General features: G+C 42.1%; 1 protein-coding gene across 1 annotated transcript; it reads right to left on the reverse strand.

The window, feature by feature from the left end:
- Window positions 1–7,630: 7,630 nt before the first annotated feature.
- Window positions 7,631–47,894, reverse strand: LOC108570860. The gene is made up of 49 exons (XM_017932788.1): window positions 47,832–47,894; window positions 47,506–47,729; window positions 46,679–46,821; window positions 46,447–46,577; window positions 45,926–46,311; window positions 44,824–45,138; window positions 44,479–44,734; window positions 44,161–44,358; window positions 43,850–44,064; window positions 43,550–43,760; window positions 42,677–43,056; window positions 42,295–42,577; window positions 42,013–42,207; window positions 41,725–41,942; window positions 41,464–41,648; window positions 40,468–41,003; window positions 39,891–40,271; window positions 39,180–39,827; window positions 37,993–38,175; window positions 37,846–37,928; window positions 37,602–37,764; window positions 37,360–37,541; window positions 35,792–36,415; window positions 35,540–35,670; window positions 35,134–35,456; window positions 34,498–34,687; window positions 34,282–34,422; window positions 33,848–34,171; window positions 33,220–33,715; window positions 33,022–33,142; window positions 32,760–32,950; window positions 32,534–32,672; window positions 31,488–31,695; window positions 30,187–30,327; window positions 27,690–27,879; window positions 27,249–27,446; window positions 25,490–26,008; window positions 24,382–24,557; window positions 24,032–24,299; window positions 23,865–23,964; window positions 23,655–23,797; window positions 22,766–22,966; window positions 22,214–22,394; window positions 22,025–22,137; window positions 20,506–21,331; window positions 20,075–20,223; window positions 19,798–19,980; window positions 17,011–17,254; window positions 7,631–8,089 (listed from the first exon to the last, which is right to left on the reverse strand). The coding sequence occupies exons 1-49, from the start codon at window positions 47,892–47,894 to the stop codon at window positions 7,961–7,963; spliced, it is 12,228 nt and encodes a 4,075-aa protein (XP_017788277.1). The 3' UTR covers window positions 7,631–7,960.
- Between the last annotated feature and the right edge of the window lie 5,767 nt (window positions 47,895–53,661).

Genomic DNA, 53,661 nt, shown 5'->3' on the forward strand with positions numbered 1-53,661 from the left:
ACCTAATATCTGCCTAACTGAAATTTCTAGTCGGATATATGTATATACAGTATGTCCATTTTAAGTGTCTATATGTAATTATTTCTGTAAGTGTGTATATATATATTTCTAAAGGGATAATAAATCCGAGAGAAACTTAAAGATATAGGAAAACCGTCTGGTTAATTTAACAGGATAATTGCATCGTTTAAATAGACGTTGAAGTAATTGACGAAGGATTCGATTAGAACAGGCAGGCCCGTTCATGCGAAATAGCTAAACGTCGAATAATTTCCCGAACGAGCAGTTTATTGAATTATTAATAACCACTGCCCTTGCCCCTTGAGCCCCGATATAATATATAATGCCGGTTGCACAACGCGTTATTTAACGTGACAATTGTTCTTCCAATGTATGCGATTCGAATTTAATTATTGCACGCGGAAATGTGGCTCGGTTATTGCACGTTGCAATGAAAATTACTTTCGCAGCTATATTCAAAATAATTTCGATTCTCTTTGCCCTGGTATCACCATAGTGTTTCCCGAAAATCTGTACGTATTTAGAACCGATGTTTGATTCGGATCGCTAATCAGAACGACAAACGACAAAGGACTCGAAGAGCGAGAAAATTGGTTCTGCTTGTGTCTTTTGACATGCACGTCAATCAAAAACGACGTTATAAATTGTTCTGCTTTTACGTTCGCGTTGCGACACTGTTGTATGCAACTTCGTCACTTCGGCTCACTAGGATCTTCACTTTAAGATACGTAAACTATCCTCTCGTTCCTTCGAGAAACTGTCCATCGCGAATAAGACCTTTTTTCCTTCGTTTTTCTCCAGGACACTGTCCATCGCGAATAAGATCCTTTTTTCTTCGTGTTTCTCCAGGACACTGTCCATCGCGAATAAGATCCTTTTTTCTTCGTTTTTCTCCAGGACACTGTCCATCGCGAATAAGACCCGTTTTTCTCCAGCACATTATCCATCGCAAATAAGACCCTTTTTTCTTCGTTTTTCTTCAGGACACTGTCCATCGCGAATAAGATCCTTTTTTCTTCGTTTTTCTCCAGGACACTGTCCATCGCGAATAAGACCCGTTTTTCTCCAGCACATTATCCATCGCAAATAAGACCCTTTTTTCTTCGTTTTTCTTCAGGACACTGTCCATCGCGAATAAGATCCTTTTTTCTTCGTGTTTCTCCAGGACACTGTCCATCGCGAATAAGATCCTTTTTTCTTCGTTTTTCTCCAGGACACTGTCCATCGCGAATAAGACCCGTTTTTCTCCAGCACATTGTCCATCGCAAATAAGACCCTTTTTTCTTCGTGTTTCCCCAGGACACTGTCCACCGCAAATAAGATCCTTTTTTCTTCGTGTTTCTCCAGGACACTGTCCATCGCGAATAAGACCCTTTCCCCTTTTTCCTCGCATTCCTTCGAGCAATCATAAACTTAGAAAATTATGGTAAACGAGTGGGAACGAATCTCTGTTCGTACTGTATCCAGAAATTTTGTAAAGAGTGTGAAATACAGTAAAGACTTCAACAGTCCAGAGTAATCTTACGACAACACCAAATCATTCTAAGATTCTATCGCGTCGCGCTCTTCAGATTATTTAACACTAGGTTTACGGACATTTCTTATATACGTACCTATCTCTACGGACACGCGTCAAATTGACGCAGATTTTCTTTGAAAAACAACTGTCAGAAATACTCTAAGCCAAGAGTACTGTCGCGATGGAGTTTGATGGGAGTTTTCATGCCCAAAAGTTCTGGATCCAGTGGTGTTAACTAATAAAAAAATTACGTACCAAAGTTCGGTGACTTGCACGCTGTTTTGGTTTATGACGTCCGAATAGTCTCAGGCCACTATGAGCGCTCAACATTTCGCGATACATCGATTTTGATCGTTAGCTTGTTCGCGAGAATGTCATTTCTTCAACGTCGATTCGTCGTTAACCATCGATTTTTAAGTCGTTTCGTTTCGATCGGAGAAATGAAGAAAATCCTGTACTGGTGCAAATGGGAACGATAAATCGTCTGGTTCGTATTTAAATCTACGGTGCACGGCGCGTGAAACTTCTCTCTCTCTCTCTCTCTCTTCGGAGGAGATTAATTCAAGATCAACCCGACCTAATTCCCCATTCTTCTTGCAAACGAATCCAGGCCCGAAGCTAATAACGTGTCCTTCTGTATCGAGGGAAATCGGCAAGACTTAATCCCTGTCTTCGTTTCTTTGCCCCTCTTAAATTCCCGTTCGGAACCAGCGCCAACGGAGTCCTGTCACGTAGCCAATTCGATCTAACAGGGGCTCCTTAATATGCTCGCTAATTCGTGTTTCGAGTCCCTCGATCAATCTCTGTGAACTAGTTCGTATTACTAATGTGAGTTTAATCTTTGTTTAATTAATGCAGAAGCACCTGGGTGTATTTATAGAAAGTTTGTTTAAACAGTTCGTATTTATGGACAAGATATCTAGCGAGGCTATGTCGTTCGTGAGATGCTTTGAGAAATATTCGCGAGATATTTCGTCCAAAAATTCGCGAAATATTTGGTCCCAAGTGTCGTGAGGTATTTGGTCCAAAGCGTCGCGAGATATTTCGTCCAAAGATTCGTCAGATATATCGCCTAAAGCGTCGCGAGGTATCTCATCCAAAGCGTTGCTTGATATCTCGTCAAAAGCGTCGTGAGAGATTTCGTTAAAATATTCGCGAGATATCTCGTCCAAAGCGTTGCGAGATATTCCGTCCAAAGATTCGCGAGATATCTGTTTAAAGCGTCGCGAGAAATCTCGTCCAAAGTGCCCAGAGATATTTCGTCAAAAATGTCGCGAGATACCTCGTCCAAAGCGTCGCATAAACGACATTGCGTCACGAGATATCTCATCCAAAGCGTCGCGAGATATCTCGTCCAAATCATCGCGAGATATCCCGCCCAAATCATCTCATAAACGACACCGCATCACAAGATCTCCCGCCCACAAATAAAAAGGTGTTAACCATCTACTTGAATAGAAAATAAGAAAAAAGGAACAAAGGTATAAAAAGCATATATCCGATATCGTTTCCACGAACGAGAAGAATCTTCTCTCGGCAACGTTAATCCCAGTTTCATCCGCTGTGAGAATCCATTTGTAATAATATCACGCCAGCCGTACGTACCGTACGTACTGACAAATCCGCGAATAATCGTCGTTATAAATAAAAAAAGGGTGACGAAGAGGAGGGGTAACCGTAGGAAGAATAACGAGAGGATCAGAATTCGCGCGAGGCTCGTTCTATGAAATTATCGTTTCACATTTAACGGAGAAACTATTGGCCAAGCGGATAGCTTCCTACACCCCCGCGACCGATATCATTTCCGTTCTCTCGTCGGTTTTTCCGTCTGCACATGACGACCGTCGCAGCCTCGTTCTCGTAACCGCTACGTCGTCGTTTATTTAATCGAGGAAATTGCAAGGGGCTCGTTCGAAACGGAACCGAGTTCCGACAGGTCATTCTCACACCAAAATCGGGAATTATTCCAAATTGTTTCGAAGTTCGATTCCGGCCGTCGCTTTCACGCTCGTCTCGTTTACGGGAAAGATCGAAAGGAGAAGAAACGGAATTGTCGATTTCGGAATAATCGACGATCTATCGTGATTAGTAAACTCTAGGTAAAGTATTATATATTTTGGTGAGGTTGTGTCACGTGAAATTGTCGATTTTGGAATAATTGACGATCTATCGAGATTAGTAACCTTCACGGAAAGTGTTATATATTTTTGTGAGGTTATGTCACGTGAAATTGTCGATTTCGGAATAATTGACAATCAACCGTGATTAATAAACTCTGCGTAAAGTATATTTTTGTGAGGGTGTATCATATGCAATTGTCGATCAATCGTAATTAGTAAACTTCACGTAAAGTGTTATATATTTTTGTGAGGTTATGTCACGTACGTGAAATTGTCGATTTCGGAATAATTGACAATCAACCGTGATTAATAAACTCTGCGTAAAGTATATTTTTGTGAGGTTGTATCATATGAAATTGTCGATTAATCGTGATTAGTAAACTTTACATAAAGTATACTTTTATGAGGTTGTGTCACGCGAAATTATCGATTTCGGAATAATTGACGATCAACCGTGATTAATAAACTCTACTATACTCATATTTTTGCTTCCTCTATATAGAAATTATTTCAGAGCAGCGCTTCTTTGTTTCTCCAATTGTTCTTCGCGGTTGTTTAATTGTTTCACGTAGGCGAACAATATGATATCTCCGAAGGAATTTAGAACACTTTTCCTATATGAATTTAAAGTAGGCCGTAGTACAATTGAATCATCGCTAAATACACAGTGTGAGTCACATAATTTGTCCACCCTGAGTAACGTCTAAACTACGTGCTCTACAAAAAAGTGCTTCGCATAAAAATTACGCTGCATCGAAGAGAACGATTTTTATAAATAACCTATTTTTTTACGAGATAACCAGGTGACCTTGAATTTTTCAAATGGAATGCATAGCTTTTCGTATCAAAATTTAAAGGAGCAGCGAATTTTCTAGAAAAAAGTATCAAGCTTCGTTTGTTCCTAACCCAGTAACTATTGTGAACCACCAACGCTAAAAAGACGCTAATTCTGATAAAAATGGAGTAAAACAGTTATATCCTCATTGGTGGAAAAGTTATAAATACAAATGAAGATAATTATTTAAAAAAATATTACTACTATTTCTACCCACAAAAACAGCAATTTCATATGGTACAACTCAGCACGTTCGAAAAGAGAAACAAATACCGCAGATGAAGCGGAGCAATTTACCGGGTGTGCCAGCAAATGCAGTTCTACACATACTATCCGGTTAAAGCTCTCAAAGAAGTTCAAGCGAACGTCTAGTCATCGATTCGATTCTAATTAGCCTTCGATACCACTCCATTTACCCCTATTGCACAAGTATCCACGGTCAATTAACGTTCCTCGAGCAAAGACGAACGCTTCTCCTTCCTCGTTAAGTGTAAAATCGCACCTGAGTGTATGACCATCTCTAAATAGACACATATGTGGCGGTCCATGCAGCGCGCACGGCGCCACATTGTACATACAGTACCGGCCAAAAGTTTGGAATCACCTCCCACTTTCCATCAATATTAAATTGATTTAAAGTTTATCTCAATTCTACTTGTGAGAAAATCCGTCCCGAATACGGTGAAGCGAGCACCTCGAAGCCAGGCCCAACGCGCTCGGTGGGGGTGACTCCGCCCCTTTGGGCCTTTCCCTGGGCCTGTTCGCGCAGGGGTGGACAGGGATCGGCAGGACGACGCGTCCACACTCTTCCCGAGACCTTCAATGTACACTTTTGCAAGCGACGTCCGATTAACGTAGACGTAGATTCTGAGTAAAATATATTGTTGCGGAAAACGTAGATACTTTTTAGTGAATTTTACGCCCACCCTACGCGGAGTCGGAGTAATTTTCTGACATACTTTTATCAATTTATCTCATGTAAGAGTGAAGAATTACAAGGGGCTTAAAACGACAGATATTAAAATGACGTTGGTTCGCTCGTCGATGGCTAGGTACGATAATGTGTGTGCCGCTGCCCTTTTTCCCGTTCTTATATGCTTCTTCGGCTGTTAGGGCCCTGCAAGCCGTGGGGTGGGGGTGCAGCCTGCGCTGCTCCTTGTCTAGGGTCCCCTGCGGCTCGGGTCCCGCGGTCCTTGCCTAGGCGCGTCGCACGACGCCTTACACTCATATCAATTGATTCGAACGATAAAAAATTCCCAAAGTCGCTGACTTTTTTCTGAAAATTCTTGTGTAAATTGCATCTCGGAAAGCGGAGAGGCACTTGAGATCCATTCCGAGGGCAGCCAAAAATCCCAACCGAGGACTCGAAAAGGCAGTCAACCACCGAAAACGACCCTGGCAACATCGGCCAGCGCTACGAGACGTTCCGTCTCGCCTTTAAAATAAAGTATTCAAACGCGCTCGCGTCTAACAATAAGTTCATTCTCCCGTTCCCACGCATACATACATCCGCGAGAAATACACCGAAACACCAAGGTTTCCAATTCTGAAACGACACCACGATTGCTGCTGTTCTCTCTACTCTTGACATTCGTGCACCGAAAATATCGTCGACTCTGTTGAATCGCGCGAATCCGAATCGTCCTCTTTTTCCGACCGAAAAGATTCTCCCTCGGTCCAATGTCAACGTTTCAACTAGTCCACGAAGTGACGTGTAGACAGTAAACGCTTCGCTGTTCCGCGCGAGAATGTAATTTAACAGACGCAAAAGATGGCCGAAAACGTCGACGCGAGTTTCGCCCGAATGTGAAACACGACATTCGCGTTTGTCAAGATGTATTCTTCTCTTCTTTTTTTTTCTTTATCTCTGTAATTGCTGCGAGCACACACGCACGCACACACATCGTGTTACACGCGATTTTACAGCCGCAACCCCGCGCTGTCGATGACGCTATCAAACGACTGGATGAATTACACGGCTGATAGCCGCGCGATAAGGATGCGTAATCGCGGCCTATCTCTGCCGGGGAATTTTGTTTCGCGTCGTATTCGAACCGCTGTGTACTCGCGTGCGTAACAGTATTGTGCGTACATTCTCGCGCGTACCGGATTTTACTGGCATAATCGATAAACAGCAGCAACGCGCTACGCAAAAACTGTTACGACAGAGGCACAGACACGCGGCGGCCTCACCTGGGCGCGTTATCGATTTCCGCGGGATTTTTTTACGGTATCTGAAAAATCGGGACGGAAAATCTGCCGGTGCCTGAACGTAATAAAAATAAACTACAATCTTCCGATGCGATCGTTTCGTTGTTTAACTTATTTCTGCGTGTGCGCGGGAAATTTCTACGTAGGTGTATGTACAAATTGGAATCGCTACCGGGTAAATCATTTGAGAATGTCTTTTCATTGCTGGTTCTTTTTTTTCTTTTTTAATAAAGGAATCAAAAACTCGTACATTCTTCGTAAAATCTTATAAAGTATTACACAATAGGTATCTACAAGATATCGATCGACGTTGACACAGGAGTAGAGCAGCGTTCCTCCGGCGAAGTTTCGTCACGGATCGCGAGCCTCGTGGAAAATTTTTATACAAGTTGACCCGATTTCTTCGCTTTATGCAACGCGATCCGGCATTTATCGCGGATGAAATAAGCTCTTATCTGACGTGCCTGTGTGGTTCGGAACGACGAGAGAAAAAAAGGAGGAGAACAGATGAAGAGGAAAAGAAACGAAACGACTGTGTTCTAAAAGAGAAGAATTAAAGCTACATTGCTAAATCGTTAGACGATCTCGCGACGATCTAGTTAACGATCTAAGGAGGAATACTAACGCGTGAGTCGTTGCAACTCGAGGAATTAATTTCGTGTGTAAAATCAACGCGTACGATGTCAAGTCTGTATAAAAATTCGTAGTAATCGCGATTTCTACATACCGGGTGTCCTAATTGTTTTCGATCAAACTTTGTCAGCACGTTCTACGGGTATAAGTAAGAAGAAAATGTTATATAAACATAGGTCGTTCGAAGCTTTATTAAAAAGTTACGAGTTATCGTTCCCTTCGTATTTCGTATTTTTGTTGTAACTTTTTAACGAAGCGACAGAAGACCTATGTTCGTATAACATTTTTCTCTCGCTTATACCTATAGAACGTACCGGCAAAGTTTGGTCGAAAACAACTAGGACACCCGGTATATATATATATATATAAATCAACAGATAATCGGAAATGAACGACGAGCACTTGCTTGCTGAAGTGAAAAAGACAATTGCAAGCCGTTATCGTCCAACGTGGCGCTAAAGAAACGGAAGTAACGCTATCGCAGTAGACGCCACACGATCGTTTTTTCCTTTTTTTTTTATCAACAACGAAGAGATAGATTTGTAAAACCGGTGTAAAGTTCGTTGTTCGATGGAAATTTCAAGTTCGACGATGAACACGAATTAACACGCGTAATATCGATCAGAACGTGTCCATGTGTATGGTATCGGTGCTGGAATAAATATTCGAGACGTTGTTGCTGCTCCTGTTCTGCGTGTAAATCGACCCATCGATCTCGTTGTCCATCTCCTCCGAGAAATTAACGAGCACCTGCAACATCGAAATGAATTTCATTAATTTCTCTCCCCGCCTGGTTCTTTCGTTCTCCTATCGAATCGGGGAATAAAAGTGAACTGAAAAAGAGAACGAAATGAACGTTGTTTAATTTCCTTTAAAATGAAGTATCATCCTAAAATTTTGACCAAAAATTAATTTTCCATCGTTGTTCAAACGAACTAATTCGAATGATAGAAACGTCTCCTAGTCGCACGATATACTTAGAACCAATTAACGAACAAGTCTCCAGAACATCGGAACGGTCTCGACGCAGCAAGTTACGAGCTTAATTCACTTAGTTCCCGAAGACAGTGTATTAAAGGGCGCTCGCAAATCCCGCTGTTTCGCAAACGCCTTTGGCAACGATACAATTTCGCCAACTAAATTATGCGGCCGTCGTGCTCCGCTCTGTCGAAACGATCGCGGCCCCGAATCCTCGGAACGCGATAAACACACTCGACGCTTACTTTCCGCGTCGCCAGCAATTAAATTCACTCCCGTTCGATCGCCTTTGATCACGACTCCTCGTCCCTCCCTTACACCTCCTTTTACTATACCAGAATGAATTTACCTTCTACTCTAGGATACGTTCGATTCTCGCCGTCCCCCGAAAAAGGGATTCCCTTTCAATTTCGTCCCTTTGTCGGTGGATTTCATTTCGGCGACGCCCGACACAGCGAACGCGGATGGCAGAGAAAAATCGCCGGAAGAAAGAGGAGAACCCGTGCACGTTTTGGAGATTGTAAAAATTTACATAGATCTATCTCTACGTAGAATCTGAATCCCCCGTCGTGCGGAGATCGAACCGTGTGATTTCGACAATCTCGGCGGTCTTAGCTTACAAAACAACAGGTAGAATTATTTCGACGGTTGATTTTGGATATTTCTCGTCTTGCTCGATGTTGATTCAAGCTTTCCATAAATTCTCTAATATTCCTAAGTTCGATCAGCGTAACGACGGGCTAAACGGTGTTCCGGGAATGGTTCAGGAACGGACCAACAATACGCGAATAAATAACGGACCGTCCACGCAGAACAACTCTGGAGAATAATACACGGCCTCGAGATTATTCAGCTGTTTTCATAATTTCCCCGACGATACCGAATTATTATTCGACCAGCCGTATCGTTCGCCGCTTAATTAATATTCCCGCGTTGCCACGGTTAAATCGTTCTTTGTTTTCGCGCGATCAACTTCGAGAGGGGCCACGTTCCTCCCTTCCCCCTTCTATTTTCCTTTAATTATCTACCGTCCATCGTGGAACGCGTTTATCTCGGCCATCTCGTCGATAACGTAGCTCTAAGAACGCAACCACGAATAGATTTGGGACTTACACCTTTGCTTTCGTTATTCCTTTCATGCTTAACGCGTTAGACAGCCAAATTTAAAGCTCTTCTCTCCTGTGAAATGCGTATAGCCGATGGAAGAGACATAGAGTGGTCGTAAAATAATGTAAGGAGTTTTACTCTTGATCTTCCGTGAGAAAATCCGTCCCGAAGACGGTGAAGCGGGCATCTTGAAGCCCCGCCCAGCGCGCTCGGTGGGGATGACTCCGCCCTTTTGGGTCTCTACCTGGGCCTGTTCGCGTAGGGGTGGACAGGGATCGGCAGGGCGACGCGTCCACACTCTTCCCGAGACCTTCAATGTACACTTTTGCAAACGACGTCCGATTAACGTAGACACAGATTCTGAGTAAAATATATTGTTGCGGAAAACGTAGATACGGTTAGTGAATTTTACGCCCACCCTACGCTGAGTCGGAGTATTTTCTGACACTTCGTTACCGGATGTTAAAGACACCTTTTTTGACGTTTGGCCAGTTTTCGGCCAAAACTTAGACTTTCTCGTTACGAGGTATAGAGTGAGTGGAAGCAATAGAGTCTGACACTTTGTTACCGGATGTTAAAGACACCTTTTTTAACGTTTGGGCAGTTTTCGGCCAAAACTTAGACTTTCTCGTTACGAGGTATAGAGTGAGTGGAAGCAATAGAGTGAGGTATACGGTGTTGATCCGTAATAAGCAACTACTGTCTGACTCGTAATAAGCAACTCGCTATCCCTTCTTCTTTATTTGAAATCACCCACCGAGCGAGAGATTCGAGATCGAATGAGAGGTCCGTGAAAGCGAGAAGCCATAATCTTTACGATCGATTGGACAGTGACGTTGTTTAGCAGAAGAAGAATGTGCGTAAAGTGACGTGTGTGCTATTTGAAAATGAATTAATATCATTTTTAATAACATACGTAACACGATGATCGTGAATATCCCCATGTGCTGTGAAATGTATACCTATAGTCAGTGGAAGAAACGTAACGAAGTCGTAAGATCGATTAGATGTAAAAATTGAGGAGATAAGGACCTGAAACTTCGATATCTTATCTTCGGTATAATCCTAATCGAAACACGTAAAGTATCGCACGATGTCTTTGAGTGTTTACTATACAAAACTCACCGAACTCCCTTGTTTATATACAAATTACCACGTATTCTATTTTACTGTTATCACGCAACAAAGACCTTAACCCTTTCAATCCTCGACCGCAAAATCTTTTGCTTTGCAAATTTATAATAAAATTTGTGTAGCGACCAGCTGCAGTACCCGGAGAAATAACATTTGGCGTGCAGACGACCAGCACGGTTTATGGCTTGAAATGCTATTTTTGAGGAAACCGTTTTAGTTTATTCAATTTCTAGAAATCCGGCAATGCATGTCGGCGTAGAAACTTTCTTCGGCGGCCTCAATAGTAAATTGCCGCGTCATAAACCAAGGGTTTCCGAAAGGTCCGCCGTACGAGGCCCAGAGGCCCCGACCGGACACGTTACGCGTACCTGACCTGGAGGAAATTCCGCTGTGTTGGCAAATCTCCAACGTGGAGTACACCCCGCCGCCAAGTCGCACCGCGGTCCCGGAAAAAGCCGCGCGACTTGTAAGGAAATTACAAGAAAGCTAACAAGGCGACAAAAAGTTAGTTGGAAAAAGGCGAGGCGACAGGAGGTCAATCTAGTACGAACCTCCGGAGCTAAAACACTTACATTAATAAACACTTCGCTGGACTACCGTGTGGGTACATAGCTTAACCCTGTAACGTGCATTTTTATTATCCTTCGTTTGTATTACTAAATAAAGATGGAAGTGTGCGGAAATGTTCGAAAAGTACAGTCCAAGCAAATGCAAATTTTCAAAGTGTCGAAAACACAACAGCAGCAACGAAAAGTATAAAAAAAATAAAGAGAAAGTAGTAACTGTAAATTGCAACGATTCAGACAAAAAAGTTACGGAAGAAACGAAGCAGTTGGAGTATTCAGCTAAATCGCTGGCGATTAATTAACCCGGAAGGTGTTTGAAATTGGTTATTAAGGGCGAGTTTGGGGGTTCGAGGGAGGGAGGCGTGGCTCAGACTAAGAAGGAGCAGTCTCTAAGCCGAGTTAATCTCCAGGGATGAGCTTTGTGTACGGGTAAACATAACTGGATCAACAAATCCCATGACAGCCGCGTATATAGACGGTCCTTGGAATCTTATCTCCATTAAGAAGACGGGACGCTGTGAGCGGGCTAGACGCGAACAAACGATGCGAACGTGATTCCATTGAACGAAGCCAGAGCCGCGGAATCTTACACTTATTTCGACGCCAGCCTGGTAATCGTCCGTCTATGAATTATTTAAGCGTCACGCGGTTCATTTTGAACGGTGCGCGAGAAAAAAAAAGGAAGAAGTAAATCCTATTACCTCACAGATTCGAGTCCACGAAACTCGGGGAAGATTGTCTGCTCCGTTTAAAGGGACGCACCACCCTGAGGCGTCTGAAAATAGGGAAAACTTTGGGAATTTTTTTCGTAGGTAATTACCAAAGGGAACGTTTCAATTTTTTTTGGAGGATGTAAATGTAAATTTGGACTTTCTTCTCGAATTTTTTGAAAGTAAGAACGTTACAAAATGGAGGAGTTATTGCGGAACATTTTAGGATGGAACATCAATTGCTGGCCTCCATCGTCGGCAGGGATTGGAATTTTTGAGATAAAAAATTCTCTTTGATTTATAAATAAAAATGTATTATTTACAGTATAGCGTACGATTTTCTCGATATTTTAAATATTCCATACCCTTTCCATAACAATTACAATTTTTGAAAAATCCTGCCCTACACTGCGGATAACACATTTTCACTTATGAATGAAACAGAACTTTTTATTTAAAACCTTCCAATCCTAGCCAGCGATGGCGGCCAGCAATCGATGTTCCACCACAAGAGATTTTTCAATAACTCCTCCATTTAGCAGCATGTTTACTTTTCAAAAATAGGAGGAAAAGTCTGAAAGTTACATTCGTATCCTCTGACAAAATTGAAACTTTTCAACGATCACTGTCCTCTGAAAAAAATTCCCAAAGTTCACCTCTTTTTACACGCCTGAGGGCGGTGCACCCTTAAACGAAACCACAAATAAATGTACCGTATTAAAAATTCTACCACAGCCAGGTAAAACGGTTTACGAGTTTTCCGAAACTTCACGCATAATAGTTTGTCCTGAACAGCGAAGAATAATAAATTCTTAAACGGTGTTAATCACGGTGGCGTCGCCTCGCGCGTCGTCGCGAGGTGTAACTTTTTTAATTAGCGTTCAAATTGCTCTTCCTTTATTAACGAGGCTCGTGCAAATTCGCTGAGCCTTGCGTGAATCCGCGAGGGAGAGACTCGCGTGAAATCACAGCCGACGAAATTCGACACAGACACATGCGAGTACAGAAGACTGACTGTGCTCACTGGCGGCAGAGAAAGAAGAGGAAATGCAAATTTCTCTCTTCTCCCTTTTTCCCACCTCTTTCCAAGTGGCACGCTTATTACCGGACACTCTAATTGCATTTCACGCGGTCACGCCGTCATCGTCGCGACGCAGCTTGCGTAATCTCGCGGAAAATGGAGGAGAGACAATCGCGTGACGAGACCGCGCGTGCAAATTCGCGTCGAAGGACGTTAAACGTCGCCTTTCACGCTCGCTGAAATGGGTTACGAAGCAGCGATCGATCAGAGAAGAAGCGACAATTACTCGCTTGCTATGTCTCTCGAGGTTATTCGTCGGGCGTTTCGAATGAAAAATTCCTCCGTTAGATGGGAGAAAAGTGAGCGTGGGTTAACCCTCTATTCTCGAGACACCATTTTTGGGACTTGATGACTGATACGGAGTCTAGGAAACTCCTGAACTTCTGGTTAGTTTATAAATGTAGAACATTTCTGACGACTTTTCATACCGATTCACCTTTATTACACAGTTTCCTGATGAACATTGTAGAATAGAGTGGTTGGTTGTAGTAATTTCATTTTAATACAGTAATGTTGAGTTTAACCCTTTGAACTCCAAATCTTTTTTTACTTTTCTTCTCAATAACTCCCTATTATTTTAAGAATTTCATTTAAGAAAAGACATTTGGTTGATAGGAACGAAATTAAACAAGTTTTTTAACTAATTACAGTGGATTTCGGTTAATTGGGACACATTGGGACCGGACTAATTTGTCCCAAAAAAGCGAATTTCAGCAGGCAAAATCTGAACAACGTAAAAAATACAGCCAAAAACGGTTTATTGAAAAACATATGTAATATTCGGTGTTGAATACAAACGTGTGTTTAAGCATGCAAAGAAAGCTAACAATAAGTAATGAAAAATAAGTAAATAAACACGTATTTATATTCCGTTCTTCAGTATCTGTCCCAAATAAACGGCGGTCCCAATTAACCAGAATCCACTGTATATTGAAAATAGCATTAAGGGTCATAATTACGCGTACCTGTCGCTCATGCAGGTAAAAAAGAAATTGCAAAATATAATACATATTTAAACCGGCAATTTAAAAATTACTTCATTAATACCTGTGAGTAAAACTGACGTCGAGTCACGCTCGACAAAGGAGTCCAAAGGGTTAAATAGAATGGGCAAAAACAAAAGAGACAGAATCAGCGGAGTCTCTGACAAGGAATGGTCCCAAGGTGTAACTCTCAGATTTTAACGAGCTTCGGCACAATGATAGAGTTTGAAAAACTGAAACTACTGATACCCGGTTTTGGGTGCAGCCGGTTAACCCTTTGCAATCGAGTGGCGACTGGGAAGAGACATTAACTGTCACTTGGTAAATAATTAATCAAGACAGAGAGCAGAGCTACGAGCTTCCATAAAGTTCACCATAGTGAAATAGAGAATACGTTGAATATTTAAATGAAATAGCGCAGCTTATTTCTACGTTAGTTTCGAAGAATTTCAAAGAAGATCCAATTGCAACCTTTCCTACAGCAAAATGATCTCCGGGTGCAAAGGGTTAACAGTTTACGAGATATTTGTGAGACTTCGCCTCGACAGTAGAAAAAACGTGCTATCGTTGCATCGAAATTCTTTCGGTGAAATATTTTCCTTCTTAGTCCTTAGTTTTATCTGTATTCACAACGAGTCACCCACTTTCATCGTTACTCTTCACCTTCCAACTCTCCTGCATAGTCACAACCCAAAGTCCATCTTCCCAGGACCCTTAAATAGCCCTATTTTCTCCATTTCCGCGTTCGTTCTCCATTCTACCACGCGCACGTCACGTATCATCAAAAATCTCTGTCAAATAAAGTTCTGTTTCACGCAACGACGGTCCCTAAGCGTTTTAATCCGCTCCTAGTTTCGAAGAATTGGAGCAAACCGGGCATCACAGATCGATTTGTCGAAAGTCGCTTCGTTTACGCCGCGAATTAACCCTTTCCGGTCGATCTCCGGGATATTCCAAGGCGTTTTTACCTTCTAAACGCTCTGCGGACCCTTTGCCTCCAGAAACGCGGTAAAAACGAAAATAATGTGCACACAGCTTGAACAAACTCGCTTGAACATAATTTATACGTTGTTGTATTCGATAATTGACTGGGCGAGCTACCAGTACGACTAAAATGCCTGCGGAAAATACGTCCGCGATGAGTTACATTGTTCCCGACACGCGAGCGTTATTAATTAGAAGAATTTCGCGGCTGGATCGTAGAGAGAGGATGTAAGGAGTGGGTGAGAGAGTATTCTGGATTGGAAGGAAGGTCGAATCAGAAAGCATTTAGGCGAGCTTAGTGTAGCAGACGGTGATACTCGGAGGATCGTAAGGCTCGAAGCGAAACGTTGTTCGAACACGGCGGAGAGAAACTGTACGCAAGTGTGAGGGACCGTAAGACGATGGATCCATTAATATTCCTCAGGCTAGGTGGGACGTAAACGAGGATCGTCCTTGGTCGAACGGGCCTCGATGGCAGCGTGCAATGGCTGTGCATCATCTGCTCGAGACAAGACCATTGTATATTGCACGAAACGGTCAGCCAGAACTTCATCGATTCCCCTTCGATTTGCAGCAGCCAGTTTGGTGAATTGTTACGTGTACTTGTCAATTCTCCACCGGTGTTGTATTAATATTTCGTTAACACGTTCGACGGCTGTACCGGTCCTCTTTCGATGGTATTCGTCGAAATTTTGTGATATTTTTAACACCAGAACGACCAGCTGGGTCGAAGTGACACATTAGCGACATCGCAGAAGCGAATTTTTATATAACTTTGTGGTTTGTTTGGGTATACCGTGTGAAGAACTTCGAAATTGGAATTATTAGTGGAAAATTGACGTATATAAAAGTCAGCATATATTGGACAAATGTATCTTGATAATTTCTGTCGTTTAAAGTCATTCTGAGGGGTTTAGCTGTTCTAGGATCAGCCTAACACAAACAAGGAAAGGTCCCGAGGAGTAACTCTCAGATTTTAACGATCTTTGGCACAATGATAGAGCTTGAAAAACTGAAGCCACTTTGAGGGCAGACGGTCAATAGTTTACGAGATATTTAACATTAAAGTGTTTTACGTCTCGAACCCACGACAAAAAAGGACATTCTGCCGCCAGCCAGACGTCTCACCAACCCCACCACGACCGCTTCTCGTAATACATACCTACACCTTAGAAGATAAATACAGGTAAAAAGCTTTAATATTAAATATCTCGTAAACTATTAACCGTCTGCCTCCCAAACCGGGTATCAGTGGCTTCAGTTTTTCAAGCTCTATCATTGTGCCAAAGATCGTGAAAATCTGAGAGTTACACCTCGGGACCTCTCCTTGTAAGAAGAACGAACGACCGGGTCAAAAATGACCCGTTAGCGATATTCCACAAGTGAATTTTTGAGTAACTAAAACTTGTTTGAAAAATTAGAATGATAGCGATACAAATAGAATTATACAGTTACTCTTATTAATGTTCAGACACTCTTTAGAACGGTATAACTTTTCTGAAATTGGACCAAACGGCTTGAGTTTCTTTTAGAAGTTATACTGTTCTAAAGAGTGTCCAAACGTTAATAGGAGTGACTGTATATGCAGTATCGAACGTACACTCTTTTTGGAAAATTGCTAATGGGTCATTTTTGACCCGGTCGGTAGTTCTAGCGTTAAAAAGTCAAAATGGTAGATGCGGTACTGTTCAATTCCTCCTATTTTTCTTTCTCAAATCTAATCAATCGGTAACGTTGTATGGACCAATGAAAAAGTGCTCTGCGTGAATTCACCAAATGTAAAAAATACATTTTTGACGTGTACGAACATCGAACCCAGACAAGAAGCGACATTACTTACCGAATATTAATGGGAGTAAGCTGTACATACAGAAACTAAAATTGAAAAGTTACAAACGATAACACTTACCAGTATCGAAAATTCACTTTTCCTAAAAACTTGCCAACGGGTCATTTTTGACCCAGTCGTTCCTTCCAGCGTTAACAAAGAACGATATCAAATGAAAAATTCAGAATAACACGAATAACACCGGGTAAAATGTAACACGTTGAAGATGTCCCTTTGAGTTTGAATAGAAATTACGCGGTAAAATATGATTCTCGTAGCAAAGGGATTTACGATACGTACCTGATCCAGAGAACTTTGCGTGAGCGTGTAGTCGGTGGCTTTCAGCTCGTCTGCCAACAGCTTCAGCTTATTAAAGCTGCTGCTCACCGGCATGTCCTGGCTTCGTGGCATCAGTAGACGAGCCGCGCTGGCCTGTCTAGAGGAGACCACAGCCTGTGGGATGTACTTTACTATCGCTTTCCTCAGATCCGCGGACGATACAGGCTGTCGGAATCTCAAGAACGCTACGTAACCTTCGCCGAACCTGTCGAAGAAAATTCGAACGAATAACGGCTATTGTTACCCCGAGGGTTGGACATTTCTCCACCAGGACATCGATCAGAATTCCTCGAAACGTTAGAAACGCATTCGTGCATGAATACGCCGTCTTGGAGATTAATAAAGGGAAAGAAATGCGGGGTGAAATGAAAATGGCTGGGCAAAAGGGGGGAAGGTAAGTAATATTTATCGCGTTCTACGCGCTCAACGACAGATCCATCTATTCGTATTCATTTACACACAGGTATACGTGTATCAGCGTCGATAAATTATGCCGTGGGAATGGGCAGCCTGCATGGCAGCTACTCCTTCGTAAATTTACGCGATCAGACAGCGAGAGAGAATTGAAGAGAGTAGCGAAGACGTTCGAAGGATTCGAATGAAAATGGGCGAAATCGGTTTCCACTCTTCTACTCTTCGTCGCTTTATTAACATATTCAGCGTCGGTGGAAAATCGTAAAGGACGTGTGCTACCTACTCGTAACTCTCAGGGAGACGTGATTTTTGTGATGTCCTTTGGACGCGATTTTCACGAGGATTTTCGCGGTGATAGTCGTCGATCACACGGAGATCGAATTTTAATATCGAGGCGGTGACTGATTGATGTACTGTCGACGCACTGTCGACGATAGCACGAGAGTTAAGTGATTCCGTGTGTCTGTGTATGTGGGCTGAAATTTCGTACAGAGGTTAGTATTACCACTGCTAATCCCTAGGAATCGAAATAAACTGTCGACGCATTGTCGACGATAGCACGAGAGTTAATTAATTCCGTGTGTCTGTGTATGTGGGGTGAAATTTCGTACAGAGGTTAGTATTACCACTGCTAACCCCTAGGAATCGAAATGAACTGTCGACGCATTGTCGACGACAGCACGAGAGTTAACTGATTCCGTGTCATAGAGACTACGTGTGTCTGTGTATGTCTATTTCATTGTTAAATTTCTAAAAATCGAAACCCAAGAGAAAAGATCCTTACGTCAATTAGGGTTCAAGTCCCTCTTGGGTGTCCTCGTATAATTCGACGAGCTTGTTCTAGCAGCTGTGGTTTGGTTAGAGAGTAGATACCCTTGCTGAATGGAGGTACAGACGCAAGCCTGGGTACTCTAAATGCTCGAAAGGGCGGCAAACAATAGTTGTGTACTTATGTCTATCTCGAACTACGAATCAGTGTCACGCAGAATTCCCCGTTTCGATTTTCAGATGGCAGAAAACGTGTTAACACGTTCGTCACCTGTGACCAGAAATTGTTTCCTGGATGGGGCCACGGTGGTCATCGGTGCCTCAAATGTTTAAAATAATTCAAATAAAACGAACATCGTCAACTAAAAAATTTTCAACGTCATACCTAACTGGACAATATTTTTAATGAAAAAAGTAATAATGAAGCGTAATAAGTATAATATAATATTGCGCTTAGAATCTCTCGCAACCCCCTGAGAGCAGCATATAATAAATCCGTCGCGACAGTCAACGCGTTAAACGACAAAGCATTAAGCCAACTGTCACAGAACAAACTTTCCAACACGCAAGAAACCAGTATAAAAGTATAAAAGAACTTCACAATCTTCTCTGGTAACTACATATTGCTTACAGTATTTCATACAGAGAACTCGGCTGTATTTCTCCCTATTTATGCGAACGACGAAAAAAATCCACCTGGGACATTTTCGTTTCTTGCTCGTACGACGTGCTTCGAGAAATGTAGATGGAATACATAGAAGGCACACACAGTGGGTTAGAGCACGCCTATGGTGTGCACACGTGCTAGCGCGATATCGTAAATTCGCTCATGTTCAATGGCGACGAGAGAAACGTGGAAAATTGGGACATTTTACCTCTGTGTTACTACCACAGGTGAGAAAGGTGCACCGGCAGCTAAATATTTACGGTGTCTCTCTGTTATATTTCGGTAAAAAAGAAAAAAAAGAGAAAAAAAGGGAAGTTAAACGGCTGAGCATTACAACCAGTCAGGGGAGAGAGAACAGAGTGTGGAATGGGGTGGTGAAATGGTGGTAATATGACGGGCTGGGTAGTAGCTGTAACCGAAAAGGTAATCCCGTTTCGACGAGTGCAACTGAAATCTGGATGCAATTCCCCAGCGGCATCAGGGAATCGAAGCGTCGCGTGGAAAATGATGGACGAAATTAAAAATCAATCGACGACAGGCGTGATACGGGGGGAGGCGACGGCGGTGGGTTCGCGTTGGGGACGTTCGGCAAGCCTGGCAAATAAATTGTCGCGTTACGAATTTTGTCAGAAAACCATTCGAGAGATCAAAACCGACACGAACGATCCATCAGTTGAAACAACATCATTAAAATGGACCGGTTGAAATTAATCCTGTCCGGATATTGGGGCCCGCATATTCGTCCGGAATAATTGAACGTTTTGTTGCCACCGTTAATAGTATATTAATGTCGAATGGGATTTTTTCAATTCCGATACGCGTACATTACGTATATACAGAGAGAGAATGGACAACGTGTCGTTTCATCGATCGTTTGGCGAAAATTTCGAAATACTCACTTGTGCTTTAAATGCTGCGGAGTACCGATACACCTGAGGCCAGCTTTAGCGAGGATACCAACTTTGTTGCACAGATTTTCACATTCCGCGACGCTGTGCGACGTCAAAATGACGCAAGTTTGATTCTTCGTCATTCGTCTGATCGTCTTCGCGACGAGATCCTTCGTGGCTGGATCCATGCCGCTGTGCAACGTAAGAGAAATGGTTGGGGAAAAATGTAAATTGCGCGTTTAAGTAAAACGGGCCCCCTCTTAATAAACCGTTTTACGGAAAATACCTCGTCGGCTCGTCCATGAGTACCACAGGCACCGGCGCCATTACGCTCAAGGCAGTGCATAGCTTCCTTCTATTACCCCCGCTGAGATTGCTCACCCTCTTGTGCGCGTGTTTCAGAAGATCGAGTCTCTTCAACGTCGACTCGACCGCCTGAAACAAACAAACAATTTTTCACTCGGGCTAATATTAAATTCTCGGGAACGAACAGTGGCTTGTATCTTGGTGGAAGAAAGAAGCTCTCCTTCGTACTGTGCGTACGAGATACTCGTTCCAGCGAAAAGAACAGGGGAGAAAAGTGCGAATAATTTCCAACTGTTCGCAGAGAAACAATTAGAAGCGTAATCCAGGGTGAAGGAAAGTAATTCGAATGTTCTGCGGGAAAACTGGAGGAAGGACGCCGAGATGGAAGTTTGGACGTAAATCAAATCTCACCTTGGGAACGTTACTCAGCCCGCAAACTTCCCCGTGAATCGTCAGACACTGATGCGGAGTCAAGAAACCGTCTAGAGCGTCGCTCTGAGGGCAATAACCGACTTCTCCGTTGCACAATGGTCCTGAACCGATCTTCTTGCCGCGTAGAATGATCCTGCCTGCTGTCGGTATGACCTCCGTAGTCAACATACGGAACGTGGTGCTTTTTCCAGCCCCGTTCGTCCCCAGAAGACCGAAACACTTTCCAGCTTGCACACCTATGCTTAAATTTTGAAGAGCAACGTTCGTACCGTAAACGCTTCTGAACTCTTTGCGTAGCTTCACCGTTTGGAGAATGTCGTCGGACATTCCACCTTCGATCCTCATTCGTTCCTTCGACACGTCGTCGTCTTCCTGTATCGTCTCGTAGGGACACCTCTGTCTGTTCCAATTGGGCAGAACTCGACATTCGATCGTTAGATTAATCGAGAATAGAAGAGCACCGACTATAGCGAGATAAACGTAATGGAGACCGAGAAGATCCCAGCCTAGAGGCGATTGATACGTGTCCATGTGGAATTTTTCTAGTAATTCGGCTGTGATGTCGTTTCGTGATATTTGTACGAGTGCATCGCCCAAGGCGTATTGTGGAAAGATCAATAGAATATTGTGCAACACGTTCCTCGCGGCTTCTGCAGTTTTTGTTTTGCCGAGGACGTCGAGTACCAAGATGGTGGCTAGAGAAGCTACACCTATGAAGGTGTTCACGCAGAAGAGGACCATGTTGGACATGCTCGAGTCGTCGAAGATTTTTTCTGTCAGGTGACAGAATGGTAGCGCTGCCCACCTGTGAGGATCAAAATTTAAAGAACGGTAAATTGGCTGTAATTGTAGTGTGCTGAGCAGCCGTAAGAGGCAAGGGGGAGAAAAGGCAGAGCTCGAGAGGCGAACTACACCCTTTCACGAGGTGTCGCGACGCGTCAGTCACTTCGGGTGAAACCGAAAATGGGTGTGTGTTCTGAGGGCGACGAGTGAGTGTGAAAGTTGTGTGTATAGTGGGAGAAAGCGAAGGAGTGGAAGGAAAAACTAGGTATAAATAGAGAGGGTGGCGAGTGAAAAGGGGAGTTGAAAAGGTTGTTGTCGTCGTCGTGTAAAGTTCGTCGTGTTCTCGTGAAGAGTCGTCGTTGAACTTTTATATCGCGTTAGATCATCAGCATTAATTTAATCGTTTGAATGCTATCGAAAAGTGCCACCGCATTGGGTCACGAAATGTCCACTATAATCTGTCTATTCTTTTGTAAAAATTCAACAAAGATCCCTTTTCCCTTTGTTCCGCGTTATTTCCAAACAGTCGTATTCGATGAAAATATCGAGAAAAAGATTTTTCAAATTTTTCGACATCAAATGAAAGAAGCGCGACGGCATTTTTCGGTCAGATTTCTGCAACAATTCACCTATTGTGATAACTGTTATTCGCGTTAAATGTATTTACGAAAAGAAGGAAATAAACCTTCAAAGACACCACGTAATTAAAACTCACGCGAAGAGGAACAGTAAGATGCAAATTCCAGGTAAATTATCTCTAGCAACGTATGCAGGAAGGCCAAAGATCTCGAAGACTATCACAGCCAAAGTTATGGAACAGCCGAACACCTAAACGAGAAAACTAAAAATAATTTCCACCCAAAATTTGTATTCTCGTTATTTCCGTTTAATCGCGGCAACTCACGAAGAAGTCCCAGATTAGTACGGTGACGCAATAGGTGACAGGCTGAACTCCAGCTAAGAAGAGGATCCTCTTCTCCTCTGACAGCCTTTCTCTCACCAATTCCTTGGAGCCCTGAGCAGCCACCAAGTTGAACGCGATCAAGAGCACCAGAGCAACGCCGACGTCCGCCACATGCTGTAATCTGAACGAAGGAGGGAAACGTGGCCGGGGGAACGAAATTGTTAATATTGAATCAACGCGGCGAGAACAAGCGCGGGAAATCGTTAAGGCGATTAACAGAGAGAAATAGGATTCGAATAATGAAAGCCGTGAAATCCGGTTGAAGCGTAGAGCGACGCGAGTTAATTAAAAGTAAACGCAACACGAGCGATTTTGTTATGCGCATTTTCCGCTGCATTTCGCCGACGCGGTAAGATCCAAGCACGGTATGCTAATGCCTGGCATTAATTGGATTGGGTTTATTAAAATATAATGGTAGGTGTGAAAATGTATTCTCTCTCTTTTCTTTTTCCTTCTGCTTGAATAGGGAAATTAGAAAATGTTTGAGCTTACAAGGTTGTTCGATTTAACTGATCGCTCGAGAGTCTCAGGGGATGATTGAGAGCTGTTAGGCGACCTTGAACACCGGAAGCCCTCAGAATTGCCTCGTTCAACGCGCTCAAGTAGGATGGCAGAGCGTGATGACCTTTATTGTTGTACCAGACGACGAAAAGTGGTTCGTCTTCGGCGTGTGACAACGACCAACCACCGTATCTGTGGAATATTGTCATTTGTGAGGAAGAGGGTTGGTCGGGACACCTAGGGTGAGTGTGGATAGTGCGATTGTCTTTTGTCAAAAAGGCAAACGTTGGAGTATCAATCGCTTTTACGTTACGATTGAGTACGAATGCAGTCAGAGGCCATCTTTTTGTTGTTTTAGACTTAGGACCATTTTTTAAATATATGAGCCGTTTAACGCAAAAGTGGAGTGAGTCGAAAAAGTTGAATTCTGGATAATGAGGAATAAAGTAAAAGTTCTGTAGAATTGAATAATTTGAAAGAATGTTACATCTCTTTTATGTAAGCCACTATACATATAGTTGTACCTTCAGCTAATAATGCCATTTTGCCCCGAAAATCAAGATATACGTACAGTCAGTTTATTCAATACACCATTACACCATTCGAGTGTGTGGTTCTTACTTATTTTCCCATCCACGGAGAAACTAACGAAGATATACTCACATCACTTCTGCACAAAGCAGAATAAAGCTTGAGCTTTCGAGGTGTGGCATTAAATCAAATAGGCAAAAAATTCACTTGCACCACTTTTGTATTAAACGGCTCATATATAGGTATATTCTTAAACCTACTTCCGGTAAGTCGCGTTTCTTTCCCCCACAAAATGGATAGATTAAATTTCATAGATTTTCTCGAAATTGTTCTTCCCTATTCGGTGTACCTTTTTTCTATGTACTCTTGGTGGGTCGATACTATCCAATCGAGAGTAGGCTTGCCAGGTAAAACTTGTAGCAGACCTTCGACGGCTTGGGACACGCCATGGCAAACCTGTTGACCATCCAAGCACTGGCAAGTGCCTGTGTCCTGATAAAACAAAAATCTTTATTTAAAAAAACACTCTTTTTTTTGTAAAATCCTAGGAGAGTCGTACATTGGGCAGTGTTTGCCATGCGCCGGCATAGTCATCTCCGAATCGATCGTGAAGTTGCAGGGACACGTGTTGCAAAAACGGATCGTCACCATTATCGACGCTGAAATGAAAAGGAAAAGAATTGTAAAAAGAAGGGTACGAACGTCGTGAATTATGACTGGAATTACCTATAGAAATATGTCGGATGAGTATCGTATAATTTCGGAGTAAGAGTCAGCATTGGTTCGTCCTCAGACGGAGGCCTGATCAAAGAGAATCCCATAGCAACCGCAACGAACATCGTTGGCAAGAAGAGGCCGGCTGAGAATGTCAACCAGTCCTTTCTGAAGTGCCATACACGTTTCTTCAGTAGAGCTTTGATCTGCCTAATTGTGGAGGGTTTCGTGGAAGATTCGACGTCTAGCAAATCAACATTTTCTTTGGGCATCGTTAGACCTGTCGAATATTGAAATGCTACATGTATTATCGAAATCAATTCTCACACAGTGTATCCTCCAATTATCTCGCGATTACGTACCAACGTTGTCTACAGTGATAACACTGTCTTGACTACTTCTCACGATAGACGATCCGTTCTCTGCTCTGGAACAGAGATCTAGGAATACCTTTTCCAAGGTGTCACACTCTAAGGAGAAGTGCGAGTAGCCCAATAGTTTACGATTGTCTTCTATAACCTTCGCTGCGTGTGCAATACTGAAACACAATTCGTTTAATCAAACTTACAGGATCTGTGATAATTATTGTTCAATAGTGTGAGAACGATCGATCAGAATTTTATATATCTAAACGAGTGTTTGGGTTGAAGAGATTTGAATGGAGAGTGTTTGGACCAAAGAGATAGACTTGGTCTGGAGCAATAGAGGTGTGAATGAAAAGTGTTTGGAACGAGAGCGTGAGAGTATGGAGTGAATGAAGGAAGAGTGCGTAACCACCCAAATCATTGAAGAACGTCCGCGAATGGACCAGGGAGATAGACGTGTGATAAGATCTTTGTGTGAATGTTTAACAGAGTGATAGGCAGCATGAACGAAGAATACGTGGTCTGGAGCGATAGAGATGTGAATGAAAAGTGTTTGAAACGGAAGCATAAGAGTACAGGGTGAACTGAGCACCTAAATCTTTGAGAGGACTGCGTTTTGAGAATGTCCCAATGGAGCGAAAAAATTGGAGAAATAGAGAGACAAAATAAGCGGGTGAAAGAATAAAACAGGATAAATGAGACTTGCGCGTGGAGAGTCATTGATAAATAGTCAAAAAGCGAGAATCGGAGATTATCAAGAGTTGAGAATAAAGTATTGAAGTTACAAAGCCACTGTTATCGTTACCAAATCTTAACACTTTACCGACCGGTAAATTAATCGGCTTTTTGCCGCCAACGCTTACCGACCGATAGCCTAATCGGTCAAAGTTTAACATTTCTATAGGTATAAGAAAAAGCGCGTATATTCCCGCGCGATAGCCTAGAATCTAAACAGAGCCGGTGTCAGCGATGTATCTGTGGCCGAGTGAGCGGTCGAAAGTGCGTAGGATATTCAACCGCTACCGGTCGGTAAAGTGGTAATTGTTGGTAAATTAAATATAGTCATTATTGTCATCAAATTTTCGAAAACCTATCTACAACCTACTTGTTATTAATACCATTGTGCCCCTGGAAAGGTAACACGACAACCGCCTCGGTACCAGAGATCTCGTTGGTAACAGCATTGGGCACCACGTCCTCTATCACACTTTTCAAAGTCTCCAATTTTTTCCTCTCGATAGAGTCACCGGCGTTGACACCGCGCTCGGGAAGAAACGAAACGAGAAGTCTGTAGCCCTGTCCGTGCATCATTTTCAAAGACAGCGGTGATCCGGTGCAAAGTATCTTCCCCTTGTGCATCACAACTACCGTGTCACTCAGCATATCGGCCTCGTCTAGGTGATGAGTCGACAGAATGACGGTCCTGCCGATCCTGTGCTGATCGATTAGACGCCAGATCCTGCGTCTCGCGGCTGGATCCACTCCTGCGCCCGGCTCATCCAGGATCACCAGCTTCGGGGAACCTAGAAAGGCTAAAGCCACGCAGAGCCGCCTCTTTGTACCTCCGGAGAGTCTGTACACCGGCTCGTGCTCTTGTCTACCCAGTTCTAATGATGTCAGCATCCTACAAACAGAATCATCACGCAGTTCTAATTAAAATTCAGGACATTCATGGAAAAAGGGCGCATAGGCCCTTGAATTCCTTGAATTGTTTAAGTCGACTCAGGTATGTGTTATATAGTATATATGTAATATATCATGGACGCGTTACTTCTCCTTTTGATTTAATTGCATTACTTTTTATTAACCCTTTGAGGACGAAGGACTATGTATGTACCGTGTTGAGATACTACTTACTTGGGAACGTGTAATTAAGACACTATTTCAATCTTTTTTTTGCGCTAAATCATTTCAAAATTGTACTTTTTTTAAATATAGGTATGCGAGTTTATGGCACAGGTAATTATTTTTATTGCTTAATATAAATATTGAGTTATTCACTGTGTTCATAGTGTTTTGTGAACGCATATATGAGTACATAGTCTTCAAAGTTGAGGACGATGTTGAGATAGTACTTACTTGAGAGCATATAATTGGGACACTATTTCAATCTTTTTTTTGCGCTAAATCATTTCAAAATTGTACTTTTTTTAAATATAGGTATGCGAGTTTATGGCACAGGTAATTATTTTTATTGCTTGAAAATATTGAGTTATCGATTGTGTGGGATCAATTCGTTAGGAAAAATGTATACTCCCTCTGTCGCATAGCCAGCTCGGCGCGCTACCTTCAACTGCCTTCTTGTCCGGGGCCCGGGGCCCGCGTGCCTCTTCTACGCTTCGCTTTTCGCACTCACGCGTGTCGGACCCGATCGCCGGCGGATCAGTCACCACAATAGTGTTTTGTGAACGCATATATGAGTCCTCAAAGGGTTAACTAATACGATGATGAAAACTTCGAAATGGATTTTCTTGAAACGGCATTTTATGCGCCCTTTTTCAATCGAACGAATTAATCGTCGAAGTTAGAGAATGTATCTTACAGTGACTCGCTAATATTCGGACACTCTTTATGATGAAATTTTCAATATGTTTTAAATTCTCATTACAAACTCAGACAAAAAAGTTGTAAAATGTGACCTTTACAACTTTCTCCGCGATTTTCCAATTTTTTTCTACACGTCACCTAGTATCCTAATCCTTCTAACTTCTCAAAAAGACTCAAGTCGTTTGGTTATACTGTTCCAAATATCAGCGGGAGTCACTGTACAATCCATCGCAACGCGAACGAAGAATTCCTTCAGAATTAGCAAAGTGGATTTGCGATAAAACCGAAGGATTGTTTTATCGCTTGCAGTGACGTACTCGTTCACGATTCGTTGCATGTTCGCGTCGTCTATAGGCTGTTTCAACTTGGCGTAGAAGATCAAGTGTTCCCTTGGCGTGAGAGTGCCGATGAGCACGTTATCCTGAGGGCACACCCCTATGTCAGGCTTGCAGCCCTCCTCGCCGTTCAAACAGATCTCGCCGGTGGTCGGAGCCAGCATCCCCGTCAGCATCTTGCTGAAACGAAAGCACACACAAACACACACGCTCGAGAGACGAGAATGAATCTGATATTCGGCGGCGCTTACGAATGGAAATCGAGCAAACCCCTTTCGCGTTAAATGGAATAACTCAGGAGACGGTAAACGAGCCACGTTTACATATGTATCTACATAAATGAACCTGCTAATTTCCCCCCTTATTCGTCTCTTCCGTTATTACGCGGCGGTTTTGATAAAACCAGGATGGATATTCACGTACATGATGGTGGTTTTCCCGGCTCCGTTTCTCCCTAGAACACTGGTCACCTCACCCTCGCACAGTTTCAACGTGAAATTATCCACGGCGACGACTTCACCCTGATCGGTGTTGTAGACCTTTCTCACCTCTTCGAATCTCACCCCGGATTGTTTCTCGCTGACGCTCAAGCTGCTCGTGTCGCTTTCCTCGTCTGTGTATTTCGTGTGACGGAAGAAAGAGGAACAAGTGTTTTTAATCAGGACACCGAGAATCGTTTCAGAAGCTCTTACCCTTTGTACAGCTTTATCTAATCCTCGAGAAAAGCGGATTTCAAATATTCGTATCGCGAAAGCAGATGCTTCGTGAGAATAATATTTTCTTATCTTTTTCTCTTCTTTCTCCTTTTTACGATTCTCCTGGAATCTTTTTATGTGAAACGAAAAAGAAGAGAGAAAAAGACGAATACGATCCTTCGCGAGAGAAGAAAAGAGATATACACGTATGTGTGTGTATATATACAATTCATGCATCGCATGCAATATATAGGAGGGCAGAGTCTACCGTTTGTTGTACCGGAATCATTCACATAGAGGAGAGAAGACGAAAGGGAGAGAGACAAATACAACGCGTGCAGGAGGGAAAATTGTTCTGATATCGTTGCACGAGTCGACGATTCGCGTGAAACACAAGCAAACAGGTGCGCTAGTGCACCTAGCGAAACTATCAAGAAGAATTTCCAGCCGAAACAGCACACAGACACAGATAGAGTTCTCCATGATGCATCCGGACTGCAACATTGAATAAATTAAGCGTCCGCGTGGATTCCCATTCTCACGGAAGTAGCAACAAAACATTTGCATATTCAGCGCAATCCAAATATTCGAATAGCTCTTTCCCGTGAAAATTTTACGAAATAGACGCGCGGCTCCGGCGCGTATCGCGTTTATGCAGATTAGATGGCGATTTTCCTTTCTCGCGACATATCGAGCGGTTTTTCCTCGAGAATATTCGTATCGCGAGAAATGTTTCGAATGGAATAGAAAAATTCGGAGGAATAAAATGAAGATCTATATAGAGGTACACTGGAATAGTGCACAGGGTGCTTTGGAAATAGGTGGTCAAATTTTGGTATCGTGTTCTACTCTTTCTAAGAATGTAAAAAAGCTCGTATGAACAGAAGTTGGGAAACTCTTTCTTCTCGAGATATAAACACAATTTTTTCACCTCGAAATTTTACACGAATTAGTGCCACTCACAGAATTACGAGTGCTGTCGACACTTTTTTCGTTAGAAATAAATGCTGTAGTAGAGCAAGTCATATTGCTTGCGATACGTGTATTGTTACAGAAGGGAAAATCATTTTTGGCAATTTCTTTAAGTTTTAAGCATTCCCAAAATACCCTACCCTACATATTTCAGAAAAGAAGAATTTTCGGGCCTGTGCTTAAGGGAGCATTCCTCTGTGGCACTTTGAAAAAGTTTGTAACATACTGATTAAGAATCTTCTCGATATTTTTGTTTCGGTCCACCCTGAAATCTCAAATCATCCACGTCAACAGGACACGATTTTTAAACACAGGTTCATCGCGGGTGAAATAAAAACAAGAAACGCTTAATTAAAGCTGTATAAAAATTTGTCACGTACTACAAAAAACTACCTAAACGAACTACAAAAGAATCACAACGATAGACGTACGTATGAGTTGAAAAAAAATTCACGAAAACTGCTAAATTTTGCATCGTTCACAGAGGAATGCCTCGTTAAACGACACTCTTGCATTCTTAGAGAGGGTAGAATACGACACCAAAGTTTCGCCACCTATTTCTCAAGCACTCTGCACATATATGTATATATGTGTATCCGAACATTTGAAACACACAGCCAGAAGCTTGAATAAAAAAAGAAGGTAGCGAGCATGAGAAATGCCGGAAGCAAGAGAGAGAGAGAGAGAAAGCGAAAATATCGTGCAAGAGCGAGGTGGAGCGAGCGAGTGCGATACCTTGGTAAGTGGCTGAAGGGTGGAGAACGTCGTTAGTGAAATAGAGGTTGTTGACGAAGGCGAGGTAGCTCGGCTTGCCATAGAGAGAACGTGTGTCGGCCCACCATAAGCTACGGGACCTCAAATCGTGAAAGCCCCTGCCTGCAAAATTATTGACCAATGCTCGTCCATTTCCAGAAACACACCGGGTCATCGACTTCTCTCTCAGGAACGCGCGCACGAATTGAAAAAAAATTCACGAAAACTGCTAAATTTTGCATCGTTCACAGAGGAATGCCTCGTTAAACGACACTCTTGCATTCTTAGAGAGGGTAGAATACGACACCAAAGTTTCGCCACCTATTTCTCAAGCACTCTGCACATATATGTATATATGTGTATCCGAACATTTGAAACACACAGCCAGAAGCTTGAATAAAAAAAGAAGGTAGCGAGCATGAGAAATGCCGGAAGCAAGAGAGAGAGAGAGAAAGCGAAAATATCGTGCAAGAGCGAGGTGGAGCGAGCGAGTGCGATACCTTGGTAAGTGGCTGAAGGGTGGAGAACGTCGTTAGTGAAATAGAGGTTGTTGACGAAGGCGAGGTAGCTCGGCTTGCCATAGAGAGAACGTGTGTCGGCCCACCATAAGCTACGGGACCTCAAATCGTGAAAGCCCCTGCCTGCAAAATTATTGACCAATGCTCGTCCATTTCCAGAAACACACCGGGTCATCGACTTCTCTCTCAGGAACGCGCGCACAACACAGACTTTAATTCTGTGCAGAGTGATTTTTCTTTCTTTTCTGGCGTTTCTCTTCGTGGCTACTTACCAGTGGCGAGATTACGTGGGGAAGGAATCGGTGAAATTTTGGGAAATTTGTGTGTGGTGCATGTGAAAGTGTAGAATTCTTTTTCTTCGTGTGGTTTCGTCGTGATCACGTGGACGGTATATCGATGAAGAATGAAACATTCGTACGATGTACATTTAATTTTAGTCCTTTAAACTGTGACTTTTTCGTTGACTCTGTTGACTCTTAGCTATTTATCGTTTCACTACTGTGTTAAGTAAGAGAAGGTAATGTATTACAGATGAATCACGTTTGAAAATCGTCAGTTTTATAAATTAACCGTTTAACTGGGGACGACGAGTTAACTCGTCATCTCAAAATGATTCTCCAGCGCGCAAGACGAGTTAACTCGTCGTGGAACTTCGAAAATGACACACGTAAATTTAAACCTGATACATAATTTATTTTTCTAAGGTATAGAAAAGGAAAGTCAGTTACTTTGATACGGAGCGCACAGAAGGCGCTTTTGGCAAGTTGGCTCCCCAGTCAAAACTGTTAAAACGAAAATTGAAATTGAATGAACTTTTTGTCGCATCTTGACCAAAATCTGTGCCACGAATCACAAGTGTCAACATCACCGTCCACGCGTTTTTAGTACTTTATCATCGACAAGAGAATGGCGGTGAGTAGAGGTACACAGACAGTATAGGAACACTGAATGAATTCGTGATATTACCTGCACCATAGATCACAAGTACGCACGTTGCAGCGATCTTGAGAACAAAATGCTGTGTTAAAAAAATCTGGATCAATCCTCGAGTAATCGTACAATTAAAAAGGAAACCCTCAAATACGATCAAACGAACAAAAAAAAAGGGAACAAAAAAAAAACACGTAAGAGAATAGAACAATGGTAGTAAGAGAGAGAGAGAGACTCTACAAGTTCGTGAAACACCTCCACCAGACATTGAAAGATCGATTCTACGAAGTAATTCTAACAGTTCACTCGAGTTCTCGGGCGGAATAGCGAGTTGGATCTAGCAAAGTTTCTACCTGAATTCGTGTATTTGGCGACGAGATAACCAATTATGGCGTAAAGGCAACCGTCGAAGGCGATCATTAGAAGCACTAAACCCAAGGACATCGGATCACCGGGGCTGGATTCCTCCCACATTGCGCTCCAAGTTAGCCCAACGCCTTGAACTTCCTTCCTGGCGGCGTACAAGCAACCGTAACAAAAGCTGGTCGACATGCTGAGACACTGAAAGTTTTCATTGATCGCTAAATACGCGAGACATCAAAGAGGACAACGGTTCAAATTACAACAGGTGAAAATCGTTTCCATTCTCTCTTTCTCTATATCTTCTGTCCACTCGAAATTGCGACGCGATGCCTGTTCGACCGAACGCGAATGTTTCGAGATGCGCTCGACAAATTAATGGCGTGAGGGCTGCTTTTTAGATTGAGGATGAATTGGTGAATGTTGATATGAGGTTTAATGACAATATATTTCTCTAACTATTAACAATTGTACTATTCCGTATTTCTGATGTGTTCGCGGTGTGTAATTTCTGATGTGTCTGGTCGGAGTTCTTTTTGATGTGTCACCCTGGAGTGTCTATGTTCGCTATTTTATTAACTTCGCGTGCGTTGTCATTGGCGGTTCGAACGTGAAGTAGGTGGTGGAAGTGTGTGATGATTGGTTTTTCGGGATGCTTGAGAGGTGTCTGTCTGATGGTGTGGAAGTGGAGAAATTGTTGTTAGATTTGTTATATTGCTGTGTAGGATTACTGGTGTCGAGGGTCTGTTTTATGGTCTTGGCGCATGTGGTGTACGGGTGTGCGAGTCTTCGAGATTTTTAGTCATGCCGGTTAAGACTGCTCTTTTCAAATACCGTTTCCTATATAAAAAGGCCGATGTATTCGTACCGACGGCCGTATTCTCCTCTATCTGCTCTAGGAGAATATGCAAACGCGTTAACGTCGTTCTACACAAGACGCCGTTTATACAGGTGCGAGTATCTAATCTAAACGCATCGTTCGAACGCGTTATTTGTCACGAGGGAATGCTGTTGCAACGTTGGTTTGGCGATAACTTACGATGAGAAGCTTATACCCGAGACCTATAACGGCCTCCATAGCAATGACAATGATGTACGGCATGAATGTCAGCAAGAACATAACCACTGTGGTGATCGCGGCCAGGCTTGCTGAGCTGCACATCGTTGAAATCATGTAGCTGAAAATTTGTTCACCGGTAAGATTTATTAGACGAGAGATAGATTCGTCGACGTTCGGTAAAATTCGACTAGGAGACCGGACTTACCAGAATGTTACGATGGCGAACGCGTAATCGATCATCATGATCAAGACTAGAGCAGGATCGGATTTCGGTAGAATTTTTCCGGCGAGAAGAACTAGAGCGATCGAGATCATGACGATCAAGAGTTCTACGAAGGTGGTGATGAACCAAGCCATGGTGTTCCTCCAAGGTTTCAATCCCATCACGCTCATCACCTGAAATGATCGTTCGACGTCTGTTAATTGATATCGTTAACTAGGAAACGACGCGACGTTTCTTCCATTACCATCGCGTTTTGAGATTCCCTCTCCCAAACGATGTGCCTGACTGCCGCTCCCACGCACATCATCAACGCGAAGAAGAAACAAACTTGAATACCCTGAGACTCGTAAAGCGTTGTTTGAAACCTATTCGATGAAAACAGGAGTTTTTATGATTTTCTGAAGAATAAACATGGAAATGGTACCGATTCGTTGAAACTTACGGTACGTCCTTCCAACAAGGATAAGGCATCTGTTGCGTTATAGTCTTCCAATCCTGATCCCTCTGACTCTTCGTTCTCACTATCGCTCGATCGATGGAATCTTGAAGCTGAACGAATCCTCTAAGATATCTCAAATGTTCGATGAAACTGCTCTCAGGACCAGGAATCCAAAATTGATTCTTCAACCTTTTGGTGGATTGTACATAATCGACGTCCATGCGAATTTTGTAAACGACGTTGTGAGGCAGCTCCTGCTCCAAGGACCTTCTAGACCTCTCGGCGGTTTGATCCAAAAAAACAACACCGGCTAAAAACTCCCTTGTCTCCATGAGGACCCGTGCCTCGGCTTCCATTTCCTCCTCGGAGCGAAATCCTCTTATTCGATCCACGAGCACGCACTCCAATAAATCATTCAACATACCGACCATCGTGATCAAACGCTTGGACCTTTTAAGCCGCCACGAAATCTCGCTGAGATTCATATCGGTGAAATCTCCTGAAACAGAAGGGAGAGGCTGTTTTAGAGAAAGCACGTTCTTCGCGTGTTTGTCTTCCGGAAAAAATGAGACCGAAGTAATCTCTAGAGATATACTGTTATTTATCCGTGTGTTTCCTCAGGTCGACTTACCACCTTGGAAATCGCCACCGTTGAACGACCTAATCGCGATTTTTATTACGTCCGAAGACATAATGTCCTGTAGATCCTTCAGGCTATCGCTCATTTCGGACAGATTCGCCAGGGAGGACAGGGTTTTCTCGAAACTGTCCATTAATTCGCCGAAATGTTCCATCTCCACGAACGTTCGATTCGCCAGTGTCATTACTTTGTTAATTATCGTGGCGTTGGGAGCGTAAAGGATTTGACCGCGTAACAGAGGTTTCACGTAGGACCAGATGATTTTGCCACCGCCCATCGCGACCACTCCTTTGTAAGTGTCTCTGCAAAAGTCAGCTGGAAGAGAGAAATATTGAAATTTGAAAATTTGAATTTCCAACGTAAATGGAGAAATTTGAAATGTAAAAATGTTTAATTTGAAAGCTCAACTGTTCGCACACACGTACATGGTAGAGAGTCGAGTTCAGCCTGGTCGAATTCTTTGCTGTTATCCTCGAGTTTAGAGATGATTCTGTACAGATCGCTGTTATCAGAGACCATCGGTTGTCCGCACAGCATCTCGCTGGAATCTTGCAGGAACTTGGAGGCTGTGAAATGCATTTGAATATTTATTGAACGAGCAAACTATGCTAATCTCGTTTCCAAAATTTTGCATAATTTACTGGAGACTGTTTTGTCCGGTTCTTGCGCATCTGCTTCCAAAGCTTCCGCCGATGGCATCCTGGAGGAAAGTTTGTCCCTGAAGAACGGCAACAATTCTGCAGCTACACCGAGATTATCCAATACCATTTTTCCCTCCGTCTCTGTCAGGTTCGCGTTCGCTAAGATATTCTTCACGTTCGCGCTCATCAGCTGCAACAACGAATTTCGTTAAATTCGTCATTTTTTAGGGGGTACGGCACCCTGAGGCATCTAAACGCAGGTAAAGTTTAGGAAATTTTTTTATAGATAACTGCTGCGTGAAAAATTTCCATTTTTCCGGAGAATATAAATGCAACTTTCAGCTATCTTCTGAAATTTTTTAAAGTAAAAATGTTACAAAATGGAGGAGTTTCGAGGAATTCCAGCAGAAGATGTTTCGCAATAACTCCTCTATTTTGTAACATTTTTACTTTTCAAGAATTGGAGAAAAAAGATGAAAGTTACATTTACATCCTCTGAAAAAAAGTGAAAATTTTCATTTACCATTTACCTCTGAAAAAAATTCTTAAATTTGTCATATTTTCAGAAGCCTCAGAGTGGCGTGCCCTCTCGACGTCGACTTTAAAATTTTTCCATTATCATAAAAAGCAACTCACAGTCTTGAAAATATAGTCGAAATTTAAATTTTTAACCAACGTTATCGTCACGTTCTGCGTCTGTGCGTCCTCGAGCTGACAGACCGCCTCGCTCACTTCCTGCGCGGTGATATTACCGCTGTTGAAATTCAACATGTCGCTGAGCTTCTTCGGTGAGCAAATGATTTCCTTCAAACTGAGAGCTCTTCTTTCTTTCATGAAAACGGAAATCATGTCTATCTTCGCCTGGCTCAGCATCAACGCGACGTCGTTGGAAATTTCGATCTTATCCACCAAATACGATCTTACCACGTCCCAGTTGTCGAACATGTCTCTGATAACGTCTGAAAATAAAAATACCCTCGAGTCACCGGGGTCGAACGTCACATATCTTCGTCCCCGAGAAAAACACGCCGTCAAATCGTACATTTCATATCGAGCAGGCCTAAATTCTTGAAGATATCCATCGATTCGAGCGCCACGACGATTCGATAAACATCGTCCAGTATATCTTGATCCTTGATGAACGGTTTCACGTCCTCCACTATTTCCATCATTCTGAACGAACGACGTAAAAGAAGAAGAAAAAAGGAATTAAAACAGCAAGAAGGAAGAAGTATAGACGGACCAGCGGTGATACGACTTTAATCACATCTGTTCGATCGAGAACGATTCTTACCCGTCGAAAAGCTTGTCCACCGTCTTATCCTTGAGGATATTAACCACTCCGTCGACGATATCAGGCACCCCGAGGACGTTCGAGACGTCCTGGAAGTCTATTTTACTGGCGACGTCGAGCAGATTGCCGCTCTCCTCGATAACGACGGACAAGTGCCTCAGGATCTCTTTCAGCCACGTTATATTCCACGCCGCTTCCATTCGCCATTGCCTCAGCTCACGTTCGATCCGATTCAGGTCCAAGCTTCGAGACAATCGATCGGCGATCTCCAACAGGGAACGATAACTCGTCACCTTCGGATCGTACCGGAACACTTTTCCAGCTTTCTTCGAGGTGAGATGCGAGTAGAGAACGTTCGAGTTTCTACACTCGACTTTCGTGCGACAAAGAGAACCGTTTCTGTCGTTCAGAATCGCGTTCACGTTAATCATCGCGCCAGGCAAGAACGCCTCGACGTCATCGGCATCCGACGCGTTCACCAGGTCGCGCAACGGCTTCCAGATCGGTACGTACTTCATCGCCATTGCGGACAACTCGTCGATGTTCTTGTGAGTCGCTGCCGTGTCCAGGATCACCACGTTCTGCTGCAAGGAGTCTAGGAGAGCTAGCACCGCCGTCACGTACCTTGAACGGAAGTTTCTTTACTTAGAAGTGTTAGGTGTAGAAATGAATACTTTCCGACTTTTGGGTGCAATCAAACTTTTGTTTAACCCTTTCATTACGAACGCCGGATATAAAGGAAATGCTGGAAAAGTATCATCGAAATTCGAAATTCGCAGCGATAATCCCGTGTGATTAACAAAAATACATTTTCGCTCGTTTTATATGGCGGCAGGAAAGAATCGAAGACGAAGCCATAAGACGTAAACACGAACGCCGAGGACTGACCACGCGCAATGTGTATACTTTTGGCGTGAAGTCGGATTAAATATCGAAATAATTTCCATCATTGGTGATGACATTTGCCATTTTCTCCCAGTTTGAGAATACTATCGCGATAGAATAAGAAAGATTCTGATAAGAATCGACCGACGAAGCTGGGTCATATGTGACCCGTGGTATTTGCGTGTGTAAAAGGTTCGTGGGATACACAGGGTTATTTATAATAATACGGAAAAGCGTTACAGAGGAAGTCTCAGTTTTTTCTTGAAATTTTTATCGAAATACGAACTTTACGCAGTTTATCTATCCCTTCATTGTTGATACAAAATGATCGTGGTGACTTCTGCGATAGCTTTACTTTCGCTTCATTAACGTCACGTTGGACGTTCGATCAAATCATTTTTTTCTTACTTATACCCATAAAACATACTGACAAAAATCGGAAAAAATGAGATCTTGTATATCATACTTGCATTATACGGAGCAGGACACAGTGTGACGTAAATACTTTTTACATTCATGAAAGCTACTTCAAGATCATTTCTATTAGTGTAGTTTAATGCACTTAGCTAAAATTCTGACGAAAAGAACTGATCTTATGATGGGTCAGATGTGACCCAGCTCCGCTTTTCATCCAACGATTAATTCATTCATAGAGATAATTTCAATAACTTTTGAGAGCTTACAATCCCGGTCTGGAGTAGGCTGGTTCCCCCACAAATTTGTGAAAACATTTATCCATCCTGTCGCTGTAAGTCTCGTTTTGGAAATTCATTATAATATCGACAACGTAATTCAGGGTGCCTTCTAAGGTTGATATATATTCGTTTCTGGTTCGTTTCACGCTCAGATACTTGTAATTCTTGACCTAAACAATTATTTCATTACTCGACAAACAGTTAAACGATGGTTGAACGATATTACCTACCATGCTGGCAGTTTTATTCCAGTAAAAATCACGCATCAAGATATCGTGAATCTCCGAGACGTGCAATCGATTCAACTGGCAGAGGAGCTTCGCGTAGAGCTGATGGTTCACCAGCTGAGAGTTGAGAATTTCGAGAGGTAACGTGACGCACCAGGAACAGTCTCTGTAAGAAAATTCCCTAATAAACGGACGTCGAGCGAATAAGCGAATTCTCTGTGAACGTTAAAGCGAGACGGCAAGTTACCCGGTATTTTCGGCGGAATTCAGAATGTTCTTGACGGTCGTCGAGACTTTTTTCACCGCCAAATGTGCCAACGCTCTGGTATCCTGAAGAATCATTTACAAACAGTTGATAATTTGTACGAAATTGACCTAACACTCCGAAACTTGCCTCTTTCTTGTAATGGGACAAAAATGCTTGGAACGTGCCCTCCTTGAAAGACGTCCACCATGGTGGAATTTTGGGCTCCTTGAAGCCTTCTGACGTCACTCGAATTATCGTCGACTGAGTATGCTGCATTCTGTCCAGAAGATAAGACTCGTTATAGCCACTAGGCTTCAACATCCTATTTTCCTGCGGATTTGAAGAAAAATTTCGGTGAGTTTTTAGAATTCGTGACGCGAGTGGAACTTAACATTTGAGGCCTTTGATGGGAAAAGGGCACGTACGCCAAAGTGCCATTTCAAGAAAATCGATTTCAAACTTTTTATTATCGTATTACGTAATAAAAAGTAATGCAATTGTAGGACGTGAGATAAGAGCGTTTCAGGTGTGAGGTGTGAATAAGGAGTGTTTGGACCGAGTGACAGTTCTTCTGAATGAAACTGCATACGTGATAAGATCGATGTCTTGACCGAAAATCGGCGCGTGGCAAGAGTGTATGAATGCGTGTACAAATCAGTGATCGAGCATGACCGTGTGTAAGTGAATATGAAAGACAGGAGCGAAGAGAGAAAATACCTACATTAAATAAATACCTACATATACCTACATTAAAAACTTTCCTCTATATTACTTATGCAATTAATTAATATTAATCCAAAACGTCATAGTAGATAACAACATAGGCGGATAAGTTGGGAAATTAAATAAGCGCAACTCATACTAAGGCAAAAAATAATGATAAAAAAGAACAAAAAAAAAAGATTACAAGAGAGAATGTCAAAGATGACGTGTGTTCAGAAATAAAACTATATTCCTATCAAAGAAAAAAACAACGACCACTTAAATTATATCCCTACACAATTAATTCCAAAAGAGAAGTAACATGTCCTTGATATATTAGGACAATTCCGGGAGAGATGGACCAGGCAAGTATTTCCTACATTATGCCATATGTGGAACAGAAAGATGCATTTATTTTACAGAAAGCGATCAAGCGTGGCTCTCGGTGTTTTCTGTTCCATATCTGGCGGATAACGTAGAAAATACTTGCGTGGTCCGTCTCTCTCGCCGGTCCATCTCTCCCGGAATTACCCTATATACTCGAGTCGACGATTTAAACGATTGAAGGAAAAGCGGCACATAAACTTATACACCCTTTTTCCAACAATGGTCTCAATTGTTTAACACTGTACCTCGTACTTCGCGTCAATTGGCAATATATCGATCGTAGTGAACGGTTTCTCCGCGTGAACGATCTTCTCGCAGAAGTTTGTGATGCTCGACAATAGAACCTTCTTCCTCACAAAACTGGGTACGATTAAATATTTGTCGATGTCGCACGGGTGTACCCTGCCGAACGCAAGCTTCTCCACGAAATCGTTCAATCTCTCCGACTTCACGAAAGTGTCAACACCGCTGACAACGAGATTCGGCAGGTCCTCTATCAGAGTCAAGATAGGTTTCACCCTCGTGTTCTCGTAGATGATCCGGAGTTTCTGCCAGACGTCCCCACCGGCGAGTAACTCGACCGTGGCGTCCAGAACTTGGTACATTCGAATGATTCTGGTGAACAGATCCGGTGTACCTATTAACGCGCTCGTTCTCGTCGAATTTTCATTTCTCACGGCGATCGTGTGCACCCAAGTTTGGCCCGCGTTACGAATCATCCAGGTGGTTTCGTTCGACATGTTCATCCAAGTGGTAACGTTGAAGATGTTCGATTTGACGACGATATCTGTTCTCCTCGCTCGAAGATTTATTATCGCGTCGACTAGTTTGGTCACGGAGGAACTTAGACGTGTCGTGCTCGACATCTTGGATCCGCGATTGGTCACGAGGAACTGTTATCGAAATTTGTGGTGTTAAAATGGTGAAAAATGAGAGTTACATTTGGATCTACTTACGTAGTACTCCGCGCTGGTGACAGATTTTAATAATTGAGAAGGATCGAAGGAACAGATCTCCCTGATGAATCGAGTTCGATTCGAAGTGGACCAGTAGCTTGAGTTGAACTGAAAGTCGCACATGGTCTTTCTTACATCTTCGTACGATATCAAATGACCTGTCGTCTTGTTCATCGTGCACAGAGAAACCACTAAAGCAATCGTTTCCTCCGGATGAGTGTCTAGAATTTTCAACAACCGACGCATGTCCCCGCTTTCAACCAGGTCCCAGATGCGGATGTCGTCGTTCTTCGTGTTGAGAGTTTTTACCGCGTTCACGATGTGAGGTAATGCTTCGGCGATACCCTCGATCAACAGCCTGTAGTTGGTCACTTTTAATTCCTGGGAAATAAATAGGGATAATAAATTAATAAATCCTGAATAAATGAATATTAAATATTTAAAAAATAAATGCTAGCAAATATTAGTAAATCCTGAATAAATAAAAAAAGTAAGTATCAATAAATATCAACAAATCCTGAAAACTAAATGTCAAAAAATTGACTATTTAACGAAACACTTCATCCACCTTGTGAACAGGCTGTTTATCGTTCTCTTCGAAAGCATCTCTCAGTTTCTGCAAGCTGGATGCCCAATATATCATTGAAAATGGCATCTCAAACGTTACATCTGGCTTTCTTATGTCATTGACAAGTCTCCAAACTTCAGAACCGAAATCGTAGATACCACCCATGGCCGTCGTCACGTAAGATCGATATTTATCAACAGGCATCCTCCAAACAGTCGACTCCGCCATGTACAAATCGGTATAAGCGTTGAAATTATCAGGATCGAGATCACAGGTGAAATTCTTCAAGATTCTATATTCGTCAGCGCTAAGACCAATAATAGAATCCGACCACAATTCGAACATTTCGGAACAAGTGACACCAGTACTATTCAACGACTCTACTATACGATTATCGATATCGAAATCCGACAGTCCGTTAATTATCGTGGCCAGAACGTAGGGCAGTTTGTCGTAGTAAATTGAAACAGGCGTACTCTTATCGAATCCTAACAAAGGGAGTACGCTTAATCTTGTGATGTTTTCGAAAGGATCTGGCAAGGTTGCTAGAAATACAAAGAACACGAATTATTACATCCCTTTCGTTAACCCTCATACGCTCCTCGTCCTGTACTAATGTGTAGTATCGAGGCTTCCATACCCAAATAGGAATCCGACAAGGGAGAATAGAGAGCGGGTGGTTGGCGTAGCGCGCAAAGTCTTGGCTTGCTAAGCCGAAGGTCCCGGGTTCGATTCCCGTTGGGTCCCTCAATATTTTTCCCTAGGTTCCTACATATGTTTGATTTCTTTCTGAACGTGTTGTAACTTCGTGCATTTGAAATTCACAAATTTAACTAACTTTCAATGAAACATAGCGTAAAAGATTACTAATAACGTTAAGCAAAATATAGAGCGATAATGGGTGAAATCTTACACGAGGATCTCTTGCGTAACTATTTCTGAGGAACGTATGAAGGTTAAAAAAAAATAATAGTACCAACTCTAATGATCCTTCAATCCACTAACCTTCGCTTAAAATCTCGGTTGCAGTCTTTGTTAATTTGTGAACAGCGTGAGAGATAAATTTAGCTAAAACGAGAATACGGTTTTCGATAGAAACCGACGGTTTCCAGACTTCGCTAGCTGAAAGATTGCTCTGAAAAGCCGTCACAGTCTTGTCCAGTTCCAAATCGATGTAACTAAAAGTTTGCCTAAATCACAGACATAAGGAAACACCTGATTATTCACTTCCGATTGGTGATTAATCGGTAACAACGACACATTTACCTCGCGTCGTTCTTCGTATGCACCCATCGTTCCTCGAATATGCTCTTGACTTCGGGCAAAAGGTACTCCAAGTGCTCCCAGAAATTCGGCTGTTCCGCAAGAATAACTTGTTTCGCGTCGTTGATTAAATAGTCGAACTTCTTAGACAATCGACGGAATTTCGCGTAACCCAAAGTCCAATTGAACGGCGGAAGTCGAACGGTGTAGTCGTGCTGTAACTAACATCCGCTTCGTTGAGTTACCGGTGGAAAGGGACGAAGAATAAATATCCCCATTTCAGTTACTCACGATCTTTTTTGCCCTCGTTAACACCGGTTGCTCCTTCCATTCTTGAATAAACAAAGCTGGATTGCACGATATCCTCTCGATCTCTCTTACTATTTCTCGAGTGCCGTTTCGCAGTTCCATGACGAAACCGACGCTCTCGTTTCTTACACACGGCCATTGTTCTTCCCGCGATTTGTAATCATCCAGAACGGATATCTAAGAGACAGAGAGAGAGAGAGAGAGGAGAGAATTTTGGAAATTTTCATCGGTGGAAATTCGACCGGTTAAATTAGATGAACTCACAAGGTGGATCGGTGTCATAGTGACGATGTCGACCACGTCGAGAATCAGAGGTGACATATTTCTCAGGATCGCGCTCAGAAGAATTTCCGTCTGAGGCATGTCCTGCAGCACTTGCGAGAGCTTCGCCACCTGATCGTTCCTTTGAATTTGATCGACGATCCTCTCGACGTTGTCGAAGATCACCGAGGACGCCCAGCCAATCGCGTGCGTCGCCTTCCATCCGTCTTTCATACGGAATAGAGGACTCTCCATCAGATTGAAGAACTTGCAGATCAAACCTACGCTGCAGAAAGATGCAACGTGTCACCGAAGTAAATATCTGTCGTTTGATGGAAGAATTCAAGAGGGATGAAAAGGGCGTTATTATTATTCCTTGCCGTACCTCATCTCGAAAACGTCTTTCGCGCCGAGATCGGTGCTCCAAGATTGTCGAAACGCGTCTTTCAACCGTTCGAATTCAGCCAAATCGTAGTCCGAGTCCTTTTGATAGACCAACGTATCGATGTAACGATAAATCTCGATCGTTTTCACGTTGAAACCTGTCCAATTGAACGATCCTCTATTTCTGTAATGAGCCTCCTCCCTCAGCCCGATCTCCGTCATGTTTAATTCCAGCTCCGTTTGCACGAACCTCGAGAGGCGACAGACGAGCGCTTTCAACACCGTTTTGTTCGAACCTTTTGGGAAATTTAATAAAACCGGTGGATTCGGGTTCGTGCAGTAGGTTCTCGTGAAGTTGTCGTACTCTAGAATTTTCAGAGCCTGTAAAATAGAGAAGACATTCGTCTACGATAGGAAAGGAAAGGATCTCCCACTTGTGACACGAGAGAAAATTTTTGTACGCAATTTACATTGTTTCAAAGTGTGAACAAGATGGAAGAAATGGTAAAATATGAAAAGAACAGAAAAAAATTTGTATTCCATCTTACTTATTATCGAGGTTTTCGGGTGTAAGCCGTGTCCTTATGAAAAAAGTATTTTCACCTTTCGTAAGCATACTTTTTCTAAGAAATACATAAGGGCACGGCTTACACCTGAAAGCCTCGATAATAATTATGCTCCGCTCCGTGAAATCCTTAAATCCGTCCATCTTATTTATCCTTTGAAATCAGAGAAGATAATTAAATCGCCTGTTTTACATGGCCCATCCTGTACATTCACGAGCATGTCTCGCGACACTCCTTCTCTCGAAGCGTTCACCTCGTGCCGAAGCAACAGACGAGCTGATAAGAGAATTTCACGATTGTCCACCAACCTTATCCTTGTCGGTTACAGTCAAGTAGAACGACTGTAGCAGCTGCATCTTCTGTCGCCTAACTTCGCCGATCCAGCTGGTAGGAAATTCTCGCAAATCCTGCAGAATAATCCCAGCGAGCATGTCCATGTTCTCCAAATCAGGTTTAATAGTGACGTAAGATAAACTACGAGAACCGATCATCTTCGCTATGCTCAAATGGATTCCTAAACTGAAGAGACGAGAGAAGACGATAATTCTTGCGTTCTCCCAAAACCAGATGTGTGCTCAGGAAGAAATATGTAACGCGACGTCACTCACATGTTCAATCTTCCTTGAGGATTAGTCTCCTCGAACGCTTCTTTCCATCGTTCGCTAAATTTAAAGCCAGACCAGTCTGGTTCCGGTTTCTTGGATGATTGCAAATAGGACACCAGTTGTTTGGTACTCTTCACGACAGATGTTAGATTAGATTTCTCGATTGTAACCACTTGCTGGAACGCCATGCTGAACATCGTGGACAGCGAGTTGCTCACCTGACAAAGTCATCTCGAAAACGTGAGAACACGAAGAGAGAGAGAGAGAGAGAGAGAGATTCCAGTGGACGAAGGAATCGCGAACGCAATGCTTACGATGCTTTCGAAGTTACTCAGCTCGAAACTTTCGTACACGTCCGAGATGAACTTCTTCCCGGGATCGCTGCACAGTAGTTCGTTGATGTACCTCGATTCGTTTCTGCCGTCTTTGAAATGCTCGAAAACCTCATTCAGCGTCTCCTCTTGGCAAAGAAAGTCCTCCGGTCTCGTGCGCTCAACTTTGTCCACGAATTTCTACGGAAGACGCGTGACAAATTTGACTCTCTCTTTTTCTTTTTTTGTTGCTTCTTTCGATACGTTCAAAAAAGAGGGTAGAATAGAGGTGTGAGAAAACAGATGTGAATAATGGTTAACCTCGACGAAGCTCAATCTAGAGAACGATCTGACGAACGTCCGATAGAAATTCGGATCGACATTCGTTAGCAGCTTTTGCACGGTGTCCTTGTGATTTATGGAAATATCGTGGATTCTGTATTGGACTTCCTCGTGAATGATGGCCGCGTGATGCACCATATTGACGATCGACTGCATGAAGGACACAACGTAGCTGAGCGTGGCTAGAATATTGTGCGACAAAAAATCCCTCAACCCGTCCAGAATTTCTGCTGGTCTGAAAATAACGTTTTAACTTGTACATTTGAACAATACCTATCGGTAACATAAACAGCGTTCACCTGTGAACAATGGAAAATATCTCACAGTTGAATGTCGTCCGCGTAATCGTCCAAGATCTTTTTGGTCAACTTAGCGCCGTCGTGTAAAATTGCGATGCTCAAGTCGAGAATTTGAGTGAAATTCTCGTTGTTCACTATATTGATAGACATAAATTGCACCGCGTTAGTGAGACGATGCACCATAGCGAAAAATCCGTCGGAAGATTCGGTTGTTTGATCATTAGTCATATCTTTCGCCAGCTCCAGCAATTTTTGTATCCTCAGGAACGCTCTGCGCGCGATTATCCAGTCTCTTTCCTTCGAAAACACCGGGTCCAAGATTTCCAATGATCTGTTCACGCTAGAAAGGCGGAATCCAAAATATTCTTTTAACAACTCTTATCTAGATAATTTATTAATTTATGTAACGTAGACGGAGTCTATACTCTGTTTTCAGGATAAATTTTCAAAAATACTCGGAACTTTTTGAAAATTTATTTATCAGACTGTATTCAGGACTAAATGAATTATACGTGCGCTAGGAGGTTTCTTGAAAACTAGCTCATAGAGTTTGATAAACTCCTACTGTTTACTCGTGTAATAAAATTATTTAACCCTTCTGCTACGGCAGATTTTAACGCGTAACGTGGGTGACTGAAAAAGAATTTATTATTTTGGCCGTGTCATTTTAAAATTCGGTTTATCAAGTGCGGTGGAAGTGCGTAAAGAATAAAATTATGTATTAAATTACGGTGGAAGTGCACCAAAAGGCTCCAACAGTATTGCGCGAACAAATTTTCAAAACGCCCGTAGGCGCCAATAGTAACGAAAGGGTTAAATACGTTCCCTTTGCTTCCGAAAAGTTTTTAACACTTTTCACTTACAGGACTATATGCAGTTCACGAAATAGAAGAATTCGTGGAAGGAATTTTGGATTGTTCAAGTTCTAATAACAATAATATTTAAAGTCATTAGCGACTATAAATATATTCAGCGGAGTTTCTTCTTCTATTTTCAAAAAACTAGGCATGTGAGTCCAATGAACTCACCTTGACCAGATACGAGTTACTCGTTGAATAAGGATTCGTTTTCCCGGAAAATTCAGTACCTCGATTAATCGTCCCTCTAATAACGAAAAAACTACTCACAAGGTAAGGTCGATCTCTTTGAACGTGACGTTCTTGAAGAGCATTATCATCTTCGGCATCCACTGACGAATCCTCAAGTACTCCGGAACATACTTCTGCACGGTTCGCAGGTCCAGGATCGTTTCGACCGCTTTCCTCAAGTCCTCGAAGAAATCGTAGTCGCGGAACTTGGCCATTACACGGTCCACCATTTCGAGCAAGCCGGAGAAATCAAGATGCTTGGACAAACTCTCGAGCATGTTCGGTATCATCTCGGAGTCGATGTCACAGAGGATCTTCGAGATTTCTGTGTAGTCTTGATCGTTTGGTAGAATCAGGTACTTCTTCAAACTTTCCGGGGAACAAATCACCCCGTTGATGTTAGACGAGCCAAACGCTTCGACGAGCTGAAATAAAACGAACGAATAATAAAGAAATATGTCGAAAACAATTCTCTCTTTCTCTGTCTATCTCTGTGAATAAAGGTCGATACACGAGAATGAGACGGGTCGTTTCGATTTTTACAGGAATTATATACTGACGTATAGTAATTTTATAGACGAGTTGAACAGTTCGTCGATCAATCCATTCCGCGCGTACGGCATCTGAAGCTTGAGAAGATTCTTGATCTCGTCGTGGTTGTTGAACAGATCGCCCAATCGAATACCTCGATCTAGCCGACAAATTTCGATACACTATATGTATAAGGATGTAAATTCAAGGAATATCCACGATAGTAAATGAGGTGTTGAGAAGTTGCTCGTGCATGCGTACCGAACAACGCCTTGATTTCCGGTCTGGTGAGTATCTGCGCCATTGATTTTAGAAGCTGGATGCTGTTCGGTAGCGTGCCGATGGCGGAAAGAATCGTTCCGTTGTTCAGCATAGGCTGCAGATCCACCACGAACGGACCTAGACTATCGTGGAAATACGTTTCTACTGTGACGTTAGTGATAAATCATATTCTATTCGTTCTACTTTCACGTTTCTTAGTGTAATTTTGAATTCATTGTTCGACTCCTTGCCTTGTGACGAGCCAGACTCAGAGATTCTGACGAAGATGTGACAGAGACAGTAATAAAAATTCATTTGTAAGACTGATAATAGTCAAATTGTAAACGTGAAACATGACCAAACGTGTATGAAAAATTTCAAGTTCCTTGATAATTACTTATCTTAAAAATCGCGTAAAAATTACGTCTCGAAATGGGAATACTCCTTTAACCCTTAACCGGTCACGTGAAATCTTCGCGCATAAAGGGTCATGTGAGACTGAAATTTTTAATCTTTTTCAAAACTCAATAGAAACTGAACTTAAACATTTATTTTTTAATAGATTTACATTAGAAAAAGAAACATAGCAAAATATAGATTTAGCGTAGCAAATTCAATAAATGTCAGCAGATTTATACATGAAGCAGTTTCACAGACGGCACATGACCAGTTAGGGGTTAAAGGTAGGAATGATAATTATCTTACGTTTACATGCATAGTCAACAAGAAGAGAAAAAGAAATGACAAGTGAAGGAATCGAAATTACGGCTAAATAACGGTAAAAGTAAAAGTTATTAGAGAAGGTATAGGAAGTTGGTGGAACTAACGTGGCATTTCTATAAGAAGGAACTTCTTCGTATTCCGATAGGGGCTCGCAGGGGTTCCCGAGGCTGCAAATGAAACTCTGAACGAATGGAAGCAGACCATTCTGCGGCATCGACCTCGCAGGAAATTGGCAAGTTGGATAGTACTTCGGATCCACGTTGTCGCGGATCGTGTAGAGGATCATGAACACGACCACGGGCCATACGAATACCAGTGCCAATATGCCCTAAACATTGAAGTTTGCGTACGTGCTTTTAGCTACCATTCTCTACACCTCCGGTAACTTCGAAGGACCGTCGTTCTTCAAGAAGGACGGGGGCATAATTACCGGTTGACGTTTCCGTACGGTGTAATTTTTCCATAGCAGAAGTCCGATCTGGTCAACCCTCATTTTCACCGAACCAATTTAGATCTGGAAAATGAAACGTGAAAATATTGAGAGATGCAAATCGATAGACTGCACAAAATTGATAAAACTCAGGGTTCGTTTCGTCCTTTGAAACTCCCAAAAATTGATCCTGGTCCTCGTGAAAATTAGGGGAAAAAGCGTATGTAGCTTTTGTTCTCCGCTCTGAAAAAGGGAACAGGGAGAGATAGAAGGAAGGGGAAGAGAGAAAAGTAAATGGAGGGAGAAAGGGAGAGAGAAATGCAGAGGAAAAAAGAGGGAGAGAGAAGGAGAGATGCGAAATTCATGAAAGGCAAGTCTTTCAGAGTAGGACTGTGGTCGTTCGATTTTTGGACAAATTTCGAAAATGTCAGGGAGAATCGATGGCGGCGACCACTCGAAAAGCGAACCGCGATTCATAAATCAAGATCGAACGGGCGAAACCGCCCGCTGATATATCGCGCAAGGCAGAACAAATATTTGAAGAGCGTAACAAGCGTGTCTGTCGATACACCGACGACCGGAAATGCGCTTCACTCTGTCGCGTGCTGCAACCAGGGGATCCATTGCGGGGAAACGGAACAATGAACCGAGCGGATTGCTTTTCGAACGAAGGAACGAAGTCGAAATCGTTCTCTCGTTCCACGCTCGGCGTATCGAGCCTTCTACCGTATCTGCTTTTATTTCCGGTCGAAATAACAAGTTGTGAAAGTGGAAGGCCACAGTGGCAACAACGTTTATAACGCATTCTAATTTCCCAGTGAATAAATTACGATTGAATGTTAAACGAGGATTTAACGTGTGTCGCGTGGAAACGGGAACGAAATAAGCTCCGCCTTTGACATCGTGCCCCAACTGAAATTGATCTGATCGTGTTCATTTATTAATACGCAAAAGAACGTTTCGTAGCCGTGTGTGCGTGTTGTCTGTTACACGGTTCATTGTATATTTTACAGGTAACACACCGGTGGATACAGGGAGCAACAAGAAACAACGGCTGATTTATTTGTCAATTTTCTCTTCGAACTTACCCGCTCGTGTTTCGCCTCGCGCATTCTTTCAATTACGAAATTAAAGCACAGATCGGCTGGCTACTCTCTATCGATTCTCCCGCGACAGGTCTCCCCGATTACTTCTCCCTCGATCGTGAATTATGAAATTAAACAGCTCGCACTACGGTACTCGAGGATTGTTAAATACCATTTTTGACTTGGAGTAATTGAGAGGCTCACTTAAGAGGAATACATCACTCTTGAAGCGTGTAGAAGAGAAAGAAAAAGTTTGGGAATTATTTGGTAACATTTTGAATTTTTGCGAGTTAGAGAAAGAAGATGAAAGTTACACTTATATCTTCTAAAAACATTGATACTTTCCGTTTAGTCCCAAATTTTACATATTTTCAGACGCCTCGGGATGGTATTATAATTATAATTATTTCTCTAGCTACAGTGGAGAGAATTTTGCGAAATTTCTCATTTTTGAGAAATGTCACTTTTTCTGCTTTTCTCAAAGTCACCTGTATTTTTTTACATAATTGTATATATTTCCTTCTGCTGAATGTTGCAGCAGACATTGTTGTGACCTTAAAATGGCCATGGATTCTAAAATTTTAAATCAAATGTGAAACTTCGAAAAAATTTTCTTCCATCTCATTCACCCTTTGAAAAACTTTTGTCGTACCGCCATAACCAAAGAAGATTATTAGGCGGCCTATTTTACGTGATCCACCCTGTATAGTATACCTAAATAAACCAGGGGAGAAAGACTATACCACATTCAACTCCGATTCTTCCGGCGTTAATTCGAAACTTGAACAAAAAACGGTCAGATTGAAGGAAACCCAGTCGATAAACGTAGAAAATACGTGTCCAGAAAAGTGTATTTGCATTGTCGACGCTCGACCTCCGAATCGATTGGCATGCTCGCTCGTGTATAATACGCGTACGAGCTTCGCTGCTCGTTCACACACCCGTCATTATTCCTCTTCAAAATGACGAAGATTCGAAGTAATTATTTATTTAGAAATACCATCTGTGCTCTGTTATTTGTGTAATCGCAGATCATCACGGACACGTTTGCAGAGAGAACCTTCGAAGCTTCTCGAACGATCCCAAGGACGAGAATATTAAAATGCAAAGATGAAAGTGAAAAGAAGAAAAAAGAAGAAAAGAAGGAAATGTTTTCTGTGCGGAATTTACACGGAACAGGGAAATGAAAGAAGATTCTTTCGTCGATTTCGTCGTAAAATCGTCGTCGTTCAACTTCCAAACGAAACGAGTTTTTCGTGTCTCGATAAAAATGCGAATATAAACAACAATCGCCGGGTGAATAGTTTAAAAAATCGCGTTCATGACGCAGTTCCTGACGCACACTCGTGGCCGTGAATTTATCCGTCGCTGCGCGTTATCATCGACGGCGGCGAAACTATCAGCGGCAAAGAAACTAAGTCTTCGAGCGAGAAACATTCCGGCCGGAGGATGGTTTCTCGTTGATTAGCGCCTCGTTGATCGTGTGCACTTTCACTGAGTTTGTAAATTATGCCAGACACACTGCTCGGGCGAAACACGCGATAGATTATCTGCAGAATATTTGTTACGATAATGACGAGAATAGAATGTGGAATAATAGTGGAGTGGCATTGTATTTTCTTTTCACAAAGGGTACAATACACTGACCTCCTTAGTTTAATTGTCCTAACTAACGTATTTTTTGAACAATGAGGTAAAATCTAGGAGAAGTGTGTGTAAAACAGTTGGGATAAATAAATTAGATTGTTTGTGGAATATTACAAAGCACAGAGGATATTCTAATTTTGCTTGAAAAGCGAAACGTACGTGGAGTTGCAGATATTTAAAATAATGCGAAGAACGAAAAATTGGTAGATGAGATATTTTAGTTAAAATAAAAATGTACCTTATTTTTAATTATATATTTTCTTTTCGAATTACTAAATAATCTTAAGGTTTTTGCAATGAAATGAAAACACCTGTTCATTGGATAATTCTAACGAAAAAAAGAAAAATGAAAAAATTGGTAAATAGGACACTTTAGCTAAGGGAAGTAGAATAATAATTGAATCGAAGTGTATCCTATCTTTAATTACAATTACTCCTAAAAATATTTGAACACTGACGAAACAACGATTAAACACATCGCAGGTTCGTAATTACTATTTTAAATATTACGAATGTGATTAATATCAACGTTATATCATGGATACTTTAAATATTCATTTGTGTTAAATGCCTGAATATTTGTATAACACAGTAATTGGACATAATTTCGATTCATTTGTGTTACAATGTTATATATGAAAATGTGTTAAATTAACAAAACATAATACTAAAGTACGGTAAATGACGTTTCATAATGCAAAAGCATCAACCCAATTCTTTTATTATTAAACGAAATATAACACTAGAAATGCAAGCGTATATGGAGTCCAAATATTTTTGGGGAATTACCAAACAACCGTAACGTTCTTCTTAATGAAACAAAAACACCTGTTCGCTGGACAATTCTAACGTAAAAAGAGAAGAAATTTTATTGCAAGAAGAGTATAATACTAATGAAACTAAAATGTATCTTATCTTTAATTATACACTTTCTTCCGAATTACCAAACAACCATAACATTCTTCTTAATGAAACAAAAACACCTGTTCGCTGGACAATTCTAACGTAAAAAGAGAAGAAATTTTATTGCAAGAAGAGTGTAACAGTAATGAAACTAAAATGTATCTCATTTTTAATTACACATTTTCTTCCCTATTGAAAACAACCATAACATTCTACATTACGAAACAAAAACACCTGTTCATTGAATAATTCTAACGAAAAAAAGAAGAAATTTTATTGCAAGAAGAGTATAATACTAATGAAACTAAAATGTATCTTATCTTTAATTACACATTTTCTTCCCTATTACCAAACAACCGTAACATTTTACATAACGAAACAAAAACACCTGTACATTAAATAATTCCAACGAAAAAAAAAAAAAGAAGAAGAGATCGAACTTCCGAGGAGGACAACCTAGAGCCACGGTAAATGAACGTTATTCGATTGCAATCACTCAAACCTCCTCCTCCCTAGCTACCTGACAACCCAAGATTACATCTGTATAATTAAAAATAGCCAGCCATTCGAGGAATTTCTCGGTTCATTATTATCAAGATGTTCTCGACGATTAAGAATCACGAATTATACGGTTCAAAGTCGACGAGACCGGCAAGAAAACAGTGATTAACGCTTTTCCTGATGCCTCGAAATCCTAGCATGCTAATTTATTCGCGTGGCCGTCGTGTTTGCGTACACGAGAGTAGGCGTGAGCGGTAGAGAGGAAGATCCTTGAACGCGAAGCGCGCTCAACGATAAATCCTTGCCCTGTTTGGACAAGAAATCGTCGAATAGATGGTGAATACCCCCTTCGGGTTGTACACTCGTGTTTGGTCATTGGTCGATGACAACAGGCAATCAGGATGAACAGCAACATCGCTTTTCTCGGAAGTCTAAACAGATTGCAACGGAACGCAGCTGGTCGAGCAAGTTTCCCGATGGCATCGCCGCGATGGGCAAAGAAGGAAAAAAGGATCCTCGAACGGAGGAACGAAAGCTTACACTTCTCTCCCTGCTCTTCGCCGGGACAACACTCTTCTGGAATACGTTCGTCTCGAAACTTAGAGGAGGAGACAGTCTCGAAAGGTTGGTCGAATTTTCCAGGAGTTACTTCCAAAATTCCAACCGAATACTACGCGGAAAGGTAACGACGATTGAATCGCAAGTAGCAGGAAGTCAGAGAGAGGCAAGGACGAAATGTTTGCAAGGGGAGCGAGTGCTGAGGAGAGCGAGGATCTATTAGGTTGGTGCATATGAAATGTGGCTTTTTTCAAACGAAACTTTCGATACATCCTGTTTCCTTGGAAAAATGATGTATTTGATTAGAATTATTTCCAGAGGATTCTGTACATTTTTCCTGATGATTAATGTTTCATCGCTCTAAATTTATGAAAATCTTTAGTATTTCAATTAGGAAATTCTTTGAACACTGCTGTTACAGTGTCTTCATTTTGGAATGATTTATTTGTTAAGAAAATTGCTCAGGTGTTTGAAGATATGGCAGTTTGTTGGAGAAAGGTTTTGTAAATAGGGGTGGATATGAGAAAATTTCATATTCTTCACCGTGGATTGTTGTCGATAATTTTTCTTAAATCATTTATCATCAACGTCTCTTAATTCATTTCCAATAAAAAGTTAGCAATCTTGAAATTTGCATACTAACGTTCAAGTGTCTTAACATTTGCACAACCTTCTTCCAATTATAAATTTATATTTCCAGCACTTTTTACCGCAGTTTTTTCAAGTACCAACTTATGCAAAGAAATTACGCGCGTATCCCGATTATTCATCACGTTAGACAAAAACTGTATCATAAATCTTTTTTTCTGCAGCAAATTCCTTCTTCTTGACTATCGCATACAAAAACGTACGACCAAACAAAATTTGGCATACAGTATCAACCCGGCAATTTCAGCTGAAGACATTTCATTTGCACCAACCTAATGCATCAGCGAAATTACTGCGCCGACGAAACAAACCGCTCGACGGAACCTCGTCTTACCGTGTTGAGTTTCATTCTGCAACGTTCTGCGTTTCGTTGGAAACCAAAGACAAGCACGTCGCCGATGGAAGAATTCTTGCCACGGTGAGACAAGAATCGATCCAAACAATTATGTTTCGCGTAATAACGCGATCAATCTGGGGGGGGGGGGGGA

Source organism: Habropoda laboriosa, unplaced genomic scaffold (assembly GCF_001263275.1).
Source record: "Habropoda laboriosa isolate 0110345459 unplaced genomic scaffold, ASM126327v1 scaffold113, whole genome shotgun sequence".
Classification (NCBI taxonomy): Eukaryota; Metazoa; Arthropoda; class Insecta; order Hymenoptera; family Apidae; genus Habropoda; species Habropoda laboriosa.

Coding starts and splice junctions, on each gene's coding strand:
- LOC108570860 (XM_017932788.1), bottom strand. CDS start 47,894: ATGAGGGTTGACCAGATCGGACTTCTGCTATGGAAAAATTACACCGTA. Junction 43,057..43,549: donor CTGTAACCGACAAGGATAAG/GTTGGTGGACAA, acceptor TCTATTTTACAG/GCTCTGAAAATTCTAGAGTA. Junction 34,423..34,497: donor ACCGGACAAAACAGTCTCCA/GTAAATTATGCA, acceptor TGCATTTCACAG/CCTCCAAGTTCCTGCAAGAT.